This window comes from Cavia porcellus, unplaced genomic scaffold, assembly GCF_034190915.1.
Source record: "Cavia porcellus strain 051 isolate PalLab524CR breed Dunkin Hartley unplaced genomic scaffold, mCavPor4.1 scaffold_33, whole genome shotgun sequence".
NCBI lineage: Eukaryota > Metazoa > Chordata > Mammalia > Rodentia > Caviidae > Cavia > Cavia porcellus.
In genome coordinates this window covers 17,309,488-17,373,558 of record NW_026947516.1, presented here as the reverse complement: position 1 = coordinate 17,373,558, position 64,071 = coordinate 17,309,488, and the positions used below count along the sequence as shown (strand labels likewise).

Sequence of the window (64,071 nt, the reverse complement as noted above, 5' to 3'; positions counted from 1 at the left end):
ACTAAACCTTAGAATTTTTGAAGCTGAAAATTAGGCAGTTATATTCCCAAGCTAGAAAAAGCTATGCATGGCACAGAATGATGCAGCTATGTAGATCACCAAGTTTTGCTGGTCCTCATGACAAAACCAGGACTTATGCTGAAAGTTGCTGCTGTCTGGAAGCACGACAATTTGAAATGCTGTAGCATTTCTTAGGAGTCAGATCAGAATTTCACTCAGAATGCTAAGTAAGGATATCTTCTAGGAAGATATTCCTAAATAAAAGAAGATACAGATGTAGACTTTATTATAATTTATAAGCAAATGTAAATCTCCTTTTATAGGAGACAGACACTTATTTCAACAGTTAAACACTGAATTCATTTACATGAACAATCTTAGATTGCTTAAGTTAATTTTATTACAGGAAGAACACTAAAAGCCAATTCCACTTCCAAACTATAATTACTATCATTTCAATTCAATAAGGAAAGACTAAACTTTTGGGGAGTCGATGCTTGATTTTAGAATAACCAACTTTACCCTAAGCCAAGTGTAAGTTCCCTGGGAGACCTTGAACTAACCGAGTTTTCCTACATTTCTTGCTTATAGTTATAGCAAGAGTAACTAGAATATACTGAGATATGTCTGATATGGGGAGTTTTATGCTTTAGATCTACAAGTTCCCCCAAAAGTTTCATAAGTTCTAAGGTAGGGCTTTTGGGAGGTGATTGGATCATGGTGACTCTTATCTTGCTCAATGGATTAAGCCATTGATGCAATCACAATGTGATGCTATTTGGGGGAGATAATGGAAATTTAGGATCCAGTAGAAGGAATGGGGCATAGGCACATTTCTTCCACCACGCCCTTCTACCAGGTTTCCGCCTCATCACAAGCTCAAAAGCAATGGAACCAGCTGACTGAAACCTCTGAAATCAAGAGCAAAAATAAACCTTTCCTCCTTTAAGCTGTTACCCTGAAGTGTTTTGTCACAGCTACTGAAGGCTAACACAATGAGACAGCCTGAGTCTTGTTCCTGCTCCGCCTAGGAAATGTACCTTCTTGAATTATAGAGAAACTGCCGTGGACAGCCAAACTTTACTCCACTCTCCCCTGACAGCAAGATGGCTTTCAAGGCTCAATGAGTTCTGTAGTCTCTGAGGTGCGCAATCTGGGGAGGGCTGCTTTTTGGAGTCCCACAGGCTGTGTTCTGACTGAGGCCACATAGTCAAGTCTCCATCCACCCTGGAGCAGCTGTTTTGAGTCTTGGAGGACCAGCTCACAAATAATCCTAGACTGCTTTTATCTCTTGCTACCTGTGTGTACATAATACATCTGCTTTATGTAACTTGTTTCATACGATGTAGTCTGTCTCACTGAAGCCAGACAATTGGGATCCAGTGCATAGCAAACCTTCTCCACACCAGATAGCCCTGGGAAGACAGGCTGGCAGCTTGGCTGCATAGCAATGTCAGCAGAAGTGAGTTGTAGCGAGTTGTCTGGTTCTGCCCAGTACTGCTACTCTAGTAAATCCTTTGTGAGTTTTCCAGTTGCTTTCTGATCTGCATGTTAAGGGGTACCTCGCTAATTTTATAGACATCTTATAAGCCAAAACAAATAGGAATGAAAAGTCATTTGAGAGCCATTACTATTGTAAAGAAAAAGATTGATCTAGTATTATTTAATAATGATGAGCAGCAATTGCAACACAAAAATCTTTCTTAAGATGTGGGGGAAATCTTAGGCCCATTTTCTACCAGTGTGTTCAGGCAGGCATCACTTTCACCCTTATGTTTAGAGTGCTTATCACATTTGAAGGTGTAAGACATAAAAAGTTTCTTGCAAAGGCCTATGAATAGCCAAGATCTTTACAGTGCCTTCTGGAGGGTCATATGACAAAAGTATGATAGAAAAGACCACAAGGCAGTTTCTATAACATCTGCCAGAAAAGTAACCAAGAATTTGCTATGTAAACCAGGACACGGTTGAGAGGAAAAGGGGCTCCATTATAGTCATACCAGAATAGCAGCCATAAGTAAATCAGCAACAGCAAACCAGGAAATGGTCACCTTATGAATATATCCTTCATTCCTCTAAGGTAGAAGAGCAAGTTAATCATTCTGAACATTGGTTTTTGCTCCTATCTGGAAGACTCCTTGAAACAGAGCTTTGCAATAAGAGTTTACAAGAGGCCAGATGAAAACTCTCTGGGCTCTAGATAATGCATATTTTGTGTGCTTACCCTTTGAAAGGTAACTAAGGTTTGACATAGATCAATTGCATGCATTAACTTTTTTTTACATTTATTTTCTTCTTCAGTGCTGGGGATCAAATCCAGGGCCTTACACATGCTAGCCAAGTGCTCAATTTTTTTCTAGTCATTCCAACTCTTAGATATTGCAAATAATGCTGTTGTGAACATGGATTTGCAAGTATCTCTTTGAGATCCTGCTTTGAAATCTTTTAGATATCTATCCAGAGGTAGAATTGCTGGACCATAGGTAATTGTGGCTTTAGCTCTCTAAAGAACCTCCAAACTGATTTCTATAACAGCTGTACCATTGCACGTCCCCGACCATAGTGCACAAATTTTCCACATCCTGTACAATTTTTATTTTTTGTTCGGATGGCAGCCATCATGATGGGTGTGAAGAGATGCCTTGTGGAAGTTTTGATTTGCATTTCCCTAACAATTGGTGCATCTTTCATGTACTTCTTGGCTCCTTGCATATATTCTTTGGAGAAATGTCTACTCATGTCTGCTCATTTTTAAATTGGGTTATTTGGCTTGTTGTTATTGTTGTTGTTCCTGAGTTCAGAAGCTCCTTTTATATTCTAGATAATAAGCCCTTATCAGGTGTATTGTTTACAATAGTTTTTTCCCATCCTGTAGGTTGCCTTTTCACCTTGTTAACTGCTCTCTTTGCCAAGCAGAAGTCTGAAATGTGAGATATTCTCACTTCCATCTGAGTTGTCTTAAACATACATTCAGTTCAAGAGTGTTAGGTATACTCATTCAACCCTATCTTGTAGAATAGATGACCAGCATAGTAATAAGATTCTTCTAGTGTTTCATTAAGTGTTGCATTTGAACACAAGCTTAGAGGTAGTTGCAAACATTATAAGATATATATATATATATATATATATATGCAAACATAATAGTGGCATCGATTCTCTAGAACATGTGAATTATCTAGATTTTAGATTTCAGCTATCTGACAAGTTTCTTCTCCTGTAACAGTAACAAAAACTTCTAAACCACTGTATAAATTGGGCGATTTCAATTGAACACTTGCTTTATGCAGTGGTTAATCTTGGCTGTCTATTTGCTTTGACTGAGATGAAAAATACCAAGAAAATTAATAAAGCGCATTTCTGGGTGCCTCTGTGATAGTGTGCCCAGAGACAATTGGCATGCAGGACATGAATGAGGGTAGTGCCATCCCTAGGTTGCGAGCCTGGATAGAATAAAAGTAGAAAAAGGAGAAAGCCCTCCGGCACAGGCTCTTTTCTACTTTTTCTAGTACTGGCTGCTAGAAGGTAAGCAGGTTTTTATCACCACCTCCGTCCACCATGGTGTTTCTGCCTCACTACAGCCCTAAAGCAATGAAACCTGACCATGACCTGAAACCTCTAAACTATAAGCCAAAACAAGTCTTTCCTCATCTAAATTGTTGCTGAAGAGTTTTGTTACCACAATGAAAAGCTAACTGACACACCTTGCAAAAAGAAACGTCAACTAATAAGCAAATAAAATAAAGTTCAGAAAGTTTTTATTTCTGGGAGTTCTGGGGACTGAACCCAGGATGTCATACACATGTATGACATGCCTGCCTAGCATTAGGCAGGTACTCTGCCACTGAGCTACATCTCTAGCCCAAGTTTACTCAGCATTACAGGAGAGCTAAGATTGCCTGTCATTGTGGAAATATAACTATATTCTATGTAACAGTATACAAATAATGTAAAATAACACTATAAATGTGAACTATTAGATTACTCATCCATTGAAGAATATTTCTGTAAATGTACCATGAAAGAATTCTGTTTTAAAAGGAAGAAAGGAAAAGATTATATGTATGTTGGTAAACATATATAAATTTATTTATGTATATGTATGCAAGATATATAATTATACTACTAATCCCTTAGTTTATCAAAAAGAACATTTTGTGCTGTTGTTTGATTGATCATTTTTGTGCCTAGATCTTGAACTTGAACAACTACTTCTAAGATAACAATATGCAATGTATTAACTAGTGCTAATTTCCTACCTTTTTTGAAATTCTGTATCATTTCTGTCCTTTGTTTTTTTACTGTTTTGCTTTTTAAAATAAAAATAAAACCAAATAAAAAGGAATTCTGTTCTAGGCATTTTTAAAATATGTTCTGAATATGTTTTCTATGTGATCAAGCCATTAAATAAAATATCTGATCTTCAGAAATGTAAAAGGACTTCCAAGTCTAGTAAAATGCTTCTTTTTGCATGATTACAAAACATATTTTCTATATCATACATTGGGAATAAGTAAGCACGTCATGTACTAATTATTACAACTAAAAAGTAGAACGAAAATACTTATAATGGACCCCTATTAAAAGAATATATATTCCCATTTTGAAAGAAAGTATATCTAAAACCATAGTCAGCATTCAGCCAGAAAGGACCAGTTTGAGCCCTATGGCCATTTCTAAAAGGCCTCTGTTATGTGTGCTCAGTGTTTCTATTGCTACCATTTATTAAACATTCTGAATATAATCCCTACTTGTAACTTTATTGGACTTTTGATTAATAAACAAAAAAGTGCTCAAAAATGTCAAACATGAATAGATATTACAATTACCAATGAATTGCTGTAAAGAAAACTGGTACCTTTTGCTGGTATTTTAATGATAAATACTATTATTAACCAAAGAAAGAATCTGTTTACCAAATAGATTTCTCAAAGACTGATAAAGCACTTTCATGCCAATAAGTGCACATCTGACCTATGAATGACATGTTAATACCTGAAACCCAAAATGATGGTAACTAAGAGTAGCACCAAGTCTCTAAGCTCATGAGTGCCTGACCAAAATGGGAAAATTGTTAAATAAAAGTTATAGGAGGCTATTGTTTTGAACTAAGCCGCTGTGCTAGGCTGAGGTGGACCAGGCTCAAACTCAAAATGGAATCGCTCACGATAGCTCACAATAAATAAAGCTCCACTTTACCAAACACAGAAACTAAATTATTTATCTGACCTTCTCAAAAAACAAGATTAAAGAGATGGCAGCCAGCGTTCACCAACAGGCCAGTTTCAACTGGCAATAGTACTTAAGTCCCTTCTCCCTTAATCCTGACAAACAAATGGTCACCTAAAGTTGCCTGATGTTTCCAATTGTTTCGTGTCCCTGATCCTACCTTACAAGGATAGTGACTTGGAAATGTCTGTATATATATGTTTTTTTCTGTAAGTATTGTTAGTGCAATTATGTAAAATAGTTAACAGTGTTTTAAAAAACTAAAATAAGAAAAATATTGCCTAGGTATGGATCCCTTAGGGGGTCACTTGGCTGGCTGATGGCTTGGGTTTCGCTTGTATATTCAGCACGTAATCATGGCGGAAGGATGAGCGGACTGTGCGATTCATCAAGGGCTGAAGGGGGCGGAAGTTGTCCACCATTTTTTTCTCTTTTTCCCCCTCAGAGGTGAAGAGTAGGGTCCGAAATTGCTCAAGCTAGAAACAGAAACAGAAAAGCATAAATAATTTCAATAGAAAACCAGCTTAACCTTATGAAATCAATTGCTTTCATTTTTATGATTCTGAAACATTTGTCTCAAAATGCATTCAGAAAGCAAACATTTCTGGGTAAGATGCCTTTACTCTTGACAAAGAATAAGATGCCACGTTGTTACCATCCTTATGTGGAGAGGAGGGCAGTAAGGTGGAGACCCCAGTTAGGCACTTGAGATCAGAAGACAAGACAAAGGCCCTGTCCTCCACTTATTAGTCATTTACCACGGGCCAGTTACTTCACCTCTGTGATTGTTAAGACCTCTGTTTTTGTTTGTTTTCGTTTTTTTGAGAAGAAGTCTCATTATGTAGTCCAGACTGGACTTGAACTCTCTAGATACCCCAAGCTGGTCTCGAACTTTAGGCAATCCTTCTGCTTCAGCCTTCTGGGTTAGGATTCCAGGTAGATGCCACCACACTCAGCTTCAGGACCACAGATTTAAATGAACAAAACAATTAACAAAGGGAAGGTCTGATACAATAGTAATAATGTAAAGATTATTTTTTATAGTTTGACAGAATTATTAACATAAAAATGTGTAATTAATTGCATCTGAGCATTGTGGGCAAAGCAATATATATAGATTTTTTTTTCTTCTTTTTTTAATGTTTCTTTTGTAAATGATTTTTTTTGAGACAGGATCATGCTATGTACTTCTCAAACTCACTATGGACCCCAGGCTGGCCTCAAACTTGCAACAATCCTCCTGCCTCAGCTTCCTGAGTACTGTGATTACAGGCATCACTACCATGCCTGACTCTTAGATTTCTTAACTGGCAGTGAACTTTCTCACACTAGTGCTGTCCAGTAGAATTTTCTATAATAATGGAAATCTCGGGGGCTGGGGATTTAGCTCAGCGGCATAAGTGCCTGCCTTGCAAGCAGGCAGTCGTGAGTTCGATCCCTGGTACCGATAAAAAGGAAAAAGACAAAAAAAAAAAAAAAAAAAAAAAAAAAAAAATAATGGAAATCTCTTCCACATGGTCCATTAGAGTAATTCCAGGCCACACATGGCTACTGAGCACTTGAAATGTGACCAGTATGATTGAGGAACTGAATTTTTAAACTAAATGTATTTATATTAAAGTAGAGATGCTGTATGTTGCTGGTGGCTATCATATTGGATAGCACAGCTCATTACACAAGGAGTAATCCCAAAATAACAAGGGCTTATTCTCTGATGTGGTAATAATCCTTTAGCTTTCTTAGCCATCATTTTATAGGACACTTTACTTCAAACCAGTCAGAAAATCAGTTCACTTTTCTTTTCACCAGTGTGGCTCATTGCATTTAGAGAGAACAGCCTGGGGCAAGGTGGACAAGGATGTGACAATGTTTGGAGCAAAGAATTCAAGCCAAGTAGAGCTAAAGAGACAAGACCATAACCACAGATTGCACCGAACACAATGCATGTAGTTGCAAATTATGTATGTATATCATTAATTAAGAAACTGGATAGATTTAATGTTTTTTATTCAACTACTTGCAAAACATTAGAAATAGGGGGCTGGGGATTTAGCTCAGCGGCATAAGTGCCTGCCTTGCAAGCAGGCAGTCGTGAGTTCGATCCCCAGTACCGATAAAAAGAAAAAAGACCAAAAAAAAAATTAGAAATAGCCCACATGCCAATAAAAAATGACTCAAACTATATTAAAATAGAATACTATTTAGCCATTAAAAATAATTAATTTTGAGGAGCCCAGCATGGTGGTGCACACCTGTAATCCCAGGACTCAGGAGGCTCAAGTAGGAGGATTGCCGAGTTTGAGGCCAGCCTTGACAACATGATGAGTTCAAGACCAGCCTGAACTACATAGCAAGACTCTGTTTCAAAACAAACAAAAAGATACTTAAGATGTTTATCATCTATAAAATGTTCTGATATCACTAAGTGAAAAGACCAGCAGAATGATATATGTGTAATAATCCCATTTTTATAAAAAGACCAGAAATATTTACTCAAGCAATGAACAACATTTAGTGGTAAGATTATAGGCAAGTAGGATTATAGAACACAGGTTACATTTTTTTCTTACTAAATTTTCTGTGTTGAAATTTTACTTGAAAATTCTTCATATGGGTTATTGATCATCTGATTTATTTGCTCTGTTGAATTTTCAGTGTTACAGCTTTTTTTTCTCCAGTAAGGGGAATTGAACCCAGGACCTTCCCACTCAGTTCATCTCCAGCCTTTTTTATTTTTGTTTTGAGATTTTTATTTCACTAAATTGCTAAGTTGCTGAGGCTTGGCTTGAATTTATGATCTTCCTGCCTCAGCCTTCTAGAATGCTGGGATTATAGGTATGTGCTACCACACCCAGGCTGTTTTGTTGATTTTTAAATATGAAGAATAGCAGCAGGCTAAATGTGCAGGCCATAAAGACCAGGCTTATGGGCAGTTAAACTCTGGATTTGTCATTTGTTTGTGGTGATTTTATCACACAGAATTAAAACATATGTAGTCCAACTTATTAGTTTTCTTTTAGACTTCTGGCTTTGTTTTACAGTTAAAAGAACTTCCATTTGGAGGTATGAATGGATTTTCCTAAGATTATCCTAGGACTTTTATGACAGTATATTTTACATTTAATATATCTAGAATATATATTCTTGGGTAAAGACACAATGCTGGACCTAACATTTTCCTCTAGATCTGCTCAGCTGTTCCTCATCAGCACTTACTTGAATGTCCCCTCTTAGCTGAGATGCTACCTATTATTGTCAAGCAGATTCTCATATGAATTTGGATATACTTTTGAACTCACTATTTTCTTCCTGGAATGGCTTATTTGTTTATATATGGTATCAGGGATCAAACTCAGAGCGTCATGATTGCTAGGCAAGCACTCTATCACTGAGCTACATCCCCAGCCCTATGGTAGCTGATTTTATATGTCAACTTGGCTCAGCCAAGGATGCCCAGTTGGTTAAACATGATCTGTGAGTGTGTCTGTGAGAGTGTTTCCTAAAAAGATTAGGATTGGAATAGGCACACTGAGTAAAGCAAAGTGCCTTTCCCAATGGGATGCAGATCACAACTCTGCTGAATAGAATGAAAAGATCACTATCGCACTTCTCCGTCTGTTTATCCACGTGCCAGTATCATGGAATTTAGTTACTGAAGCTTTATAAGCTTGGCAAAGTTACCATTCTTCATTTTCTCTTTTAGAATCTTCCTTGGCTATTCATGTTTATCGTTACTTGAGTTTAGAAGTAACATATCTGTTTAAAATTCTATTGGTATATTTATTGGAACTACATTAAATCTATGGAGAATAAACAATTCTTGGAGAGTAACAGCTCAAAGAGAACTGATATCAAAGGGTTTTTTTTTCCCCCATTGGTACGAGGGATCGAACTCCTGGCCTTGTGCTTGCTAGGCAGGTGCTGTGCCACTGAACTAAATTCCCGGCCCTTCAAAGGCATCATGATAGTGTCTTCCTACCCAATAATATGGGACAAGTTTTATTAATTTAAGTCTTCATTTGTATCCTTCAGGAACATTTTAAAATTTTGTGTTACTTTTCCTTGGTTAAGCTCACTCCAAAGTATTTTATATTTTTGTTTTATTATGAACATGGTTCTTTCTTCCATTATATCATTGGACCATTATATCAGTTGTGATGTAAATATATATTTCTAGAAACTTCAGTAATTACCAAAATGTCTTTTTCTACTCATTTTTATTATTGCTTCCTGAATTATTTTTTATTTTCTGGTCAAATTATATTGGCAACTTCCAGAACATAAATGCTTTGTTGGGGCAGGGTTGAGGCAAGGTCTTACCTAATATTTCAGGCTGGCCTTGAACTCACTGTGCAGCACAGGCTGGCCTCAAATTCATGGCAATCCTCCTGTCTCAGCTTCCTGAGTGCTAGGATTACAGGTATGTGCCACCACACCTGTGATTTTTCTTGTTTCTTTTTTTTTTTAAAAGAAATGGGATCTCTCTATGTTTCCCATGTTGGCCCTGAACTCCTGGGCTCAAGTGACCCTCCTGCCTCCACCTTCTGAGTAGCTGGAACTGCAGATGTATACTACCGCACTCATTTAATTCCAAAGCATAGTTTAATATGGTACAGATACTTTCTATATTAAGCATATTTAATTGGTCCATTGTGTCACAGGTTTTACATCTGTGATTTCCCCAACTGTGACTCAAAAATATTGGGGAAAAAAGTGCAACTGTACTGAACCAAAAGATATATTTTCTTGTCCTCATATGCTAAGCAATATATTATAACAACTAGTTACATAGAATTTGCCTTGTGTTAGTTACTATATGGAGTCTAGAGAAGATTTAAAATATACAAGAGACTATAAATATGTTATATACAAATATTAAACTATTTCATATGAAGTACTTGAGCATCTACAGGTTTTGGTATCCACGAGGGGTCCTGTAAACTATCCTCCAGATACCAAGGGATGACTATTTACTTTTTTTTTTTCTTTTTATCGGTACTGGGGATCGAACTCACGACTGCCTGCTTGCAAGGCAGGTACTTATGCCGCTGAGCTAAATCCCCAGCCCCTGACTATTTACTTTTGACTGAGGTCAATCTCTTATATTAAGAATTCTCTATTCATCTTTATTTTATTAAATTTTCAAAGCCTGAATAGAGAATTTTGCAAATGGTTTTTAACAATCTATGGAAATGTCAGGCATGCTGGTACACATCTGTAATTCAAGTTATTCAGGAGGCCGAGGTAGTGAGATCACAACTTCAAAGCTAGCCTGCGCAACTTAGCTGAACCTTGTCTCAAAAACTAAAAATGGCTGAGGATATAGCTCCATGGTACTGTTTCCCTGGGTTTGACCCTCAGTTTCAAGAGAAAAAACATCTATGGCAATTACAATATGTTTTGATTTAGTCACTGATACAATGAATATTAATAACATTATTAATCATGAACCATCTTTCTTGCATTACTAGAATATATACTACTTGGACAAAGTATGTATTTCTTCTAATATACTATTGGATTCTATGTCTAATATTTTATTTTAGCATTTTCTTCAGAGGTTTCAGGCTAGAGTTTACTTTTTTTGACTGAGAGGGGAAGGGCGGAATCTTTTATGAGTGTTGGTTATTTTAGCAGTTTCTTCAGAGGTGTCAGGCTAGAGTTTACTTTTTTTGACTGAGACAGGGCAAGGGACGAATCTTTTATGAGTGTTGGTATCAGTTATCTTGGCTTTATAAAACGGAGTTTGGAAGGTTTTGTTTTTGTGAATATGCTTGGTAATCAATAAAATGAGTCCATATAGTGAATATTTTTTGTTTTTTTTTTCTATTTCTATATGGCAAGTATAATTAAATATTATTATACTTTAGTTATATTGCAACTGTGTATTGACATGGTAATCACCACTTAAGTTTAATTTCAAAGGGAAAACTAAATTCCAAGTTTAAAACACCTAACATATTAAATTTTATGAACAGTCATTGTTGCATTCTCTTTGAGATATTTTATTACAGAATTTCCTCAAGAATTTTAAATGGTTTTGAACATATCCATTTCTAGCCTTCATTCTTCCTGTTAAATGGATTTTGATTTTATATAGACATTCATATTTATATGTATGGCACAATGTATGTATAAAACATGTAATGATCAAACATAGAAGTAGCTTAGTTCTTCCTTGTATAGCATTTCCTAATTTCTGAAATGAAAACAAAAGTTAAAACCAATATCAAAGTTTGAGCCCAACCTTACGTTGAATAAGCAACTGGATTTCCTTCAGTGGAAAATGGGGAAAGAATGTACCTGATCGTGATCAACCTCTACTGGCTGCTTCTTAATGATCCAGGTGACGGACTCTGAGAGAGGTGGGGTAGTCAGGGACCCTGAGTAGGTCCAGTAATCAGGGCAGGTGGGCATCAGGCAGGCAGGGTCAAAGGACCCAAGCTCCGCAAGGGTGTCCTGGCCAAGAGAAGAGTTGTTCAGTCATTCATTATTCAGTGGTAAAAACCACTCAGGAGTCAGATGGCAAGGCAGCGATTTTCAAGGGCTGTCTAGGGATCAGCAGGTGAGCTCCAGGGCCCTAGGTAGTTTCATCACTGCCTAAATCCAATTTTGTTTCTGCAATCAGTTGTACATTTAAGATACAAAACCTTTTTCTCCCACAATTCTAGTGAGAAACTAACCCGGAATTGTCCTTTTAAAATGCAATACAAACCAGGAAAAGCTTGAATTCTGGACTAAGAGGATAAAGGAAAAAGAAAGAGATGGAGTGGGAGAGAGAGAGAGGGAGGCATACTCCCAGCAAGTAGCTGCTTTGGAATTCTAAATATTGGAAAAGTAACCCTGGGGGTTGGATACAGGACATGGGCGATCATTCTTTGCAGCCAGACAAGCAAATTTCTTTAGAACTTTACTTGCTCTCTATCTGTGGGAGGAAGCCACAGGAAAGAAGGCTTCTCTGGACAAGGACTGACAAGGAGCTGTTGTAAGGAACAAAAGAGGGGAGAGCTAATGTAAGTATCATAAGTGGCAGGTCTTCCGTGGCAGTGTTGAAAGAGAATCTGCATACAGTTCACTTACTTTCACTCCTAGTTCGATGTAGCTTGCCAATGTCTCCACTCTGACTGAAATGTAAAATGTACTTCAAGTGATATAGGGAGGAAATTACCTTATGCTTAATTGATGGCAAAGTATCCAGCAATTTCTGTAGTTCTTTATGATGTTTGCCTAGCTAAAGAACAAAGAGAAAATATTACAAACAATGGACATGTCACTGTAGAAATGGAAACGGAATGCAAATTAAAATGAACCACCTGGTGACTGCATATAAACAAACCACACAACTGAAACTAGACTTAAGATGGTTCTTGAGAATGTTATGAACACCACTGAATTAAATTAGACACAAACAAATGAAGAGGCCGCTTGCTGACAAGGCCAATGTGCCTACAGGGAAAGATGTATCTCCTGCCCTTTCTTATATTAAAATTTAAGTTAATTAAAATTAAAATTATTTTGCACTTCCACTAACCATATTTCAAATGCTTAATTGCCACAGATAGCTTGTGACTACTCAATTGGACTATGTACTTTTATACCATTTTAAATATATTCTTAATAATTATTTATTGTAGCCGGGCATGGTGGTGCATGCCTGTAATCCCAGCACTTGGGAGGCTGAGGCAGGAGAATTGTTGCGAGCTCAAGAGCAGCCTAGGATACAAAGTGAATGCAAGGTCAGCCTGAACTGCATAGCAAGACCCTGTCTCAAAAAGAGAATTTTAAAAATTGTTTATTTTTATCACTGTAAATAACAGTATTGTAATATTCTATATTTTCCTGATCTAACACACATCACTTAAAGTTCATGAGATTTTTTTTTTTACCTTTAAGAATACTCCTATCACAGCCAAACCATTTTCTTCCAGGGCTGCATCCTCAAAGCTTTCAAATTTGACAGCATTCCAATGCACCAAGTGCAGCTGAAACACCATTAAATGTGGGTTTAACACATGACAATACAGGATTGCTGCAGAGAAAGCTGACAGCTTCATTCAACACACAATATTTAATCATGTTTCCTCATGCAAAATAAAGCCACTTTGAAAAGCATATGGCAATTAAGTGTCAAATGAGATGGAAATAAAGAACAGAGGAAATTTAGGCAAGAGCAACAATTAGTGTCATTTTGGAAGGGAGGGATTTATTAGGGGAGAAAAATAAAATTCACCTAACAAGGCAACATTTCAGTAAGGGATGAACATTTGTTCCTTCTCATCCTGATTTGCATGAAATACTCATATCCAAAATCCATTTGCATCTAAGTAGAGAAGATGTTTATATAGAGAAATAGATTTCCCTATGGAAATTAGATAGGAGTTGAAGACAAATTTCTTCTTGGAGGGATGACCACTTAAAATGTGTCATTTTAAACAACATTAAAACTGAATTGGGGGAAATTTTAAGAAGAATTCTATTTACTTATGCTCATCTTCTATTTCCTTAGAAACCATTTCTCGTCCATCATTCATGAATGACTGCACGATCACCAGCCACCCGAGTGACATCTTAAGGTGCTGGTTAACTTGGTCTCCTCCTCTCCTGAAGAGGGTCCCATCTCCAAGTTCTGATGCTTTTAGTTTAGAAATATTTGATAAATCTTGCTTTTTCTCTATTTCTATTGCCACTAGCCTTCACAGAAACTTGCACTGGTAGAATTGTGGAGGAATTCAGTTTCAAGACTGTAAGGTTGGTTTCAGCCATGTTATTTAAGATGTCTATAATTATATGTATAAGCTGAGAGTAATCAAATATGTCCCTGAGCAACCTGTTTGGCATGAACAGGCATCACCTGATTATTCCTGATACTTTCTTAGAACTAGACACCTCAGAACTGTCTCACTTCACTACAGTTGTCCCTGTTCCTGACATGCTCCACATACCTCCGCTGGGTAGCATTTGCTGTCCACAGTATGCTCGGACCCCCAGGCATCGATGGCCCCCCAGTGAAAATGGAACTGCTTCAGTCGGTAGTTGTGTTCCAGCGGTCCTCCCTTGATCACTGAAATGGCAATGTGACCACACTTTGAGGGGTGGTTGCTTATGTTGTGGGGCAGTGTGAGAAAGAGAACAAATCCGTGGCCACACCACCTATGTGAATTGTCTTAAGTGGAGTACACTATGTAACATACAAGTGTCTATATTCAGTGCAATGGACAAGTAGGGTCATCTTTACACTTTGAAACTTTATTGCATTAAAGAATGTATTGCTTCAGTCCCGCTCAAAGCACAACCCTCACTTGAACACACTTATCCACAGTTCTTGCCACATCCTGAAGTATTTCTGAGAGTCTTCTTTCTTTAGTGTCTTTAGTTGTACAATTTTGACTACCTTTAATGCCTCGAATTGATTCAAAGTGTTTTCCTTTTATGGTCATTTTGACTTTAGGGAAGATCCAGAAGCTGCAGCATTCCAGGTCCAGTGACTAAGGTAGATGATTTTATGAGCCTTCCTTTTTGCTGGATGACACTAGGTGGTGGCATTCACCATATATATATTATCACATCTCATAAAGACACTCATAAAATAGGACTTCTAGAACTGCAACAGAAAGTAGCAAGAATGATGGGATAAGTGTGTTCAAAGCAAGGGGGAGCATTTTGAGAGAGATTCACAGCAATATGTTTTTTGCTGAATAAATGCTTTAACTTTAAATGTTCACCGTATATTTTGGTCGCATCTCATAAACTAAATTTCCATGCAACTTCTATATGGATAAGGGCGATACCAAGTGACATTAAGATTTAATTAAATGCCAATCTGTATACAATCATTAAAGGCCAGTTCTTGAGTTATTTTTATTTTCTATAAAGCACTGATTTTATGTGCAATACAATACAAAATTTTCTTAGCATACATATTTAAGCAAGCTAATAAAACTGAAACATGGGGAAAAAAGATATCTTTTGTTTTTATGCACAAGCACTGCGCTTTTCAAAACCAAAATGATGCTTTTATTTCTCTTTCACTGAAATGGAATAGGAGGGCCAGAGATGTAACTCAGAGGCACAAGCGCCTGCCTGGCAAGTACAAGGTCCTTTGATTCCCGATAGCAATAAATTAATAAATAAATAAATACTAAAAAGTGGAATGTGAAATTTGCAAGTCAAAAATGATCACCCAGGAGATGCTGGCCAACAGGTACAAAGCTTCAGTTAAAAAGCAGGACTGAGTTTTCAAGATCTACTGCACGACATGATGACTATAGTTAATAATATTTTTAACTATAACAAATGATGTGTGTAAAGTGGTGGAAATATTAATTAGCTTGATATAATCATTCCATAACATATACATATGTCAAAATACATTTTATCCCAAAAATGTGTGTAATTATTGCCAATTTAAGATAAAACAAAACTTATCATCCACCTCCCTTTGGACACAGTGTACAGTGTGAATCACCCACATATGTGAATATCCACTGGCTTCATAGTGTTAGTTAGTAGTTTTTGTTTTGACTCCTTTTCTGGAACTAGTGAAATCAACACTCTATAGGAAAATCATTCAGACAAAATGTTTTTAAGTCACTTTTCCTTGGTCTTTCTGCTGTGCTAATTTTTTTCCTTAGCTTTGCTATGGCACATTAGTTTTTTTATTTCTTTCATCTGTCATCCTGAAGATTTCTGTACAAATCAATACAGCAAGGCTAAAACTAACCAACGCTAAAACTCTAATTCTCTTTAGACTTTACTGTACCTACTTACAATTTTATGTATACAAAAGATCAAATATGGCAATCCCAAGGAACATTTATACACAATATGCTATGTATTTATACTGGCTTTTGAAAAATTCTTACATAATTTCCTCTTTTTAAAACAAAAAACAGTTTTGCAAGCGGTGAGTGACCACACCAATAATCACTTCTCTTTGGAGGGCAGGAGAGGTGTAGAGAATAATAATATGATTCATCAAGTTAATAGGTGGATAGTATAAAGTAAAATGATTTTTTTTTTGGTCTTTTTCATTTTTATCGGTACCAGGGATCGAACTCACGACTGCCTGCTTGCAAGGCAGGCGCTTATGCTGCTGAGCTGAATCCCCAGCCCCTATATAAAGTAAAATGGAATAAAAATAAAATATCTGCCAAAAATCCATGTTTTCTACACCAGCTCCGTACTGTTAGCATGATTTTGGAAAATACTGAATCCACTCTGTTGAAAAAAATTGAAGTTTTCATTCCAATTTAAGTGACCAGGACAAAGGAAGGGTCAGCTGTTTTCTACTTTCCCTAGAACAGCATTGACATTTCCTGGAGCCTTACTGTGTGACTCCTCCAAAGATGAGAAGCGGAGCAGAGAGATGTCACTAATAGATGGCTGCAGGAAGGGGAGACAGATCTCATTTTCAGGTGTATTTTGATTTACATAGCACTCAAAACATTTTTAATTAGTTGCCAATATTTAAAGTTGGAAAATTTCACACAAAAATCCACATTTCCAGCTGGGTGCAGTGGTGCAAACACATGTAATTGCAGCAATTTGGAAAGTGGAAGTAAAAAGATTGCAAGTTCAAGACCAGCCTGGGAAACTTAGTGAAAACAGTGTGGGCAATTAACAGTACCATTCTCAAAATAAAAAATTAAGAGGGTTGGAAATGTAGCTCAGGGGTAGAATGCTGTTCTTAGGTTCAATTCCCCACTACCACACACACATCCTTTCAACCTGACTTGTGAGAATGAAACACTCTGGCCAGGATGAGCACACAATTCCAATAGGCAAGAGCCTGTATGGCAGAAATGACTGCTGCCCTTAAGTAGGCCCCTGGGTTGTGCACCAAGTCCTTACCGGTGTACACTGCACACAGAGGAAAGGCAAGCCAGGGAAGTGTTCTACTGCAAAATGTGGCTGCAAGCGTGTGCTTTGTAGGAAAGGGCTTCAGTTTGCATGAGTTAGCTATGTGCCATTAGCTGTGTGTGCTGGCAGCTTCTACCTTGATGCCCAATGCTCCTCACCCTCTTCTATTCACAAATTTGCCTAATTCCCTACCCTGAGTATGAGCTGGAACTCGTGATTTGCTTTGAAGGACAAAAGTGATGGGATGTCTCTTGTGGGATTAGGTTACAAAAAGACTCAGGCTTCCATTCTGCCTTCTCTCTCTCAGTTTCTCCCTTGCTTGCCTGCAAAGCTGATGAAGTCAGCTGCCGTGCTGTAAGCTGCCCAATGAAGAAGTCTACATGGCAAGAACATGAGGGCGATGTCTCAGTCATTTTCCTGGGACAAAATATCTAACATCAATAACGTCAAGGAGAGGTTTAGTTTGGCTCACATTTCAGTCCATAGCAGACTGGCTCCAAGGCAGGACAGCATGGCAGAAGGACATAGTGGAGAAAAGCTGCTCAGGGCACGGTGGCAGGGAAGTAAAGAGTGAAGGAAAGAGTGAGGGAGGAAGATAAACCCTTCAAGGCCAGCGCCCAGTGACACATCTCCTCCAACCAGGTTCTACTCTCAAACATCACATTTAGCTATAAGCTCATCAGTGGACAAAGCCACCGATGATATAACATTCCCATGATCCAATCACCTCCTCAAAGCCCCACCAATCACCTCCCAAAACCCCTAATCATGAGGCTTTGAGAGAACATCTAGGTAAAATCATCACAGGTGCCTTCTGCCCATCAGCCACCCAGGAATGGAGGCCCTAAGAGAAACAGAATATAGCACGAGAGTGAGTTTGCAAGATCTTTTGCCAAACAAGCTTAAAACCCCTACCGAGACTGGTGTGTTGAACATGGCCCTATGAGAAACTCAGGGCCCAAATCATCTGTGAGCATGGTCTGCAAAACTCTCCATCAATCACGTCTTGCCTGCCTCTGAACTTGTCATTCTGCCACCTCCTTTTTATACTTTACACAGAGTCAGACTTCATACAAGCTTCACACTGCCTCACACATCTGCCTCCACACAGATCACCCAGATGTCACTTCTTCCTGGAGGCTTTCTCCCCAGCCCGTGCGCATACCTCCACCACAGCTCTCAGCACTTTGCAGCAGCATCCTCTCTTTGAGGTCTGCCTCTTCACCACACTATAAGCTCCTTAAAGGCGGGGACCACCCATTCTTCTTTCTATTTTGAGCATTTGGGACAGTGCTGAGCACTTTGTAGCTCCATGATAAAACTAAGAATTAAACTGTCAAGTGGCTGTTGGGTTAGAGGTAGCCTCAGCAAAAGCAAAGGGAAAGGGTATTGAGATGTCAGTGGTAACCTCAGCAACAGAAAAGAGAAAGGGTGAGTTTGTGTGTGATGGATGAGTGGAAGAGGGGGAGGTATAGTCATTCAGGAAAGGGGCAGACAAGTGAGATAGAAGACAGTAACACTGAGAGATAAATCAAAAGATCTATCAAATATATACTCTCAGGCTTGATATTGTGTTATTTCTGTGCTCTAAAATGAGAAAGGAGTAAAGTTGTAAAAACGTAAATAACAAATATAAAACATCTGGTATAGAATCTGGCTTACATGGAGGAATATTACTCTGTAATATTCACTCACTTGCTTTTCAATGTGCAAGGGAAGGAGCTGGCAGAGAAAAATGATGAAAAGAACACAGAACATTATACATAATAGTAAAAGCAGGAAGTGGACATGAGGATACTGGGGTGATGGAAACATTGTACAAGTGGATTGCAGTGCTGATTGCAAAACACTTAATTTACTAATCACTAATATTTCAAGTATATGGATCTGTAGAACCAAAAATAGAGGAGACCTTAAAAAACACACATGAATGAATTCTTAACAGATTAATTGGTGATGCCCTACAAAAATGCAAAGTGAGGCTGGAAGAGGCAGGTGGAGGCAGGAGGCACCCTTAGGAAGTGAACAATGGGGCTGAGCTCTCCTCTTTAAACATTTTACTTCACTAATAAAAGAAATTTCAGAGGAGATGATAATTCGAGGGAGCATTCAGATTAGGAATTATTTAGTGTCCTTCCCTACTTAACTTAGGTCTCACATTCACTCATTAAAATCATGACCAATACCCCCCCAAAAGGCCACTATCATCAAAAGTTCACATACCTTCCTTTATAAATCTGTCAATGTCTGTAAAGGAGGTTGTGTTGTCTCCTTTCATTCCCGAGCTTAGTAATTTGAGTCTTCTGAATCTTTTTTCTGGATCCATCTAACTAAATGTCTGTCAACTGTGTTGATCTTTCCAAAGAACCAACTTTTGGCTTCACTGACTTCTGTCTGTTCTTTACTATTTCCTTCTTCTTGCTTTGGGTTTAGTTTGTTCTTCTCTTTCTAGTTTCTTAAGGTGGAAAGCTAGGTTACTGATTTGAGAAAATTTTCCATTACTGGCATTTTCATCTCTGAATTTTCCTCTAAGAGCTGTTTTAGTGGTATTTTCCCTGGCTCTCTTTCCTTCATTTTATTACAAATTTTTATAAAGCACATCATAGCAACATTTCTGGGATTTTTTGGGGGGCTGTATTATATTTGTAAGTTCATAGATGTTGATATTTATTGGATCCTTACTTTTCTAGAATTGTTTCTTATTTTCTTGGATTCTAAGATGTCTTTGCTTTGTTTTATTTGTTCTTTATTTTTTATGTTCATGTCCTCTTTTTTTTTTTTTGCTCCTCTTTGAATACTATTGATTATTTTGCAATAGTATGGAAAAATAGCAATGAAGATAAGCAAGAAATAAGACCCATCACTGAAAGGAAAAAGAGAGATATACAAAGAGAAAGTTAGACACTTATGAAAGATTGACTGTAACCTAGAAGAAAAAAAAATGTTAAAGCAAATTAAAAAGAGGCTACCAATTTTAGTCTTTCTTGACCAAACAGGTGAAAAATTAATCAACCTCTGTACAATTTTTGTTGCATATTTTGTAATAAAACTCTGTGAGATTGATTCCCCTAGGAAAAGTGCCATCAAAGAATGTTTCAGTCAGTTAGGTTTATAGGTGTCTAAAGAACTATTATGATGAAAATTGGGTCATTTGTTTTCCATCTAAAATCACCCATGCAAATGGATAGATAATTCCTAAATCTGTTGTTCGAAAGTAAAAGAGCCTAAAACATTTTTAAAATATTTGATCAAGAACTCTGGAGCTTAACTCTCTTGGATAAGAAACCTATTAAGCAACTTCCTGAGATTTGCCACTTAATGCAGCAATGATATACAAAAGGGCTTTAAATAAACAGCACACCATTCCTAGACTCTCATGGGCTTTAAAAACTACAGGTTACTAGCACAGGATTGAGATTTGAGAAGACTGCTATGCGTCCAGAGTGAATGTATGAGAGTTGGGGCTCCAGAGCTGGGTCTAGCCTTTAATTTGGCCTTGGCAGGGACAATGCTAGTGCTCCATGGGAGACAAGTAGAGCTCAGGATTCCAAGATGGTTGTCTTAGTTGCTTTCTCATTGTTAAGACAAAATACCTGATACCCACAAGCTAAAGGAGGAAAGGTTTGTTTTGGCTCACAGTTTGTAGAGTTTTCAGTCCATAGCCGGCTGGTTCCAAGGCAGGGCGCTATGGTAGAGGGACATGGCAGAGCAAAAGTACCTTCATGGCATGGCAGGCAGGAAGCAGAAAGAGAGAGATCAAGGGAAGAGAGAGGGAGATAAACCCTTCTAGGCTGCGCCCTCAGTGACCCACCTCCTCCAACCAGCTTCTCCCTCCCAATAACACATTTAGCTATAAACTCATCAGTGGACAAGTCCACTGATAAAGTCCACAAATAAATATTGTATTCCCATGATCCAATCATCTCCCCACCACTCCCACCATGATCTCATGAGGCTTTGGGAGGACAACTAGATATAAACCATAACCATGATCCAGAACACAGGAATTTAGCTTGCTGTTTTGAAGATTTCTGGAATTCTTGTGCACAGGTAATACTATGGGCATTTGGATGACAAAAGGAAACACTCTAATTAATAAAGATACCCATAAATCTGAAAGGAAAAGTAGCAATTTCTGCTTAGGAAGCTCAGGATTTCGGGGCTGTGACACATCATGAAGGAGAAAGCAAAAAATGTGGAATGAGAAGGTAAGAACAGACTCAAATACACACCCTGAATCAGAGCAAAGAAATATGGCAGAAGAAAGACAACTAGAAAGAGAGAATTAGACCCATTGAGGAGCAGTCTGTTTGCAGTTGGGCCACAGAATCATGTCTAAGTACCAGGACATCACTAGGAAAATGCAAAAAAAAAAAAAAAAATCCCAAAATGGTACAGTTGAGAATCCTAGAGTAAGATAAAAACAGAATTAAACATTTCCCTATGTTTTTAAATTATATTTTTACTTCATTCATTATGACTTTCATGGACTCAGGCACTCACTTCCTCATATTTATAGGAGAAAACAAATTTCCTTGTCATTAGGAGTCCTCAACATCAGTTCAATTGATACTTAAGTCTGTATAATCCTTCACTAGCGGTGTTCTGTGCATCGTATGATCTTTAGTAGCATCCCTGGTCTTGATCCATTGCATGGCAAATGTTGCCAAGTGTCCTCTGCCCAAGGGAGGGGGAGGGGCCTCGGGAGGAGGACAGCTAAATTGCCTTTAGCTGAAAACCACTACTTTAGATATACTATTTCAAAGTGTCATAATTTCAGCCTAATTGCAACTATAGGATGCCATCAGATTCAGTTCAAAACAGGAGGTGAGCCTCAGTGGTAGAGTGCTTGCCTCGTATGTACAAGACTTCATGTTTGATACTTGGCCCAGAAGGAGAAGGACAAAGACAAAGAGAAAAAGAGACAATCTACATACAGTTTGTCACATTCTGCCTTCCATACTTACAAATCTTTCAGGTAAACTTTGAAATTCATATTAGTTTATATCCAGCTAGGCTGGAACAAAAAGAGAAGTTTCAAAAGCTGTATAATATTTGAATTTAAAAAGTCTTCCACCTTTTTTTCTTTCAAACTAGGTAACAGTGTTTAAGAAAAGAAACAGAATGTAAGTTTTCACTTTCTGTAGTATATGACTTGTCTTAACTAGTTGTTAAGACTATAACCTAATACAAACATGAATTTCTTTTTCTTCATTTCAAATTCATTGTGATCTGAAAAGTTAAATATGATTAATAGTATTACTATTTAATATAAGAGTTCATGTATTTTGGCTGGGGATTTAGCTCAGCGGCACAAGCACCTGCCTGGCAAGTGCAAGGTCATGAGTTCAATCCCTGGTACCAAAAAAAATCAAAAAATTAAAAAATAAAGAGTTCATGTATTTCCTCAGCAAGTAAAGAATCACTATATAGTCAATATATAATACAACAAACATCTGACAGTTTCAAATTTCACATCCTCTTCTCAACACCAATTACAGAGGCTCTAGACTCATGTGTACAGCTCTTAACAATAAAAATAGTACCTTTATGAATGGGAGAAAATGTGCATAAAAACTAGAGGAGATTATTTTTTCATATATTCAAAAGGTAAGATCAATAAAGTCTATGTCATTGCTAATAAAGTGATCATTACTACTATGGAGGGAGTGTAATGTGTCTTATATTGATGTGACTCTATTGTTTTCACTGCAGATGGGACCACTATATAGAGATTGCCCTCACCTGATCTATCCGTAGAATCTTCAAATTCCACGAGGAAAGAGTATCCGTTATTCCAGATGTGCAGGCAGGTGGTTGGGTCATAAGCGATGGTGAGTGGTTTTAAGCCAGGATCATAAACGCTGTCCTTCCACCGGATGTTAATGGGTGACTGTCTGTCACCTGCTGGAGCAAGGTCCATGGTTTCCCAGAGAGGATGCACTAGGAGAGAGTAGGGTGGGGTCGTGAGGTGATTAGCAAGACCATGCACTATCTAGTAGTTGATGCAGGGAGATCCCACAGAGGCCAGCAGCAGCTAAAGGTCCTAGGAATAGCTACTTAGGGCCTCACCCAACTGCCTAAAGCAAAGGACAAAAGCAGATCAGAAAGGATTTTTTTTTAGACAAGGTTCAGGCTGGCCTCAAACTCACTATGCAGGCAAGGCTGGCCTCAAACTCATAGTGATCCTCCTGTCTCAGCCTCCCAAGTTCTGGGATTATACTCGTGTGCCACCATGCTTGGCCTCAGAGAGCATCTTACAAGTTGTTATACGGTCATCTTGTAAAAATAACACACCACAGTCTGCCCATTAATGTCCCATAAACCCAGTGCCATCGGTACTGTCACAACAGCAAAATGCAAGATTAGTGCTATGTGGAAGTGAGGATTTCACAAGAGCAGTTTTGCTTCTTTGTTGATTTCCTGAGCCCTGAGCCCCAGAACTAGTTTTTTTAACTGAGACTTGAACTCAGGACCTCACGTTTGCCAGGCAGGCGCTGTACCACCAATCTATATCCCTACCCCCCGGAGCTGGTTTTTAATACAGAGCCAATTTAATTTTCAGTGACAGTCTTTATTTTCAACAAAAGAAATGGGGTAAGATCTTTGGGAAGCAAATTTTGAATCAAGTACTTACTATCAGTTTTTAATTGGTTGGTTAGGAGAAATAAGGACTTTTGCAGTCTGCCCCTATAAGATACTCACACTATGGAAGTGTACCTGCTGAGCTCTCAATGGATTCAAACTCAGAGGAGCATTAGGCATCACCCCCTGTAAGATCTGGGTAGAAAATGAGTATTGCTAAGGCCCTTGAGTTCACAGTCTGTCACATGAATATAGATGTGGTCTATTACAGTAAACACATACAATTTGTCTCACACAGATGCTGACAACTGCTGATGCTTTTCTTCCACAGAACCAAGCACCAAATCTTCTTGGCAACCCCCCGATAAATATCAGCAGACTTCATGATAGACAGATTTATTGAGACATCTAGGTGCAATGAACAGAACCCACATTCATCAGTTTGGAGTGGTCTAGCTTTCTGCCATTTAGAAGCACCATAGACAAGTAGAATCAAAACCAACAGTAAAACTAGGAGAAACATGAATCAACAGAAGTCATTACCAATAACCCTCTGCATCTTGTCGACCACAAAAATGAGTCTGGTAATGACTAACGTAGCTGTATTATCACTCAGCCAAAGCCCTCGTATATATCCTGGTCATCCTCCTATTTCCAGAGAAACAGAAACCTGCCTCGGGCTTATTCTGATGGGGGAAACATTTCACTTCCTTTGGTAGTTGCCCAATCTTGAAGTCAAGATCTTAGCCTTGGTTTTTATTTTTGTTGTTGCTGCTGTTGTTTTGTTTTTGGTGTGGCTTTTGCAAACGTGCTCCAGCAGTAAAAACATGCAACTCTCCTAAGGGTGCGGACTAAGTGTGCTCAACAGAGGGAGTGATGACATTTGCCAATGACATTTGCCAATAACAAAACTGAGCAAAGGTGCTACTGACATCTAGTGGGGGGAGGCCAGAGATGCTGATAAACATCCTTCTCTGCATAGGATGGATGGTCAGGCTCCTACAAGCCAGAATTTTCTTGTCCCAAACATCCATAGAGCCAAAGCTTAAAGGTCTTCATCTAGAACTAAAAAGCTATATGAAAACCTATAGTATTTTTTATTTCTGTTTTTTTTTTCATAAAACATGGTCATCTCCTTTCTAGAGAGGTCTGAATCCAATGTTTTGGAATTTTTTTTTCCTTCCTAATATAAAAGAAACTGAAAGAAAAAGAATTTACTTTAGAGAATAACAAGGACCTTCTGTTTCAGAAATACATTATACAATGGAAAATGCATGCAAGCTGGCACAATACCATCATATTCTGGCTAGAATGCAACCTGGTTACTCTGTGTGGTGGTATATGCCTGTAATCCCAGCATTCTGGAGACTGAGGCAGTAAGATGGTCAATATTTGGAACCCAGCCTGGGCTAGTTCAAGGCCAGCCTGCACTCCTTAGCAAGACCCTGTCCTTAAAAACAAAACCAAGCAAACAGAAAACAAAACCAGAATGCAACCTGATGAGCAGGTTGTTGGCCTGTAGTACTTTATTAAATATATGCCCTTTGAGTACTGATAATCCACCTGCTATTGAGGGGAGGGTAGCTACATTTAATTCAAATTGTATTAATTTTTAGACTTCTACAAAACCTTAATAGCTCTTCAGTTTCAAAGATTCCTGGAAACAAACAGACAACACCAATTGATGAGGGTCTCCTGTCAAGACTAAGGAAGAATGAGAATAGTGATCAGGTCCCTAAGATGATGCCCTCAGCCATCCTTAATCATTCTCCACTGCATTCAGGAAGTAGAAAGTACAACTGTGACTCCCATGCTACACCAGCCCAAGGAATCTGGGCTGCTTCCCTCACTGTCCTTTTATGGCTCTAATGCTATTGCCTGTTTTTGCCCCTCTGTTTTAAGCTTTAGCTTCCAGCAGGTTTTCTTTTACTCACCCACCTCCATTGTTAACCAAGGCCACCTCTGCCACAGCAGAAGGGTTTGGTCATTGTCCTATTAGTGAAGCCAGATTTTTGCCAAGGGCTTGTTTTTCTAAAGATAAATTCACACTTCTGCTCCCCCTCCTCTTCTCATTTAAGCAAAAAGCAGATTGAAATAATTTTCTGGTAATTGCTCAGATTTTCCCTGAAAATAGGAAGATGATTGTGTGTTCTAATTGACAGAGGCTTTATGTTCAGATTTTTCTTATTCAGGGAAAATGAAATAAACAGAGATAGTGATTGTATCAACCATGTCTTAAGTGAGCTAATTCATGCTGTCATTAAGAATCCATAGCTACTGAGCGGCAAAACCATGTAAAGGATATGCTTCATCTCAGTTCATAGTCTTTTTTTTCTTAGTTGTCTCAGCTTTTATTTATTTTGTGCTTTGGCACTGTCTTGGTGTGTTCAGGCTATAGTAACACAATATCATAAGCCAAATATATTATAAGCAAAACAAATCTGTTTTCACAGTTGTGGAGTTTGGGAAGTCCAAGATCAAGAGGCTGGTAGGTCTGGTGCCTGGGGAGGTTGGCTTCCTGATTCATACACAGTTGTCCTGCAACTGTATTTTTACATGGTGGTAGGGGCAGGGAGCTCTCTGGAATCCATAAAGAGCATTAATCTCATTCACAAGAGCTCTATACTCATGGCCTATTCCCATCCCAAAGAGCATACCTCCTATCACCATCAGCTTGGAGGTTAGGACTTCACCTTAATGTATTTTAGAGGGATGCAGGTATTTAGTTCATTGCAAATACCTGTTTCTCCAGCTTTGAGCATCTCTCTCTCAACCCCTGAAAGACAGAAAGCTCATTCTTGCTTTAGACCCTTCTTCCTGCTCCTCCTTTACAGAAATCAATTTCCTCTCATCAGACTTAGACCTGGTGTCATTCTTTTAGGTGTTGGGCTTACCTGTCACCTGCTCAGCAAAGTTTTTCTGACCATCCTTTAGAATATGATCCTCCTATACTATTATAGCACTGTGATTTTTTTTACCTATGAAACAGTTATGATATGGTGTCATGTTTTATGTCGGTGGCCCCCAGACCTCATGTGTTTGCATTATGCATGTGTGATTGGCTCATTATCTAGAGCTTGGGTTGGGGGTATGAGTACTACACCGGCCTAGGGGTGGAGCCAGGATGTAATATAATGGCAGTAAGAAGGTATGTCTTGCTCTTTCGCCGGTTTCTGCCTTGCTGATTGCAGCTGCCATGAACTGCAGCCCTACCATGCCACCCTGCCTTGGAGTTGAGTATGGACTGAAACCTCCAAAAACTGTAAGAAATAAACCTTTCCTTTCCCAGCTTTGGATAGGCATCAGGTATTTTGTCTCAGCAACAAGTAAAAAGTAGTAACTAAGACAAAATTTGGTACCGAGGAGTGAGGTAATTTGTTGTGAATTTCCCTGTGTTTTTTGAGAGGTTTTGGAAATAGCTGGTAGGCAGAGTTTGGAAAGGTTTGGACATGTCGGTTGGAGCAGCTAAAGCTGTTATGTAGAGGGGATTCTGGTCAGAGCTCAGGAGACCAGAAGGCTGATAGAAAGCCTGATGGTAAAGACCAGGCTTGGTAGATTTCTGCTGAGAAGAAGGACTGCATTGGTTGTTGGACTCCCCATGATGTGTGTTATGGCTTGGCAGAAAGTTTGTCTGCATTTTGTTCAAGCCCAGAGACTTTGCTTGAGACTGAGACTAAGAGCAATGGATTGCTTAATCTGGAAAAGGAAATGTCAAAGCAGTCAAATGTTGAGGCTGTGGCATGGCTATTGTTGGGGGCTTTTAGCCAACTTTATGTTGCAAATCAAGAGCAAATAGCCCAGCTGGATAATTTACAGTGCTGTGAGTTTGGCCAGAAGGAATATTCCAGTAAATCTGTGGATTGTAAAGATAGAGTTGAGACTCTGATTGGGGAGAAGAAACACAGAGATAAGAAAGATGGCCAGGGGGCAGCCCAAGCAGCAGGTCTCTACCCTTTGCAGGCTCAAAACTGCAAAAGTGAAAGAATTTGTTTAGAGGAGAAAGCTGCAGAGCACGATGCACCAGAATGGCAATGGAGGCCATGTGAGGTTCCAGAATGGTGGCAACATAGAGAATCTTTTCTTCACAATCAGGTTCACAGAACCGAGAAATCCAGGCAATCGACCCCTACAGGCAAGAGAGGAAAAAAAGCCTGGCTGCTGCTCCAGATGGCAGCAAACCTTGGCAGCAGCCACATGGTGCTGATTTTAGGTCCAAGGAAAATGCACAAATTCTGAGGGTAAGACAGCTTCCACCTCGATTGCAAAGGGCCTGGCAGGCCAAGCAGTGTGCCCCTGAGAGGGCAATTTGTAAAGATGTAAGGGTGAAGCCAAAGGTGCAGGGGAGACCCCAGAAGTTTGGAAAAGCCAGGAACATGGATAATCCAAGGAAAGCTGCAAAAAGTGAGTAGAGAGGGTTTAAGAGAAAAGCTGCAGGAGCTGATATCCCTGCAAGTGCTGTGGGGGTGGAATCACCCAAGCCTTTTGGAGCTTGCAAACCAGATTGCTTCAAATGCTGAACATAGAAGTTTAGGACTTAATGTTCACCCTGCTGCATGTTGGACTTGCTTTGTTTCCAATGCTTTATAGTCCCCTGTTTGTAACTTTTGGAATGGTAATGTTTATCTTGTGCCTTTGCATTTCAGAAATGTTTAACCTTGTTTCATTTGTACAGGGGGTTACAGTTAAGAGTTTGCCGTAGATCTTAGAGGAGACTTGGCCTTGGACTTTTCAGCAATGCTAAAACTATTGGGACTATTAGGACTTTGGCAACAAGAATCTTGGAGATGGACTAAATGTCTTTTGTATAAAAGATGTACATTGTATAAAAGGGGGCCAGGGGTGGAAGGTCATGGCTTATGTCGGTGGCCCCCAGGCCTCATGTGTTTGCATTATGCATGTGTGATTGGTTCATTGTCTAGAGCTTGGATTGGGAGTGTGAGTGCTACACTGGCCTAGGGGTGGAGCCAGGATGTAATGTAATGGCAGGAAGGTGTGTCTTCTTCTCTTTTGCTGGTTTCTGCCTTGCTGTTTGCAGCCACCATGAACTGTGGCCCTGCTATGTCACCCTGCCTTGGAGCCAACTGAGTATGGACTGAAACCTCCATAAACTATAAGAAATAAACCTTTCCTTTCCCAATTTTAGTCATCAGGTATTTTGTCTCAGCAACGAGTAAAAAGTAACTAAGACCCATGGATATAGTTATAATTATATGACTGTGCTTAATTATCTGCTTTCTTCACTGCCCTGCCAGTTAGTTGGCTTACAATTAACATGTGGATATTGAACGAATAAGATGAAAAGCACCACTGGGAAAGTTTTATGCTGTAGACTGATTATTTCTGTGTTCCTACATTTGTAATGAAATTTCCACCACAAGGTGGCAGTATGAGGAGAAGATAACTCGGGGAGGTACTTAGGTCACAAACGTGAAGCCTCATGAAAAAGATCAGTGCCTTTACCCAAGAGGCCCAAGGGAGTTCCCTGCTTCCTTCTGCTAGATGAGGATACTGCCAAAAGGAACCATCTTTAAAGCAGGAAACCTCCGCAAGACCAAATCTGAGGGTGCTTCAACCTTGCAATTCACAACTTCCAGAAATGAGAGCAATCAATTTCTATTGCTTATAAATTACCCAGTCCAAGGCATTTTGTTATAGAAACTTGAACACACTAAGAGAGTTTAAGTCTCCCTTTTGCTTTATTTCCAGGTGTGCCACATTCTTTCAGCGTCACCTCTTCCTTGAGTTGCCCATGACCACCAGCCTAGCTGAGGCCCCTGCACCCTGGCTTCACGCTAAACCTCTTGGTGGTTTTCCCTTTTCTCTCACACCCCTGACTCCTGTGCTCTGTCACTCGGTGGTCTCTCTAAATCATGTCATCGTGTATCCATGCTAACAACTGTACAGCAAGCGGTGACATCTGTGTCCAAGGCCCGGGTGTTCCTACTCCAACCCGCCTCAGGTCTTATCTGGTTCCTCCTCTTCTTTCCCATGCTCTGGTCTTCCCCTGCTGTTGCCCTTGGTCAGGCCAAAGAATGAAACACTGGAAATGGGAAACATCCACCAGGCAATAAGATGTGGCACAAAGAGTGTAAACTTGGTGGTGAATAAACATCGATTCCATGTAAAAATGATAACACCCTGAATTTACTCGATTAAATACATTTACTATTACAATCAATTTCACTTCATTCCCCCTTTCTAACCTATTAGAAAAATCTGAATTACTTTACTGCCTTCCCTGGTTTGCTTATGATCAGATGTCTCACTGTGTTCTTCCTTTTTCATGAAGGATATGCTGTCTCCATAATTAAAGACCATCCACGGGGGCCTCGCCCCTAACGCAGTGACACTATAGCCAGGAGCACCCCCAATGAGTGTGCTGAGTGGAATCCCAGAAGTACAAATTGCCTTGCTGGAGCTCCAGGACTGTAAAAGGCCCTTAGATGCTGAGTGCATTAGCCCCTGGGCACACTATCAGTGCAGGAGACTAAGCCCAGTTTTCCTGTGGTCCATTCCAGGGCTGCATGTTGCTCCCAGGGAGCTGAAGATAACTCAGAGGCCACTACACAACCCAGGGGGCTCTTCATCAGCCCATCCTTTCCCAAGGGTATTGGATAAGTAATGAAGGACAAGGAGGCTGCGGCATCCCAGCCTCTAGCAGAGCTCCTCGTGAAGGAAGGCATTGTAGAGCAAGCCTTTTAGTGCTACTGCTCTTTAGGTTTGGTGATTTTACCAAGTTACCTGGAAAAATTAAAGAACAGCTCTGAAATAGTTATAACATACATGGAAATGTAAAATATAGTAAAGAGTGTGAATTAAATTTACACATAAATAGCTACCAGTGGCTTCTAGCTACATTTTAAATAGTGCCGTTCATTCGTTTTTTTTGTTGTTGTTGTTTTGTTTTGTTTTGTTTTTCCCTGTAGTACTGGGGATTGAACCCAGGGGTTTTGCACTAAGCTATATCCCAAGGCCTTTTTTGTACTAAGCTATATCCCAAGGCCTTTTTTGTTTATGTGTTTTAATTGTTGAGACAGGGTCTTACTAAATCACCAAGTTGCCAGGCTCCCACTGTCTCAATCTTCCAGAGTGCTGGGATTATGGGCATCTGCTACTGGGCCAGACTCAAAGTCTTCAAGTTTGTTTTTGTTTCTGTTTTCGTTTTTTCTGACACAGGGTCTCACTATGCATTTCAGGCTGGCCCGCAAACTCAATATGTAGCCCAGGCTGGCCTCGAACTTGTGGAGATCCTGCCTCAGCCTCTTGAGTGCTGGGATTACAGGCGTGAGCCACCATGCCCGACTCCATAGCTATATTTTTGATAGCTTTCAAATAATCTCAGTTTCACTAGATGATCTAAGTGAAACTGCGTTTTTTTTTGGGGGGGGGGTACTGGGGATCGAACTCATGACCCAGTCTTGCCAGGTAGGCACTTGTGCTGCTGAGCTAAATCCCCACCCTAGTTTTATTTTTATCTTGGGTATTAGGTGTAGGCTTCTGTGTCTGTTATATACAAGTCCCCACATTAGGACTGTCAAATTAACTGAGAGAACAGCAATCTGAGTGGCCAGCCAAAGAAGACCTGCAGGGAAGAAAGATGCAGGCACAGTGCACAGGGTGTCCATGAAATCTTCCATAACAACCTTCACTTGATCCTTTTCATCTTAAAAACATCTAGATTTAAACATCTGAGGGAGGCACCGAGCCGATGATGCCGGTAAGGATGATGGTGACGATTCTGTTTTATGGGAAGCAGCAACCAACACAGAGTCCTCACTGTGAGGCAGGCACAGAAGGATTCTACCTGTGTCATCCTGTGTCATTCTGGGTCACCATGTACCCTGGGCCTCCCCTTGGGCTACGGCTGCCAGGAAAGGTGACTGTTGTCTTTACCACTCAGCAAGTGAGGATAGCAGGACTGGAGGTGCTCAGCAGGGCAGCAAAGACTGTGACAGTGTCCTGGGTGAAGACAGGCGTGACAGTGTCAGACGCCAAAAACCAAATTCACGTTCACTCTGCTCTGTTCTTCCAACCAGCTCAGAAATGACAATGTGTCATATGATTCGGGAAATTAATCAAGCAAAGCTGCCACCTCCCCAAGCTACTACTGTTACTTTTTGTCCAAACTGAAAGACGTGAACTGTTTTGAAAATAGAAGCATGCACAGTTTTATATGCTTAACTTTCAACTTTCTGTTAGAAAGAGAAACTTTGGTAACCAGATAAGTATGACTAATTTTTCCATTTTAAGCCTGAGACCACAAAATGCCAGTGTTTAGAAGAAGCCCATCCGGGAAGGATGTGGGCGTGCTAATGGGAAGCCACACCTAACAACCAGAGATTTATTATGACTCCAGCCTGTTTGTTTTTAATGAGAATACAGTCATGTTGAAAGAAAGAGTACAAACTCACAGTAAACTCATAATAACCATATATTTCTGGAGCAGTTTCACGCCCTTGGGTCTGACTGGGTTAGCATTACTAATTTGTAAGCATTCTATTCTTCCTCATTCTTTTTATTACATACATACAGGGTCAAAGAGAATAAACAAAACAGGGAGAATCCTAAACTTCAATGTTAGTTAGCAACTGAAACTTCTGTGTCAATTTCTTTGAATTAAGGAAAAACACACTAAAAAAATCTCCTTAATGGTAAACCTAGGACTTCCTCTCATCAGAAATTCCAACTCATCTTTCCACAAATGCATATATTACTCTTTGCCATCATCCCAGTGTTTCCTAACAAGTGGGCAATTTTGTCACCTGGAACTTGTTTGGCAATGTCTGCAGATCTTTTTGGTTCTCAAAACTGGATGCCTTAGCATCTAGTAGGTAGAGGCTGGGATGCTGCTGAACACCTGCAAGCTACTCAGTTAGAACTGACTCTGGGACTTGTGACCCTGAGCAGAATATTCCAGAGCATTAAGCCATGGACCTGCTTACAAAAATTAACAACAACTTCCAGAAACTTAAAATTCACAGAAGCAATTTATAGTCTGTGGACCCATCTTAATGCAAGGACAACAGTTAGTAAGAAATACTAAGGATACCGGGTTCTGAGATACTTGAAAGTGGGTGTTCCCCTGCCCAGTTTCTGTATACCTTCGTTTCAGCATGCTAAGCCTGGTCAAGAATGGATTTTTCACATTTATTTTAGAAAATCTATAGCAAATGGTTAAGCCATCTAATCTTATACCAGAATGCCAATGACATCCTATCTAGAAATGCCTAAAGCTCTCTTTGTTACACAAACCATCCAACAAGCCATCTTGTTCTCTCTAGGGAAGGATTATACTCACAGACTCGGTTCCGCATTTTATACGTGCAGGTATACAGACTGCAGGGTCTCACCGGCATGGATCTGGGAACCCGGACTCTCCTCCACAGCCATTTGCAGGAGGACCCTTGAATAACTCTCAGGCTATTCAGCAGCAGCATCTTCAGTTTGGAATCCTGATCAGCTGCCAAATAATGCGCAGGAACCTAAAACTCTAGAGGGAGGAGGGTAGAGGAGGAAAAGCCATAAACAATAGAGATTGAAAATCATGTGAAAACCTCTAAGTAGGGCAACATTCAGACTGGCAGTTCAGGCCCTGACGTGGGGGGAGGGCAAAGGAGAGTCAATAGTTTATTCAGCCTTGTTCTATAAACCCATTGGTCCTGCCATGAAAGGCAGGGGCCAGAGGACTGACTCATACAATTTATTTTTCCCTTGGGGTTGGCAAATATTAGAGGCATGAAGAAAAGGTCTTCATCCACAGGAATAAAAAGATTGTTTAGGATACAGCTTCTTAAAATTAAAAAAAGTTTACTCGCTGAAATACCAATTAATTATTCAGCATGGTAAATACCATGGAGAAGAAAAAAAAACAAAACAAAGCAAAGCAAAAAACCAATGATTAAAATTCCCTCCAGGCAGCTTGAATAAAAAAGAATCATCTATTCTGGATTGCTTAAAACAAAAAACAAAACCAAGATACAACCTGCCGAAAGAATCATGGGAGGTTTTGAAATCTAAGCTTAAATATAATCTGTGAGTCCACCTCTCTCTCCCCTCTCTCTGCTCTCCACTGCTCACACATTCACTGTGACTCTCAGAAGATAACACTTTCTGAGGTATTCACTGTGGGCTCCAGAAATCATGAGGATATTAACTTTGTACCCTTCTCTCTTTCCTGTGCCTGACACTTGCTCCAATATTGTTCCATCCATTTGTTTCCTGAAAACTCCTCACCCTGTCTGTACAAGGGAACAAGCAAGTTCTGAAATTAAAAACACAAAATTTTCTTTCCTTGATTTTACATTCACTTCACTGTAGATTTTGAAGTGTTCCATGGGATTACCTGAGGTGCATTCAGAGAGCTGTTTGGGACACAATTTGAGCCACAACTGATGTGACTTCCCTGGCCCCACTAAGATATCAATCTCTCGTCGTTTTTGTTGTTTTTGTCTTTAACAGTACTAGGGACTGAACCCAAGGAGCACTGAGCACTGCGCTACATCCTCAGTCCTGTTCTGACTTTTATTTTTTGCTTTGAGGCAGGATCTTGCCCAGGCTGAACTCAAATTTGGTATCCTCCTGCCTCAGCCTCACCAGTAGCTGGGATTACAGGGCCACACCACTAGGCCTGGCTGTCTTCTGTCCATTTGTGCTCCAGTCTGTCTACGAGCCATGTGGACTCCATTTTTCCAGCTCTTGTTGCCCTTCCAGCCTGTGCAGATGCTTTTCCTTCCTAGACCAGTCTCCCCAAACTTGTGTCTGGTTAATTTCGGCCCACCTCTCAGTGGACTGGCTCCACAGTCCCTTCCTCAATGCTTCCCTCAACCATGTGCTCCCCAGGTAAGCCCAGGACTCTGGATCAGTGTTTATCAAAGTTGACTTAAGTGCCCAATCAGGAATGGAGTTTCCCCAGCACCTACGTCCCACAGTGGAGGGACTGTGTCTGTCTCAGTTGTGGCCACATCTCTTCAGGACACAGTGCCTGGTATATGACAGCTGTTCAAGGAGTACTGACCTGAGCAGCTTTCCTGGTGATGGGGAAGATGTTGATCCTAATTTCAGAAACTCAGTGCTGGGATATAACTACCTGCATGTTCTGGGACAGTGCAGAGTCTTTTCTTATCTCAGAGGCTATCATCATCCACTTGTAGGGTTGATAATTTTATTTATTTATTTTTATTTTGTGTGTGTGTATATGCATGTGTGGTACTGAGGACTGAACCCAGGCCCTCACTCATGCAAGTTAAGCTCTCTACCACTCAGCTACAGTCCCAGCCCTGTATTTTACTTCATTTTATTTTATTGAGTACTGAGGATCCCAGGGCCTTGTCTATGCCAAGGCAAGTGCTCTACTAGTGAGCTACATCCCCAGCCCATGCAAGTTGTTTGTATTTTTTGATATATTTTTAAATGGGTCCTTTAAAACAAGAATTTCACATCTATACTGACAGTACCCGAAGAGTCCATAAAGTTTTGCTTGATTTAAATCAGAATCTACCCAAGTAGGAAGCTAACCTAGTTTCAAAAGGATGGGAATTCTCACAGTACACATTTTCATTTCAACATTTATTATTGTTTCCTTGGTTAGGTACTGCGTTGAATATTGCAACTATAGGAGGACTAATTAAAAGGAATGAAACCCTGGAAAATACCAAAATGTGATGAACCTCCAAAACATGATACTAAAATGAAAGAAGCCATGCACAAAGGTCATGCATTCATTTCTGGCCCCACTACCACTACTTATTAAGCAAGACAAGAAGAACAGGCTACCATCATCTGCTTTTAATGCCCAGAAAAACTGTGGTGGACATCTATTTTTAAAGGCAATGGTTTTGACTCTACCTTTCTACCTTAAGGGGAATCTAGGCCAAAATGGAAGAGCCTTGGACTTGTGAACTGATGTGAAATGTAGAAACTTTGTTGAATTTAGAGTGTTTTGAAGACTGAACAATCTTGTTCAGCATGGGTAACCACCAAAAAGCAATCTAAAGCCATCTACATGTGACAAGTGGACAAACTGAAGAATTCGTTGACTATTGGAAAGTGAAATGCAATATCCTGAAGAAAAACAAGAAGGCACACAAAATACTTAGAAGAGGGAAATCTGAAGGGACAGAGGGTAGACTGGTGGTTGCTAGGTCAGAAGGGAAAGGGGAAATGGGGACTTCTTAGCAGACACGGGCTCCATTTAAGTGTTGCAAATGTTTTGAAACTAGATGGAGGTGGTGTTTGTACAATGCTGTGAAGACTCTAAAAGCCACTGAATCATTTATTTTAAGAAGTTAATTTTACGTTATGTGAATGTTACCTCAATGTTTATATTTTTTAAAGATTACTACTCTGCTATTAAAGAAAGATAAATTTGAGTCATCTGTAGAAAAATGGATGCACCTTGAGACCATAATGTTAAATAAAATAAATCAGACACACAAGCTTAAACATTGCACGGTCTCTCTTACATAAGAAATTCAAAGCATAAATAAATTGAAAAACAAAATAAAAGATGGATCATAGAAAACAGGGAGACAGATCTTTTGCAAAAGAAAGAAGATCAAGAAATGAAGGGAGGGAAGAAAGTGAGGGGAAGAGGACAGAAAAAGAATTAAGACGTGTCCTTGGATGACCTCTGCACAACAAATGTAATCAGTATGTATTACAAACAGGCACTAATAAAATAAAAATAAAAATAAAATCATTAAATAAAAGGACAAGCAAGGAAACACAGCAAAGCGGCTCACAGCAGTGTGTTCAAGCCTCCTCAGATTCTGCCTTCTGCAAAACGAAGACCCTCAGCAGTTTGGCCTTTATAGAAGACAAGAAGGTACAAAAAGAGAAATGCAGAGGATGCTAAAGATGCTTTTCACTTACAGGCTTGAACTCTTCTTCTCAAGAGGAGTGCAAGATACAACAATAATAACAAAAACCCAGATGTGGTCCCCATCAATGCAGAGTAATAGTAAGATGCTACGAGTTGTCTGTGACCTGGCTCTCCTCTGTACTACTGTCCTGACACTGCTTCCCTTCAGCTAGAGGGGGCAGAAGACTCCACCTACGGGAAAGGAGCGAAAAGCATACCTGGAAAGTCATGCTCAATGAAAACAGGAAGCAGAATATCTTCCTGTCACTAGCTCCAAAGAAAAATCTACAGCTCTGCGCAGAACTCTAACTGGCTATCATCAAATCCTCATCCCACTGAAGTATGATACCAGACAAAAACTTTTAAGAGATTCTCTTGGCAGTGTTTTGAACAAATAGAAGCACCTTGTCTTCAAATACCATCCTTAGCTAAACTGACTTACAGAGTAACAGACCATTAGCCTTTTATTTTCTTTTTAATAACTTTTTATTATGGATAACTGCAAATTTATGCAAATAAAACCAGTCCTGTGCATCTACAGTTGCTGCAAGTCCTGTGGATTTGGATTTAGTCAATTTTGGGTCAAAAATAGTTAGAAAAAATGTATGATGAATACATACAGCCTTTTTGGCTTATAATTTCTCCCTAAACAACATAGTACACTGTTTACGTACCATAGGTGTCGTAGGACACTCTTTATGTACCATGGGTGTCATCTCAATAAAGTGGAGGGGATTTATAGTATGTGGGAAGCTGTAGGTAGTTATTTTCAGTTTGAATAACTTTCTTGGTTTTGCCATATTTGACTTTATTCTCTTCCAAAAAAAGTAATAAGAACTAAGGAGTAATAAAACCCAAAATGTGTAAATTTTGTTGTAAAAAAGAGAGGGAAAAAAAGTGCTCTAAAGGATACAACAGCAAGTGTGTTTAGGGGTGTTAAATAGCTGACCATATTAATGTTTTTGGTTGGATCATTGAACACAACTGTTTGCAGTCTCACTGCTTGAATGCCCACTTTGTATGCTTTGATCCTATGACTTGAGCAACTATCTCTAAGATGATAATGTATAATCTATTAACTGGTGATTTCTTACTGTTTTTTTTTTTTTTTTTGTAGTTCTGTATTACTTGTACCCTTACACCACTTTGTTTTGTTTTGTTTTTTCTTTTTCCTTTTAAATAAAATTTTTTATAGATTCATAACATTTTACACATTTATGGGGTACCACATGGCATCGATACACATATATACTGTGGATATACCATTTCATATAAAGAACCTTAGTATCTGAAGATCATGCTCTCCTCACAGATCCTAAAATCAATTGTCTATGGATTGCAAGGGCAACTGCATAGTGGGAACACTAAGGGACAATCACCTATGGACTCAATATTCCATTTCAACAATTAAACAATTATATTCATGGAGGATCACATTTTGTTTATACTGCTTTCTTCCTCTCTCCCGGTTACTTTGTAGCACGTCTCAGACAGCTTATCAATTTATCTATGACTATATTTTTCATACAAAGCTATCCTCCTAATTCATAATTTTTCTGCATAAAATTTCCTGTATAAAATAGCCTCTGGTGGTAGTTTATTACAGAATATGAAACTTATTAATTTTTCAAAATTAAAAAAATAGTCCAAAAGGGCAGTAGTCCTACAGAGCTTCTCAGTATCAACTAACCATTAGTATAAACACTTCACATCTTTCTTGCCATCTTCACTTTCATCTTGGATGAGAGTTTTGATAAAGAACTTTATGTTATAACTTGGAAGTCTACAGTTAGTGTGAAACTTCATATTTATCATTATGGTTCAGTGGAATAAAAGGATTATGTGAACCAGAGTTTTTAAAATTAAAGTTAAGGTACACTCTGAAATTTATGAAAGAATTTAGAACCAGAGGAACAGGAAAAACAGTTGTGTAGTAACACTGTATAAGAAGGTGACATCTATGATAGCAAACTAGAAGACTGACTTTTAGAGATGGGGAAAGGAATTGGAGCAGGGGGCAGGAACAGGAGAAGAAGTAATGGGAAGGAAAATAATCAAAATACGTTATGTATCAATATACCTAAAATAAATTTCATTATTCTGTATCACTAATTTGTATACATTATTTTTAAAAGGTAATGGTGACTTCAAATAATGCAAGGTATGATAAAGTTCTCTGAAAATGTTAAGTGTTAGATTAATGCAGTTATTATTACTCAATGCCCAAATCCTACCCATGCTATAAATACAAAAACTAAGAAAACAGCCATCCGGGATGACTTTTACTACCATTTTTAAATCAATGACATTAAACAATTACAATGAATCGGGATTCCCCCAATAAAATTAATTTGACTAAAATGAAATTTCAAAAACTGCAAGGAAATATGGGGGAAACTAGCTTTCACTCTATGCTTCCTTTCCACTAACTTCCAATCCAGAAGTGAAGCATTAATGAATGCTATCTTCTGGAAAGAATCATACCGGTGTAAAGATGAAAAAGTCATGCCTCTTGTCTACTCTCTGAAGCTTGTAATCTACAAGGGAAAGCTAAACACTCACATATCTCCTTTTTTGTTATCTTTTTCAAAAATTATGGCTTTCTATATATAAGCATTTTTACCAATTGTAAGTGTACAAATTCAGTGGAATTAAATACATTCACAAGATTGTGTAACCATCACCACCATCCATACCCCAAAATTTTTTTGTCATCCCCAATGTAAACTGCGCTCACTAAATAATAAATAACCCAAATTATCGATCCCTATGAACTGTGATTCTACTCCATATCTCTATTTGTTTTTGCTCATTCTATGTACTTCATACAAGTGCAATCATACAGTATTTCTGTGGCTTGCTTATTTTAGTCGGGTTAATTAAACAGATATTTCTTCAAGCCAAACATGAAGACAGCCTCATGACTGCATCAAGAACACAAGGAGCAAAAGGTCTATGTTTCAGGAGGGGCAGCATCTATAACAATTTAGGAGGAGGAGCAAAAGCAGAAGGGTGGACAGGGAAAACTTCTGGGATGATGAGGACATGGGGGTGGGGTGGATTAACCATCAAGGCCAAAGAGGGACAACTCGGGTTGAAATAAGTAGAATCTGGGTTTATTCGCTGAACAATTCCAGTTCCAGGGGGTGATAGGTGGGCAAACAAGTAGAAAATAGTGGTTCCTTGCTTGCAATCTAGTTGGGAAGGGAGACTTAGTAACTTCCAGGAAGATGATGTCAGGTGACATGTACACTGATCAGAAGGGACATTCTGACTCAGCCTTCTAAGTGAGGGTCATGCTAAGACAAGGTCAAGATGTGCATGTGGGCTACAAGTTGTACAAACAAACGAATGGCCATATATGCACCCAAAACATGGGTCCTGCCCAGAAAGCTTTTGGGGGTTTTAGGCCTGACAGTATAGCTCCCAGATAAGTCTGAATAAATGACACTTAGCCTCAGTTTGTGGATAGTCATCAGGAAAACATCGGCCCAGCAGGGTGGGAACAAGTACCAGGGCCATGGTCATACCTTGGGAACTGCCTCACACTCAGAAGACACATGGTCTGTGCACAGTGTTGGGGGTGGCAGCTGATGACACCTGGCACCGAGAAAGTACTCCAGACTGGCTTCAGACTACCTCCAGATTGGCTTACGGGTCAGGAAGGCTACAGAAGGCCTGCCATAACCCCCACTCTCAGTCACTCTCTGCAAAGCCCAACACCCAGTAGCAGATTCCTTGTAGTGGTCTAAAGGTCTGAACCTCTGTCTGTCCCCATAATGCTGCTGATCTCACTACAGGAGACCCTGCTGCTGCAGACTTCCTTTGGCATCTTGTAGCTAAAACAAAACCAAAACAAATGCCAAACCTGCTTTTTGAAACAAAGGTGAGATGGTTTCTTTTTCTACCTTTTTTTTTTAAAGAGGATAAAACCAAGGAAAATAAAACAGAATAAAAGCAATCAAAATAAATTAGTATAAGTGATACAGGACTTCAAAACCTTATGAAATCATCAGTAGTTACCATAATGTCTTTTGTTGTCTTCAAAATAACTGCAGATACCTTCACACATAGTAAAAATCCAACAGAACAGAATAAAATAGAAACAATGAAAACAAAACAATGAATGCAATAAAGGACTTCAAAACAAGCCAATAATAAATCCAAAATGGCTACCATAATACATCTTGCTATCTTTGAAATAGCTGCTCATGCCATCAGATTGAGCATAATCAAACAAAACGAAAGAGAATAAAATCCAACCCAAGAAAACAATGAAAATGATATGATTTCCAGGCAGGGATCACCTCCTTCTTAGGCCTGATTCTCTCCCTCTGCAGTCCACGAATGGCGAATGGCACTGACTCATGAAGAGAGTCTTGGGTGTGGCTGTCCCCACTCTGACAGCGGCCAGCAAATGGTGCTGGTCTCCAGGTGGGGATCACCTCCTTGTGAGGCCTGGTTGTCTACCTCTGCAGTCCAAGAATCATGCCGACTCATGGAGAGAGGCTTGGGTGTGACTTCTGACTGACATTTTAAGAAGATCACTCAGGGTGACCAATTAAAAATCTCCTTGGGAGAGCTGAGGTACTTGTAGCTTGGTGGCAGAGTATTTGCCTAGCCTGTGAGAGGTGCTGTCTTTGACCCCCCCCCCAGGGCAATGCACAAACAAACAAACAAACCTTGGACAGTGGGTGTGAAGGGCAGGGGCAGGAAAGAAGCAGGAAGTCTATTTGGAATAATCCAGGGATTTGAAGTTAAAGTGTCACGGTGTAAAGCAGTGGTGAGAAGTGGTTGGGTTTTAGATATATGTTGGAGATATAGCTTGTAGGATGTGAAAGAAAGAAATTAAAGAAGATGTTTGGTTTAGGTCACTGAAAGGATAGAGTTGCTTTGAACTCAGATGGGGAAGGGAGTGGATGGGACAGATTTGGGGTGAAAAACCAGTAGGCCAAGTTTGGGCATGCAAAATTTGAAATGCAATCCCAATAATCCAAGTGAGAGAATGTGAAGCACTGCATTGGGCAGTGAAGTGGAGACAGACAAGGTACTTAGTGTACAGCAGTGATAGTAGAGATGCACAAAGTACTCTGTGCCAAAAGATAACATCTGACTTTAAAAAGTCAAGTTTGGCACTCAGTGAAGTAGAAAAAGGCCTCCTGATTTTTTGGCTGGATGATGCTGGCTGCATGAGGATGATCGCCTGACCGGAGGAGTAGCCCCTGGCATGAGAAAGAGTGGAGGGAAAGATGGTTTCTATCCTACTAGATTTGAGATGCCAGTGGTAGGTACATCCAAGCGCATAGATCTAGGAGAGAGTTGGCAACACCGTTCAGTGCTCAGGAGCCGTTACAAAGCTAGAGACAAAAGGAAAATCCTCTTCCTCCATGAGTTCCAAGTGTACTGTAGGAGTAGGACAAAAAGGAGCAATTCAGGGATGCCAAGAAACTGCAAAGAAACAAAGACAGTCACGAAAGCAGCCAAGCATGGAAGGTCAGGGGTGAGGAGGGTCCCAGGAAAATCACATATACAGCAACTGGGTTTGGCTGGTGGCAGGGTCCAATATCTATAACAACACATGAGGTTTTTTAATGCTCAGGCCTAAGGCCAATCTCTCCTGGTACATTAAAAGTAGTAATTTATTGAGAATTAGTTACTTATAACTTACACATTAAATTTACAATATCTAAGCTGGTAAAACCATAAGTAATGTTTAACCATAAAACATAACAATGCACTACTACCACATACTACTGTATTTCATGAAAAATCTGTGTCAAATTTGCCCTTAGAGATGTAGCCTATGGGCTCGGTGAGTCACAGAGAAGGTAAGCTAAGCTTTCTGTGTGATATGCCCACAGGTATGACTGATTATTTATGTATGTCCTTGGATTTTACTGAAATGTCCCTTATCTGCTGTTTCACAGACTTAGAAATGTATGGGAAAAGAGATTCTCAAAATCCTTAAAGTGTGTGGTGGCACACACCAGTAATCCCAGTACTTGGGAGACTGAGGCAGGAGGATCACTACTCATTAAAGGCAACCTTGAGCTACACAGTGAGTTCAAAACCAGCCTGAACTCTATAGTGAGACCTTGTCTCAAATGATAAAACAAAAAAGCCTTAAACAGTTCTTCATAAATTGCGCATTTTTATACAAGCAGTTTCAATTCTGCCCAATGGAAGTATTTCTATCTATGCAAAGCAGATAGCCAAAAAAAAAAAAAAAATCTTTGATTAAAGGTCCTATTACATTAAAGAAATTCTTCATCCTCAATGGATTGATCTTTTGTTTTCTCAATCCCAGTTTCAAAAGGAAGCAGGTCTTTTGCCATCCCACGAAATATAATTTAGAGATTATGTTGCCGCCGCCGCCATATCTATCTTGATTTAGAAAGCTCAGCTCCCTCCGCTCCCCTCCTTCCCTGACAGAATGATCCCATCCTTTTGCCTGGCTTTGGGGAGAACAAGGAAGGAGTAGATGTGTCCTTGCTGTTTGGGGGTTTTTCAGTAAATTTCAGCCCAGGTGTTGATTTCTTAAAAAACTGAGTTAAGGAGCAGAGTCCTAAGAAGTTGAAAGGGTCTTCTTTTCAACAGATCCTAACAGCAGCCACTGTGAGGAATGAGCAGGGACTGTCAGGGGTCTGGGGCAGCTACTGCCACTAGAGAAATGAGCCACTCTTTCCATATTTCAGCAAAGCTTCTAAACAGCAGTATGGACAAAGCCAGATTGTTAGTAGAGAGGAAAGGGAAGCAGAAAGTAATGTGGTTTCCAGTGGCTGAGCCAGAACAAGTTGTACCCCAACTAAGATGCTCGATTGAACCCCCTGCATTTGTCAAACTTTCCCCCAGGAAAGGACACAAGAGAAGAGGGAAGGGGCAGCATTGCCGCTAGCCTCAAGGAAGAAGACTTTAAGGATGGCTGCCTCCAAGAATCTCCGTCCCCAACATTTTCGCGTTTTGAAGGTTACTTTCCTAGGGGCTGGGGATTTAGCTCAGCCGCATAAGCGCCTGCCTTGCAAATGTGTGGTCATGAGTTCAATCCCCGGTACCGATAAAAAAGAAAAAGACCAAAAAAAAAAGAAGGTTTACTTTCCTCTAGCTCTAGGGCGGGGCACCCCACAAAAAGACCAAAGGAAGGAAACGCGCAGTGGAGAAGTCTCCGATTTGTCCACTGCACAGCTGTGATGCTGACTCCTGCCCTGGGGGCGGCTGGGTCTGTCCACAGCTCCTGACGCGGGGTGGGGGTGGGGGTGGGGGTGGGGGTGGGGGTGGGGGAGGGGTGCGCTAACACAATGCAAAATCCAGTGAGTTGTAGCTCACTACGCCTGGGCTTCTGGAAGTGCAGCCTCAGATTCGCACCCTCCTTTCCAGCTATTTTACAGCAGACTGGACTAGTGGAGTTATTTAGATTCAACCAACTTCGGCAACGTGGCTTCCCAAGGAAGTCAAATGCCCTGTTCCCCACAAATTGTCTGAGACAGCTGTTTTCTCGACAAGTGCAAAGAGCTCTAAAGAAGGTGCAGCTGTCTGGTGACTCCCACAGTGGAGGAAGAGCTCACAGTGGGGAGGACGATGCCAAGTCAAGCCCTTCTAGGGAACGCAGGCAATACTAGCAGCGCCAGCGGCTGTCCCAACTGCAAAACCTGGAGTAGCAGCTCTAGGACTGGGGTCGTGGGGAGGGTCACGGCCCTCTCTGGGTCTGCCCGTTCCCCTGGGCCCCTCACTTCACTCGGCCGCCCATCCTTACCTGAGCGTTTCCCTTCGAGCACTGATCTGTCCACTCGCTCGCCTCGCGGGACTCGGACTAGGGCCACCTCTCACTCCCCTCATACCCGAGCCACGCCCCTCGCACGAGAACACACCCTCATCAGGCGTTTGCGCCTGATACTTCCAAACTACCGCCCGGGCCAAACTTCTTCATACTTTGCCAGCCCTCTACCTCGGCTCCCGCCACCCTCTTCCGCTCAGCCACACCCCTCCAACCCTGAACCACGCCTCTGAGTTCGGCCCTGGCCCCTCCCCTACCCCACCCACCACGCACACCCCGTCTCCTTCTGCCTCTGCTGGCAGCCCTTGTTGGGTGAAATCAGATTGTAGGCCTAAAAATTTGGGTCTAAAAAGTGACTTTCCTCAGGTTTCTCCCATCTCCAAACACCATGACTTGATGGGCTGTGAACAGGTGACTCAATAGGGAAATAAACATTGGATGTGTCCGCTCTTGCTAGGTTTCATGTCCAATTTACCTGAGTTTAACAGCTTCTGAACTTGAGCTGTGGATTCGTGTTCCTTCCAGCCAGTTTTTATATCCTCTAAACCAAAACTGTGGGATCGTGTTCCTGTAGTCCCTTGGCCTTAGTTGACTTTAAATGTTAGGCAAATGTGTGGAGTAAGCTTATTTCATTATTTCCTGTGTCTTCCCCAGATGATTTTCACAGGCACACACCTTCTTGCTGTGTCCAGCACAGGTCTTGACATCATCTCACCTGGTCTGGAGCTCTGATTGCAGCTCTGTGCTGTGAGACTGCTTTAATTTTTTCTCCATTTTTCTTGTGCTGTAAGAAAAATGGAGAAAAAAATTAGAGTCAGCTCTCTTCCCCAATACTTAAATTTGACTCCTTAAAGTCAAGTTGATGGAACACACGCTCCACTGACAAATAAGACAAGCCTCAAGAATCAGAGTCTGAATTTTTCCAGCCCAAGTTGGGTTGGATATGACTAGAAATGATGAGGTAAGATGGCAAAGTACTTGGGAATGGAGGGATTGTACTGTTGTCTCACCTAACGCTGCTGGAGCTGAGAGTGTATTCCATTGCAGACCAGTTGAATGTGGGTTTTGCCTTGATTCTCAAAGAACAGAAGAAGACCAGTGAAGTGGTACACATGGTACAGTGGGAGATGTGAAGGACCATGTGGTTATCCTGTTGACATGGCAGAAACTTGGGGTACAATCTGCCACACAGCCGACAAACTTCTCAACGAAGGCTGCCCAAATTTATGCTATCTTGACTCATGGAATCTTTTCTGGCCTAGCGATTTCTCCATCAACAGTATAAGCTTTGTGGCAGTAGTAATCACCAATCCTATACCACAGGAGGACAAGATGAACCATCGCTGCAAAACACAGGTGATCAGCATCTCCATGGTCTTTGCAGAAGCCATCAGGAGAGCTCACAATGGGGAATCTGCTTCCTCCTTGTTCAGCTATGTCTCTATATTAGAATGACTGCTGAGGCTTTTTAAAAAGTCGGCCCCTCTCCTTATTTTCCCATGGCATTTGATGACAAATTCAGCCAAAGACCCAGCTTGCTTCAGGGTAGCACTCCACACGAGGTATAATAGAGTTTATCCCAAATTGGAGAAAGGCAGATTGAGACTGCTGCTGGGATTGCCTACCTGCACTGTTCATTCTGCTCTCTTGGTGATTTGGTGACCCTCATGGCTTTAGCTGGAGCTCAGCTACTGCAAGATTTCAGGCTTCTGAGGTTGTGGTTTAAGGCTATTTGAATGTGATTAGGGAAGCTCAGACTCCTTTGCCAAGAGAGGCAGCCCAAGTGTGACATGTTCTCTAAGTTCTATGCTAAATTACAGAAAGTCCTGTGCAGTATCAAAACTAGCTTCAGTAGATGCAACATCCTGTAAGACAGAAGCAGGCAACTCAGCTTGAGCAACTGTTGAGTGGGACCTGGAAAGGAGGAAGGGCAATAACGCAGTGCAGCAAATGTTTTGTTCTGATCCACCATCATCTGCTTGTGTTTGTAGCTTGGATTCTGTTTTGTACCCAGTCCTTGCTATTTGGCTTCACCTATCACTGTTTTGGCTGTTTCTTGGTCAAATATCTTCTTCAATCCAAATGATCATCGTTCCAGTCTTTTGGAACACAAATTTGCTTCATGTTTTGTCATTGATAACATTCACATTAAATAATTTGCTGTAGCTTAATCTTTCTTCGCCTGATACCACCGTGATAGTAGGTTTTAGATGGTGCCATACGGTGCCTTTTGATTAAGTATTTAACTTTAATCTCCCATCATTAAATCGAGTTGACCACTGAAGTGAATTGAGATTTCTATTTGAAAAGATTGATATTATTGTCTCTTGTAGACAATGTATGTGTGTGAATTTGTGTTTATAAAAAATTAAAAATAAAATAATAATGTAAAAGAAAAGATGTGCTAGGAAGTTGGCTGGTGGAAAGAAACTTGGTATCCACAGGTCTTCCGGGATATTTTTGGATAGCCATTAATTAAGGAGTCGTTTTTACAGTAGTTAGTAGATTCATTTACAGAGTAATCCTTAGTAAATTTTCACTGAATATCTACAATTTTTATATGTATGGAAAGATATAATTTCTCTCTTTGTAGCAGTAAGGTTTGCTATTTGCATTTCTTCATATGCCATCAATAAAACTTTTATGATCACATACAGTATTAGCTGTTTTTTTTTTCTTCTCTTTCCCACACTCCATTCCATTTCTGACCTGAAGATCATGAGAATAGTCAAATACTAGAAGGAATACAAAGAAAAGAACAAGTTTCAACAGAACATTTTTTTAAGTTCACCCAGATCCTGAGAATCTTATCAATAAAATGTTTCACTGTTCAGGCATTATTTTGCCTGAAAAACCAAACTTTCAGAAATTGGTAAAAATACAGCCTGTACAAATGTCTGCATTGATTTTACACTGTTAGTTCTATCTCACCTTCTTCTACAACCAATTAGAGGTACTTCACTCAAATATAGACACAACTAGATTTAAAAAAAAATAGTCATAAGAATCAGCAAGAAAGCTCAGTGAAGAGAATAATGCAGACAATGATGAGATTAATATTTAAGTGTATACTCTACTGGGTCCAAGACAGTTGTCAAAGGTAGGCCAGAAATGTGACCTAAGCTTCTGAATAGCCATAGAAAAGAGGAAAGGCAATCTTCTGAAGATTTCCAGTGCTCATAAGATAAAAATCAATAGAGTCATTGTTTTCATTTTGTTTTTAATGGCGCACAATTTTACTTGAATTTCAGTCCTGAGGGAAATTCTGTTTCCTCATTAAGCTGATGCAGTGAGTTAATTGGGAGCTAGGTGACATAAAGAATTATATCCAGATCCCCACAATGGCAACTCTTGACATAACCACAGAGCACAGTGCAGTAAATCAATCCTACAAGCCATCAGAACTGCTCTGTTCATTTGAATACGCGATCCTCAGTGGTCTGGCTGAATTCAGGGTGGCATTTATTATCTTTCCCTAGGATGGCAAATAGATTTCAATTCACACGACTTACTGAATTATTTATTATTTGTAGTAGCTGCCTGAAGAACTATGTTGAGAAATTCTGTTTGTTCTTCTCAGACTCAGAAGGAAAAAGTTCTGTGATCAATTAACAATGCTTTAGGTGCAGGCTGAGGAAGCAGCTGCATGCACAACCCTATCTGGTAACTGTTTTGGAGAAACAGAGGTCTTGCTGGTAGGACTGTTGTGCCCTCGTCCAGTTCAACAATGCTGATTATAGAGTTTTTGATAAAGATCAGACAGCAGAGGGCTCAAGGTCTTTTTCTCCACCTGCCCTCCTCATACCGGCTTCCCCTATTCATATTAGATGAAGGCTTTGATAGAACAAAGACTGACCTCTGCAGGGGAAGAAGGAATTCTGCTTGCCAGCTGTTTTTGTAACTCTTGGTTTTCCAGCCTGCTTGCCTATCTTGTGTATTTTGGACCTACCAAGCCTGCACAATTGCATAAGTAGATTTCTTGAAATAAATCCTTGACTTCTCTCTTCTTCTTCTTCCTCCTCTTCCTCCTTTATCTCATATTCTCTCTCCCCTCCTCTTCCCTTTTCTGCTTCTCCACTGCTGAATCCTGACTAATGCACTAAGTATTAAGGAACAGAACAAGAATTGGCGTCCTCCACTTCAGCCACGCCATCCAAACACCCCCCTGCTCCATCTCTCCAGAGTCACCTCTCTCCTCGGCAGGCCAAACTTTTTCATCCCAGTCATTTTCTCTCTGCTCTCCTTGTGCTCTTCTCTTCCTGGTCAACCCTTGTACTTCACCTTGGCTATACCACCACAGCCAGAGCAAACTCCTAACATTCCATCCAGGCTTCTTATTGCAGCATGGTGAGGCTTCTGGTCAATGTTGTCAGTTTACTTCTATGACCAGGATTGTGTCCTCTGCGCAGCTTAAAAAACACTTTTCCTACCAAAGAACTCTAGCGAATTTTTGAAGACATAATATTAATGGAAGAGAATAATAGAATTCTGAGAGAGATAAAAATTTGAACAAGAACATGGAAATTGTGGGAGAGCACTGAGGATCATGGAAGAGCATGGAAATTTTTGAGACATTACAGAAAACCATGGGAGAAAGAAGAGACAAGAGAACATGGTGGATTGTGAGAGGATACAGGTTTTTACAGGAAAAGGAGAGAATACAAAATTATAGGAGAATTTATGAGGTACAAGGATTGTGGGAAACACAGAATATTGTGAGACACACACACACACACAGAGAGAGAGAGAGAGAAAGAATGAGAATTTACCTACTAGATATAACGTCATGTTCTTATATCTCCGCTTAAGCCAGTCCACTTTTTTTTTTTCCTTTTTTGGTACCAGGGGTCGAACTCATGACTGTGTGCTTGCAAGGCAAGCACTTATGCTGCTGAGCTAAATGCCTGGCCCACACTTTTTTCTTTTATGATCATGTTCCCTCCTGGACACCACAACCTCCTATGCACAGTCATAACTGTGCCCTTTACTTGGAAACTACAGAGAATTATGAGAAAGACATGAATCATGGGAGAGAAAAGAGATATGAGAGAACTGGAGAACTGTAAGGGAGAAAGGAGCATTGTGGGAGAAAACACAGGATTGTGGGTAACAACGAAGAAATGGTGAAAAATAATTGTGGGAGAAGCAGGGACTTTTGGGAGAGACAGGAAACTAGAGAGATACAATTAAATGGTTTCTTGAGCTTCCACGTGCCTTTGTGTTCTATTTGGGATATCTTTCCTCATAAAACTCCTAGGCCATTGCTACACCCAGTCCTGAGTTTCTCTATGGCCATGCCCACAGTTTACAAAGATAAACTATCTTGGCTTCATTTAGCTACACTTTTCCTTTCAGGATCACAGCTCTTAACTTCCTCTCACCCTATTTTCTAGGCCGAACCTGTGCTTGTTATATTGTGATCCTTCCACCCGCAACAGGGCAATACTACTTTTTTTCCCTTTGGGTCACGTATTACCTCCCATTACACTGTAATCATGGCAAGGTTAAGTCCTCTGAGCTCAACTGCGAGTACAGTTTTACCTTTGGGCCTTATTCCTTGCACTCAGTCACAAGTACACCAGTTTCCATACCCACCACTTTCCAGGTTTATACCCTGAAGTTGTCAGTGATCATTCCCCTGTCACCATAACCAAGACCTATTGATGCTGACTGGTCTAGCCTCTCCCACCCAGCCATGCTCTTTAATGGTATTTACCTCGCTGGACTTTGGTCATCTTCTGCTCTCTGTCCTATTGTGCCCCTGTATACCATTCAAACACATCTATGAAGTCTACCACAGCCACACTTACCCAGCAAAGGTAGGTATCCCCTCCAATCACCTCCTGGGTGTCCGAAGCCACCTTTCTGCCTGGTCCCTGGAAATCAAAGAATTATCTGTGGCAGGGTAGAGGAAACAGGTCTCCTGAGAAACCCATTTAAAAACCAGAGTTTGGCTCCATTGCACGATGAAAGGAGGCTGCGGATCCAGATCCTTGTCAAAAAATTACTTTCTCTGGGATTTTCCTACCTCCAAGCACCACAATTTGATGAGTAACAATCTGTGAGTTATACCTGGCAGATGGACGGTAAAAGTATGTGACTTTCAGTTTTCTGGTCCACTGGGCTTTTCGGTGACTAACCGGAGCTGTGATTCTTAGCATGCCTTAGCATGCCTCAAATGCTGTGCAGATGCAAGGAGTAAATTGTGTGTAGATGCACTCATTTCCTGGTGTTTTCCTCTCAAGGACTTTTTCTAAGCAGTGTCCGTCTTGGCATCAGTCCACCTAGACTGAACCTCTGGTTGCATTTGTGTGCTTTGATTTTACTGTGCAAACTTTGCTCCCCCCATTTACAATTCTGAGTCCACAACATTTTTTTAAAAGAGAGATTATGGCTGCCTGGTCCCTGGAAATTAAAGAGTCATAATCAGCTCCTTACTTATCCACAAATCTCTGAATGAACACTTCTGGAGGGAGGGCATTCTTGTTTAGTCATTCAATCATTTATTTATTCATACCATATTTATAGGGCATATGTTCCACTGACAAATAAGACTAGCCTCAAGGAGTTGATGGCCTGAATTTGCCTTAAGTTGGATTTTGCAGAATAAGAAATGATGAGCAAGTTTTGGTAGATGGAAAAGAACTTGGTAATAGTGCCCCCCCCTCCAGCGCCCCAGTACTGAGGATTGGATTCAGGGCCTTCACACTAAGCTACATCCTCAGCTCTTTTTAAGTTTTTATTTTGTGACAGAGTCTCACTATGATGCTAAATCCCCTGGTCTGAGCTCCAACTTTCAATCTTTCTGCCTCAACCTCCCAGCATGCTGGGATTACAGGTGTGCCTAGTTATCGTAGGTCTTTTTTGAGTTTTTTTTGAGACGAGCTCTCGTTATGTAGTCCAGGTGGGCCTCGAACTTGTGACAATCCTTCCTCAGCCTCCCAAGTGCAAGTATTACAGTTGTGCACCACCACGCCTGACTTCATAGGTCTTCTTCATCTAATCAATAGATTGTTTGGGGCAGCAAACATATGAAAACTACTCTCACAGTACTTATGTAGAGCCTTGCACAGTAGATCATTGTTCGTATACTTTAACATTTGTAAATAGAGCTATATTTTTCTCCCTTCATAGCAGCAAGATTTGCCACATGTAATTCTTCATATGCCAACAATAAAATATTTTGTATCACATATTAGTTCTCTTCTCACTGAACATTCTGTCTCTATCTTAGAGACACAGTACAATCACAAGATTGAATTACATGGAGCACAGAAAAAAATAACAATTTTCAACAAAATATTTTTATTCAGCTCACAGGGATCTTGAGAATTCTGCCTTATTTATGTAAAATGTTTCAAATGTAAGTCCTTTCTTGCCAAAAAAAAAAAAAAAAAAAGCCCTACTGACATGAAATGGAACCAAATACAGCCTGCATAACACACTAAGGTGATTTTTAATATGGCTAGTAACAACTTATAAAAACAAAGACAATATTGGGCAAAAGACCAAGGAAAGGGGCATTGTTTAAAAAGAGAGACAGGGGGCTGGGGATTTAGCTCAGCGGCATAAGCCCCTGCCTTGCAAGCAGGCAGTCGTGAGTTCGATCCCCGGTACCGATAAAAAGGAAAAAGACAAAAAAAAAAATAAATAAATAAATAAAATAAAAAAAATAAAAAGAGAGACAGAGGTTGGGGATTTAGCTCAGCGGCATAAGCACCTGCCTTGCAAGCAGGCAGTCGTGAGTTCGATCCCTGGTACCGATAAAAAGAAAAAAGGAAAAAAAAAGTGTAAAAATAAATAAAATAAAATAAAATAAAAAGAGAGACAACAAATTAATTAATTAATTAATTAATTAAAAAAGAGAGACAAGCTAGGGATTTAGTTCAGTGGCTCAAGCACTAGTAAGCATGAGATCATGAGTTTGATCCTTGCTACCAAAATAAATAAATAAATAATAAAAAGAGAGACAAATGTAGTCAGTGACAAGATAAACACTTCAGTAGGCAAGCCTGAACTCTTACCTTCTGAACACAAAGGAAAATGCTCTTATTAAAGATAGGTCAGAGATTTGACTCTAAATTTTGTGTGCTCCTAACAAAAGAAAATAACATTCATTTTAAGATTTTTCCAATACTCATAAAATAAAAGCCAGGGCTTTCTTTGTTTGTTCAGTTTTGTTCAGAAAAGCTCAGTTTTTCTTGATTGTTTAGTGCTACAAAAATCCTGAATACTACTAAAGTTGATGTAATGAGCTAAATGGGAAATAAGTATACTGAAGAATTACACACAGTTTTATTGGTACAATCACAAAACACAGCATGTTAAATCCATTCCATGAAATGGGATTCAAATTTTCCCAACCAGGTCTAGACCAGATCTGGAAAGGCCTGATTTAATTCAGGGTAGCGATTAGATTAATATTCTCTGGGATGGCAAAGAGGTTTCAATTTGTATATGAACTCTGATCCATTTTTAGCAGCTTCCTGAATAAAGTGTGTTGTGTAATTTAGTAACTGAGTCCAGACTTGGAAGGAAATAATTCTGCAATGATTGTTCTTTAATTAACAATATTTGTCATGGGTACAGAGTGGATGAGTGACTTCATGCAACAGCCTACCTTGAATTTCTGATTTGTAGGAATACAAACTTTATATGAAGTTTTTTTGTGGTTCTCCAGAAATATTTCTCATTATTAGGCTATTGATAACTACAACACGGTAGATCAAAGTCATTGTCACTGGCCAAAATATAAGGGCAGAGACTTTAAGAATTGGGGTTTTTCGCTTTTCTTTTCTTTCCTTTTTTCTTTTTTCTTTTCTTTTCTTTGCTTTTCTTTTCTTTGTGAGATAGGGTCTCTCTGTGCAGTTCAGGCTGGCCTTAAACTCACTTTGCAGCCCAGGCTGGCCTCAAATTCGTAGTAATCCTCCTGCCTTGGACTCTCAAATGCTGAGATTATAGGCATGCTCCATAACGCCTGGCAAGGGAAGAAACTTTAAGATGTTGATGCTTTGCACATCATTGCATCAGGAAAAAAATAAGAGCATTGAACCAAAGTTGTGCAAGGCCTCATGCCCTCTACACCACTTTATAAAGGCTGGCAGGGATGAACAGGCAGCCAAATAGGTTATTAAAGACTAAACATCCTGCCTCCCACTTCCATGCATTGCTGCAAGAATTTTAGCCTAGAAAAACAACCATCATGTGCCAAGACATGGAAAAATTTCAGTATAACATTCCAGAAGCAGTGTAAAGAAGTGGCCATCTAGGAAGAAATACCAGAAAATTTAATACACTCTTGCTTTTACCATATGTGATGTGTTATAACTTACTGCTCTTTATTCAAAGAATCAGAGGCAGAGACAGGTACTTATGTATCCTGTTTAAGTGACTGTCTTTTAAATTCTCCCCTTAAAGATATAATATTGAAGCCAGGTGTGGTGGCTCACACTTGTAATCCTAGCACTTGAGAGGCTAAGAAAGGAGGATTGTTGCAAGTTTGAGACTAGCCTGGGCTACAAAATGAACTTGAGACAAGCCTGAACTGTGTGTAGCGAGAACCTGTCTCAAAAAGGGCAAAATAATGATAATAATGTTGGCAAAATCACACTCATTTGGCTGAGTTATTTTATTTTCAATACTAGAGTTTAACTTTTCCCAAAGAAAAAAAAATGGTTAATCTGTGGAAAAAAGGTCAAACTTCATATTGGCTATGTCATTAACTAATCAACAAAGTTTGATGAGCCTTCTAAGCATGTAAGTTTTTTTTACAACTTTTTCCTCTTAAAATAGTCATAAAATATAAGGATGGAGGCAAAAATATCCCAAAATCCAAGTTTGTTTGTTTATGATAAATCCTGGAAATTGGGCTTTATTTCTGTTGTCAGGAATAAGAAGAAAATGTAATATAACTCAAGACACTGCATTCCCAACATCTGAGGGCTTCTTAGGACTGCAGTTTATGGTTAATCAACTCAATTATATTTAATAATCAAATATTCATGTGCCATGAGACATATAAAAATAAACCAAATATTCCTTGCCTTGTAGAAATTTACAACTTTGGGGCTGGGGATTTAGCTCAGCGGCATAAGCGCCTGCCTTGTAAGCACACGGTCATGAGTTCGATCCCTGGTACAGATAAAAAAAAAAAAAAGATTAAAAAGATATTTACAACTTTGAAGGATATAAAAGTGTAAATCAGTGACTATGGATGCATGTACAAATGTGAGTCAAATGCTATGGGAACACTGGAGGAGAGAAGGAAAAGTGGATTCAACAAGGCAGTTATAAAACTCTACAACAAAATCAAGAGAAAGGAAAGGTTTCTAAAGGAGATGATCACCAAGACAGACCTGGTTCCTGAGCTAAGATGCATAAAGTTCAAAAAGAAAAGCTCATAGCATTCAAATTAAGCCAATCACGAAAGCAGAACGCAGGCATGGGCACAGCGTGAAGACAGGCTATTGCCAAGCTGCGGAGCCCAGGTGGTAGAATGGCACAAAGAGGACGGGGAAGGTGTGTTAGTGTAGGTGCATCTGGAAAGCCAAGATGGCTTCAAATGTTAGAGGACAAAGTGCTTTTGCATCGTCTGACATTGTCTTTGGGATACTAATGGAGGGGTGAATGACGAGAAGAGGGATAATGGCAGAGAGGAAGGGCATTCCATGAAGGTAAACTGGTACTCACTAATTTAAAGCCTTTGGACTGACAATCCATACTGCTTCAAACACCTGGGGAAGAGCCAGCACTGCTCTGGGGACAGGGAATTTCTGAGTGAATGAAAAGGGGAGGCAAGAGAAGGGAGTTTAGAAACAACAGTTAGGTGGCATGGACTTACACCTGTCCTTTCCGGACCTCAGTGGCTGCCTCTTGTAAAGTGACACTCTGGGCTAGAGGATATATGTATGCAATGTCTCCCAAGGTTACTAATCCTACACTGCTCTGAGCTGTTTCACATTTTGAACTAGTGTGAAAAATAAATGCACAGCTTAGCTTCACAGGCTCTTCATACAGGCACTCTGGAGCAAGTTCTGATTTGGAATAGGTGAGTGAATTCAAGGGCCATGAGAAGGGTTGAGTATTTCAGCTGCCTCTTTGTCACTGCGCCTTCCTGTGAGGCTTTCAGCCTTGACTTGTGTACCCTGACCTTGCCACACTCCTTTCCCACCTGCATCTCTGTTTTCCTGTCACTGTTTGCACCCCATCAGCTTCCCTGGGCTAGGAACCCCCGTGGTCCTTAACTGCCTTCTCTCTCCCTTCGTAATTGCTGCCTAGAAGCTCCGTGTAGTAGTCTCCTCAAGGCTTCTCTAGGCTGTCCTCACTTCTGCACGTGCCACTGCCATTACTGAGACATCGCTGTCCCCTTCCTGACTCCCACAGCTGCATTCAGTTGCACTAGCCCTCCTGACACCGATGCACTGTGAACAAATGAATAGACAGTGAAGTTAGGTAAGAATGTTATAGGCAGTCAAATAGGGCTGGGCCCTTGAAAGACAGTCCGGACAAAAAGTAAAATCGCACCTTAGCAGTGACCAAAGACACCTCAGTTGTCTTGAGGCAGACATAACAACAAAAGGCCCAGGTCTACATATTCCACAAGGGATGAGATTAATGATAACACCCGGCCTAGTAAAGTCTAGACACACATCAGTTACCTTAGTGGGCAACCAAGACCCTTGTTTGTTCCTTGCATGATTCCCTCTTGGATCAATATAACCTAAGCAGTCATACTTATAATCTTACTGGTTGACAATAGCTGTAACCCGCTTTGTACCCAAGTGGTTGTGCTGTGTAAAACTTTTCCTGAGAAGTGAGGTGCTCAGACAGCCCACTTTCCAAGTGTCCTCTCCTGTCCCCCTCAAGCAAGAGCTTTCTATGCCTCGATAAATACTTCCTACTTGTAACCTCTGTTTTTCCTAGAATTCATTCTTCAGTTCTAGTGAACACAAACTCAGCATATCAAACATCTACAGCTTAGGGGTTGTAATATTTCCCTTACATCATATATGGAAGCTTTGATATCATCCCAGTATCACTGCTGTTAAGCACCGCCCCTCTGGCATGTCACGCTCCCTCCTCTCCCAGGGATCCTCAGACAGCATGCAGACCTTTCAGTTTTTGTCTTCACATAACTTCTTTCCTGCCTTCTCTCCTCCCTTTTCCACTGTTGGCCTGACTTGCAAGACCCTTCTGAGCATCTCCTCCTTGATGATAGCCATTCTTTCCAGGATGAGGCAGAATCTCAGTGTTGTTTTAATTTACATCTCTGGAATGAGCAGTGATGCTGAACATTTTTTCACATATTTATTTGCTGTTTGTATGTATATATTCATCTGAGAAGTGTGTATTCATCTCAGAGGCCCATTAAAGATGAGATTTTTAAAAATGAGTAAGCATAATTCAAAATATTTTTCTCTTCTTCATAAAGGAAAAATTTACACCAGAGTTTAGCATTTTATTATTGTTATGCATTGAAAATTGTTGGTCAACTTAACACCAGCTGAATCAAGTCAGTATGGTGCTGAGTATAGATGGCCCACCTGAGGAAAGTTGCCAGCATAAATAGAGATGTGGAAAGGAAGAGCAGGGTGTGGTGGGTTCTCCTAAGTGTTGCTTTTTCAAGGTGTTGGTTCTCCTGGAGGAGCTTGTCATGCTGGCTTCCCCAGTATGAATTCAGCTTTTATCATCAGAGGAGCTTGGGACCTTGTTGCTGAAAGTGGCTGTGGTTCACTTTGGGGGAGCCCTGGTCCTTAAATTGAGCATTGCTTCCTGGATCTGGAAGGAAAGATGTGGCCTGTTTAATCTCCAAGAGAAGCTTGTCACGCTGTCTTCCTAGCATGTACTTGACTGTTCTGATTGTCGGAGGAGCTCGGAATTTCATTGTTGCTGAGGATGGCTGTGGTCATTTTCAGGGCAGCCCCGATCCTTATTTTGAGCTTGACTTCTCAACTACAATGTAGAATCCTCAACCTACAGGCACAGCTCCTTCACCCTGCTGGCACAAACTTTCTAGCTTCTACTGCTGACCTTTGGGGCTTTCCAAAGCAGATCCACAGAACAGACTGGCATGTGTCCCTGTCATGAGCTCTAGAATGCCAGTTGAACTCGTGGGAGGCATTGTCTAGGCTCTAGGTTTTCATCTGGACTCCTGCGGGACATTGCTGTGGGATCCAGGCCCTTGGCTGAATATGCTGGGTCTTTAGTGTTGCAGACAGATTTCCTGCACTTTCATGTATCTAACTCCAGCTTACCATCATAAAATAATATTATAAATTCTGAATCCTGTATGTAATTGTTCTCCCTGCAACACCTGCCTGCAAGAATTGTGTTTAATTCTACTCACATAAATGATTAAATAAAAGCAAATGCAAGACATTTAATACGTTTTTTGAAGTGTAAGGGCTAAAGAAAAGCTTAATCAGATTTCTGTGTCTCTAACATGGCTTTGGTCTTTCGTGTAAATAGCATGCTTTGTTACAATCCCCATCTCTATGTCTGTTGACTTTTCCTTCCCAAGATAACTTCTTCCAGACTGGCATTTCTTCAAGGGGTAGTAAGTGAGCTCTTCCTCTTAGGAAATTTCCATTGCAACCAAGAGCGAAATTGCTAGAATTGTTTGGCAGGTTTGGCTGTCTCTCCTTGGGTCCTTGAGTCCAGCTTTTCCTGACTCAGCACCCTTGTGGCCAAGTAGAAGGAGATGAGAAAAGGCTCCTCAGGTGGATTTAGCAAACAGAAGTGGGTCACCTCCAATAAAATGGCACCTTACTAGGAGTACGGGAGGAGGTGTTTGTACAGTGTGTGTTAAGATGCTGCAGAGGTGGTGGTGTTAGTATTTTCCTCATTGTTGCTTTAAAGATCCGAATATCCTGGTTAACCTTGGCATTACTCCATCTAAACCTCCCTCCCATGATTTGCAAAGAATTTGGGCAGTGCATGTATGAAGAGGAGGCATGGCAGAGAGGAGAATCTGCCAGGGGCTTCTCCTGGCTTCAGTGGGATGCCCAGAGGAGAGAGTCTTTTACACTCATCATCTTCATCCTCAGAACACCTCTGAGGTTTTCTTGCGATTTCAGTTTTGCCTTAGGAGGCCCAGAGAGGTGGCGCACTGCAACTCCTTGTGGTGGGGATGGCGCCCCAGTGTGTAAAGGGACGCACAGTCCATGCCTACCACTTCTGCCCTTGACTTCAACACCAGATCCTCGGGTCCTGCGATGTGTGATGATTTGTAATCACTGCGAGGTGTGAGTAGAGGAATAATCCAGGGAAGTCAGGTGTTGGCAGGTGGCTGTCAGTCACGCTGTACAGCTGCCCTGACCAAGGGGTCACCAGCCCCATGTGGTGGCTTCAGCTCAGTTAAATGACCCTGAACAAGGCGTTCACACCCTCCGTGCCACCATCCCCATTTCAAAAGCCACTGTCACCTATGGCTCATGGCTCCCACGTTGGGTAGCACAGACGGTGCAAATCCCCAGCACCACAGAATGTTCCATGGAGCAGTGCTGTCCACGTCCTCACTTTGACTTTGGACAGCTGCCAGACCACAGGGCCGAGCTAACCATCCCCTTTGTTGGATGGAAAGGGTCCTGCAGGTTTACCTGGCATGGTGCGGTCAGGTGAGGCCATTCTGGGAGGTGCATCTTTTATTCATCAGAGGTAGAAATGAGAGACATTTCTCCCAGATTCAGATCACCTCTGAACCAGATGGGCCAGCCTGAATAGGTGGAAAATTTTTGCCAAGGAAGAGCTGCATAGTGGGCTCAGTTCTTCCCAGATTCTTTCCTTGGGGCACCTAATCCGACAACTGCAGAAGGGTGGAGGGAGATTCTGATGTTCTCAACAGAGAAAGCATTTTTTTTAGGCAGTTTGGAAAACAAAACAAAACAACAACAACAAAAAAAAACCCTGTAGATTTCCATAAGTAACTGATAGGAGACAGGCTGCCTCAATGAAAATACTAGCCCAAATATTGGATGTTAATCTTTAAGCTTCTTAGACCGTGGTTCACTTATTTTCCTGATGCCCTAATCCAGGTCTTGTAATATGTAAGGCAGCTTTAAGTGGAACATAGATTTTACTTTTCTTTCTCAATTTGCCCCGTATTTTTCATTCTGAAAAGTAGTCCTGGCTTCTTTAGTGATCACTATTCATGCTGAATTCTGTCAATTAAGTGTGTCACCTTGAAACTTAAAAGTAGATTAGCAGTTTTCTGTTGTTGGAATATAAACTTTGGGTTAAAGGACTTGTTATTTTTCTAAGTCTACTGACACACTCAGCTTGAAATTTGAACCTGTGACTGTGTTAGGAGTTTGAAAGAAAATATGCAGCTAACTAAAATGATTGAGGGTAAACTTTCAGGCATAAGGCCATTTCATTGTGGATTTGTTTTCTTTTTTTTCCAGTTGCACTAACTATTTGGACTTATCTGGCTTTGTTTCACACATTTTGTTATCTCTTTTGGATGCTCAGTAGGCTCCATTGTTTAGCAGCTGCCACACTGACAGCACAGAGGGAGAACTTTCCCATCCTTGTGGAGTTCCATTACATGGCATTGTTACCAACCCCTAACTTTGAGTTTTACAGCTACCAGAATGTAGGGCTAATCAGAACCAAGCCTTGTCTGAGAAAAATGCTTTGAAAGTGAGACCTAGTGCCAGACTAACCCTCGGAGAAAAATCAGTAAGTGGAGTACCTGCATGTTCATGTTGAAAATTTGTTATCTAATTACATTGTGCCTTCTGAATTCAAGAGGCCTTTCTGCATAGTCATCTTAAACTTGAATGAATTATTACTAAAGTTCTCACTCTAATGTGTTATTAAAGTAATAATAGCCTGAACTAGAAATTGTTAATGATATGGTTTTGCTTCAAGTACATATTTAATCTATAGTATACACTGGAAATTTGAACTGATAAGTGATAGGCTTTTCTGTGTGGCTAGAAAGATAGAAAATATAAAGTAAAAGTGGCTTTTATTTTAAGGATACGGAGAAAAACTCCATGACCACTGGAAAGGCAGTTTGAATGCTTGCTCTGGTGAGAACTGGTCAGCATTTCCATGTGCACATCCTGTACTGAGTCTATCTTCCTCCATCGACACTCCTCCTCCATCTCTGCATTCTGTCCATGAGTGTTTCCTGTCTGTGTATTGTACATCTCTAGCCCCTAAAGGACAATGTTCTTTCTTGATTTTTAAGTTTGGCAATTTGAGCACTTTATATAACCCTGCTCCTTAAACAGGGAAGAAAACCAAGAAGAGAATAAAGTTCAAACTTACTTTTCTTTATATGTATGAAAGTAGTTTTGATGAAAGAGATGTTAAAATTACTCACTAAAATGAGTGATTTGGATTTTTTTTTTTTTTTTTTTTTTTTTTACCGGTACCAGGGATTGAACTCCCGACCACCTGCTTGTAAGCCGCTGAGCTAAATCCTCAGCCCTGGATTTTTTTTTTTTTTTTTGAGTCAAGTTCTTCCTATATAGTGCAGGCTGGCCTTGAATTCACTATGTAGCCTAGGCTGGCCTCGAACTCACGGTGATCCTCCAGAGTCAACTTCTTGAGTTCTGGGATTACAGGAAGATTTGGATTTTTTTATATTTCAGAAAGTCATTCTTTTTTTGCCTGAAGTTTTTACAAATAGTACAAAGAAACCTGTTGAAAGCCATTTCTTCCTCCATACTCAAGGAAGTTGTTTTACTGCAATGTAAATTAGTTTTAAAAATCTATCTCTGAGCAAAATAGCATTAATAAATACAGAACATTCCTTTTGGTCTTCAGGAGACAATGAGAATGTTGTCCTCAGAGATGGTGGTGGCTTCAGATTTTCTCTGTCAACAAGTGGAGAGGCTGTGGGGGACTTGTGTTGAAATTACTTTTGACACCATGCTCCCCTTTTGCTGAGAGCTTACATTTATATATAGAGAAATGTGGATAGAAATTATTGTGGGCTAGACCCACATTTACTAAAGACCTCCCCCGCCGAGCCATTCCCTGGGGCCCCTACTACCTACACACTTACACCTTTACTTGTGTCAAATTTCATGAAAAGGCAGCAAGAAACTCTATAGGCCTGAGTGACACACATGACAGATGTTGCTAGGCTTATGGTAAACAAAATTTCCCCAGCCAAAATTGGGACACATGGTTGGTGACTGTGAGTGTCCTTAAGAAACGCTCTTCACTGTGTCTGCAGAGAGACTGGTGGTAAAAACGTGTTACAAAATCAAATACTGACCATTGTGATAATAATATGCTTTCATGGGGGCACCTTTGTCAGGTGATTGGAGCGAAGCATCTGTAGAGGTACCATGGAAGCCGAGACTAGATTAATAAGAAAGAGCCTGCAAGGAGAGAAATGAAGCAGGAGGAGCTGGTTCCTGGCAGGATGCCCTGATGGAGGGCCATGCTGATCACGTTGCCAGGCAGTATGAGTCCAGCAACAGCCCTGTCAAGGGGGTAAGGAATGAGGGACGCTTAATGAGGCAGAATGTGTTTACGATGCAATCCAAGTGCTGCACTGGATTCTATAACCACTATCATAAATAAGGCTGCTTCCCTACATGAAGTGACTTCTGTGGGAAAGGGCACCACACAAGGCAAGATAGGACTGCCATCTCTTGGTGGAAAGACTGTCTCTGTTTTTATGTTTTGTTGTTGTTGTAGGGAGATGTGCATGTTAATCTGATTTTGGATAGGGGTTCAGGCTGGCCTTGAACTCACTTTGTAGCTGAGGCTGGCCCTAAATTTGCAGTAATCCTCCTGCCTCCACCTCTGGGGTGATGGGATTACAGGTGTGTGCTACCACACCCAGCTGAGGCTACCTCTCATGAGAATGGTGAGTGGATGGAGGACACCAGGAGCTCGGCAACTGGGTTAGTTTTAAAATCTTATGCCTTTTAGAGATCTTTTGATGCCAGTGAGGGCAGAGTGCATTCTGAAGGGTAGCTGTTATGGGATGATGTGCGTCCATTCTAAGTTCACATGTTGAAGTCCTAGTGCCCAGAACCTTCAAATGTGACTCTATCTGGAAATCGGGTATTCAAAGAGGTAACCATATTGAAAGGGCATCTTCAGGGTGAGAGTTAATTCAATGTTACTAGTGTCCTTAAAGGATGAGGAAGTTAGGATACAGATATACACAGATTTAAGACCATAAAAAGGCAGAGGCTACCATTACTCCAGTGGAAATTTTGAAGAGAGGCCTCAGAAGAAATCAATCCGGTTGATACTTTGATCTTAGACTTTTTTGACTTTCAGAACTATGAGAAAATAAAATTCTGTGTTTTGAGTTATTCAGATATTTGTTGAAGTGACCCAAATTGACACAGGAGGAATAACCTTTGCCAAGATGGCTACAGAGATCTTGGATGTTGGTTGTTTATTATCTTTTATTTCTCACTCCTCCCAGTATGACTATTGCAGTATACTAGAAGATACTGAGATGCACAAAGAATTCAAGGGAAAAAAAAGAAACTGAATTGAAAATGCAAACTGTAGGCTTAGTGGTATAAGTACCAGTTTGGCAAGTGTGATGTTGTGAGTTAGATCCCTGGTACCAGAAAAAGTAATTGCTTTAATTTGGCTTGGTGTGATGCTGCATACCTGTAATCCCAGCACTCAGGAGGCTGAGGCAGAAAGATTGCTAGGTGTTCGAGACCAGTCTGGGCCACAAAGTTAGCTCAAGGCCAGCCTGAACTGCATAGTGAGACCCTATCTCAAAATGAAGAAAAAAAAAAGAAAAAGAAAAGAAAAAGAAAAACCACCTTTTTTTTTTTTTTAAATCCATTTCTTGATTGATGGGCCCTTGGGTTGTTTCCAAGATTTGGCTGTTACTAGTTGTGCTGCTATAAACATGAGTGTACATAAAAAAGATGTGATATTTTTATTCAATGGAGTACTACTCAGCTATAAAGGAATATTACACTGAGACTTTTGTAAATAAATGGATGCAACTTGACATGATACTCGTGAAATAAATTAAACTCACATGTGTAAATACCATATTGTTGGGGCTGGGGATTTAGCTCAGCGGCATAAGCGCCTGCCTTGCAAGCAGGCAGTCGTGAGTTCGATCCCCGGTACTGATAAAAAGGAAAAAGACAAAAAACAAAAAAAAAAACAAAAAAAAAAAACAAAAAAAAAACATATTGTCTCCCTAGTGTAAGAAACTGAAAAATTATATATGTTCCAAAATCTACAATGAATATTGTGTAAGGGTTGGAAACTGTTTAAAGAGGAAAAGTAATTAGAATAAGAGAAGGAAGAGAAAAAGAAAAAGGCATAGATTTGTTTATATATATAAGATAGCTAAACTGACTATACTACTAATTGTATTAGTTATTAGAAAAGAATAGTTACTACTCATATGTTTAGATCAATTTTACATGTCTATAACTGTTAATCTAAGCAACCCTCTTAAAGGTAATAATACACAATATAACAAGCACTGTCAAATTCCTACCATCTTTTTTTTTTTTTTTTTTTTCGTTTTTACCAGGGATCGAACTCCTGACTGCCTGCTTGCAAAGCAGGTGCTTATGCCGCTGAGCTAAATCCCCAGCCCCTACCATCCTGTTTTTAAACCTATACTGTTATTGTATTTGGTTTCTTGTTGTTTGTCTATATTGTTTTTTAGTTTTTCTTTTCTGTGTCTTTTTAATCTTAGAAAAAAGAAAATAAAAACAGTAGTTCAAAGAAAATAATTAATACTCTTCATTTTTATCCCATTTTTGACCCAGTCTTTCTTGTTAAAGTATCTCTCATATCAGTC

The 64,071-nt window shown here is 40.2% G+C and overlaps 1 protein-coding gene and 1 pseudogene across 2 annotated transcripts; one reads left to right on the top strand and one right to left on the bottom strand.

Moving 5' to 3' along the window:
• Positions 1 to 3,741: 3,741 nt before the first annotated feature.
• Ca5b (carbonic anhydrase 5B) lies at positions 3,742 to 44,484 on the bottom strand. Of its 2 annotated transcripts, XM_003463029.5 has the most exons (8): positions 44,283 to 44,481; positions 32,972 to 33,163; positions 22,834 to 23,031; positions 14,172 to 14,290; positions 13,116 to 13,211; positions 12,398 to 12,460; positions 11,533 to 11,688; positions 3,742 to 5,705 (listed from the first exon to the last, which is right to left on the bottom strand). In XM_003463029.5, exons 2-8 carry the CDS (start codon positions 33,108 to 33,110, stop codon positions 5,526 to 5,528), a joined length of 951 nt encoding a protein of 316 aa, XP_003463077.1. In that variant the 5' UTR covers positions 33,111 to 33,163; positions 44,283 to 44,481; the 3' UTR covers positions 3,742 to 5,525. The 2 variants fall into 2 exon arrangements, with proteins under 2 accessions (XP_003463077.1, XP_063098885.1); XM_063242815.1 differs by lacking the exon at positions 11,533 to 11,688 and having other exon boundaries at positions 44,283 to 44,484.
• A 762-nt stretch (positions 44,485 to 45,246) lies between these two features.
• On the top strand, positions 45,247 to 45,758 carry LOC100732798 (ribose-phosphate pyrophosphokinase 1-like; annotated as a pseudogene).
• Positions 45,759 to 64,071: the final 18,313 nt, after the last annotated feature.

What these genes read in the sequence shown, in the direction of transcription:
- Ca5b (XM_003463029.5), bottom strand. Translation starts at nt 33,110, where the DNA reads ATGCTGCTGCTGAATAGCCTGAGAGTTATTCAAGGGTCCTCCTGCAAA. An exon ending in AGATTCTACGGATAGATCAG is followed by an intron (nt 14,291 to 22,833) that starts GTGAGGGCAATC and finishes TTGCCATTTCAG; the next exon opens with TGATCAAGGGAGGACCGCTG. An exon ending in TAGAGGTTGATCACGATCAG is followed by an intron (nt 5,706 to 11,532) that starts GTACATTCTTTC and finishes TTCTGTTTCTAG; the next exon opens with CTTGAGCAATTTCGGACCCT.